The sequence below is a fragment of the Choloepus didactylus genome, chromosome 8, assembly GCF_015220235.1.
Source record: "Choloepus didactylus isolate mChoDid1 chromosome 8, mChoDid1.pri, whole genome shotgun sequence".
Taxonomy (NCBI): domain Eukaryota; kingdom Metazoa; phylum Chordata; class Mammalia; order Pilosa; family Megalonychidae; genus Choloepus; species Choloepus didactylus.
This window is the reverse complement of record NC_051314.1, coordinates 80008148-80080236: the sequence shown is the minus strand read 5'-3', so window position 1 is coordinate 80080236 and position 72089 is coordinate 80008148. Positions and strand designations below refer to the sequence as shown.

Below are 72089 nucleotides of genomic sequence, written 5' to 3'. Positions count from 1 at the left end.
TCCCTATTCCAGAGTACACACTAGGAATTGGCATTTTGCAAAATATTTTCTTGCAAACTACCATAGGGGAGTTTCACCTCCAGTGTCAAGTAGTCAAAGCTGTTCTCAGGAGCCATGATAAATGGTCACCAGTGAAGGTGCCTCCTCCCAGGTGCACAGTAGCAATGCTCCAGTATAAGCTGCTGGGAGGCCATCAGGAGATCACTGCCACTGTAAAGGAGCACCTGTAGTCTTTTCAATAGCCCTGTTTGGCTGGTTGAAAAACCTGATGAGAGCTGGAGGATGACTATTGATTATAGAGAATTGAATAAAGTAATGCCCCCTTTGTTTGCTGCAGTACGAAACTTAGCTACCCTGCTGCAAGACCTCAGTATACAATTAGACATGTATCATTTTGTGTTAGATCTTGCTAATACCTTTTTCAGCATTTCTTTAGATCTTTCTAGCCAGTCTGCATTTGCCTTCCCATGGGGAGGAAAACAGTGTACTTTCACTTTGTTGCCACAGGGGGTATCTGCATAGTTCCACCATCTGCCATGGACTGGTAGCACAGGATTTAAAGAAATGGACATCCCCTAAGAAAGTCACTATGTTTCACTGTATTGATGATATCATGCTAGCCAGTAATTCTCTTCCAGAACAAGAAATCATCAATAGCACAGTGGTGACCCACCTTGAAAGTTTGGGATGGGTGAAATTCAAAGCAAATTACAAGGGCCTTGACAGTCTGTCAAATTTTTGGGTGTTATTCTGGTTGGGTAAGACTATTATTGCCATTATTGTTAAAGTGCAAAATTATCCTACACCACACATCCCCCAGCAATTAATGGCTTTTCTTTGTATGTTAGGCTGTTGGAGACCCTTTATACCCCACTTGGCACAAATTCTAAGAGCTTTGTACTTGTTATTTCAAAAGGGTAAAACATGGGAATGGGATGCCCCCAACAGGCTGCCTTTGAAAGGTCTAAGTGCACAATGGTGCAAGCACAGGCTTTAAGGAGAGTGAACACTGATATATCCTGTGAATTGGATGTGGTCAGTGCTGATATTGGCTTTGGGTGTGTTTTGTACAAAGGCAACAGGCTAAATGTGCACCTATTGGATTTTGGTCCCAACTATGGAAGGGTGCAGCTTATAATGCTCTGTTAGAAGTTGAAGGGCTAACTGAAAGGTGCCCAGTGACCTTATGGATGGCCATTCCTATACAGGGGTGGATATGAGATATGGTAAACAAGCCCCATTCAGGGAGTGCTCAGCTAAGCAGGCAGACAAAATGGAAAGCCTACCTCTTGCAGTGAAGCATTTTTAATAACAGCCCTTTGAGTGCAGAAATGTATGAAATTTTAGGACTGGTCCCCTATGTGGAAGAACAGCATGCCTTGCTTCCTGTTGATCCTCCTGAGGTGGCTCCTCCCATGCCCACCATTGATGGATAAGGAAACATACCTGACTCTTCATGATATACTAACAGATCAGCACATGGGCAACCTGCTACCTGGATGGCCGTGGCTGTCCAGCCCAGTACTGATATAATCTGGTTGGAGACTGGATCTTTGCAAAGCAGCCAGTGGGCTGAGCTGTAGGCTGTATGGATGGTCATTGTCCATGAACTAGAGGATGCTTTGACTGTACAGACAACTGGGCCATGTACCAGGGCTTAACTGTATGGATGGCCACCTGGAAGCAAGAACAATGCACATTTGTTGGCCATCCCCCCTGGGGAAAAGAAATGTAGGAAGACATTTGGACTACCTGCCACAAATGCAAGGTAACCATTTTTCACGTCTCTGCCCATAACACCAATTCATTACCAGGTAACATAGAAGCTGATGCCCCAGCAAAAATTTGCTTGAAATGTGCCCCACCCAGCTGGGGGTGATGATTCTGGTGAGATATTCCCATGGAGGCATGGCCCCAGCCATTCAGGGTGGGACTTGATCAGTGGAGCCATATAAATGAGCTGACTCAAAGAGAAGGAACTCAGTGCAGCTGTGAGTGACATTTTGAAGAGGAGCAAGCTTGCTAGAGAGAAACATCCTGGGAGAAAGCCATTTTGAAACCAGAACTTTGGAACAGACACCAGCCACATGCCTTCCCAGATAACAGAGGTTTTCCAGATGCCATTGGCCATCCTCCAGTGAAGGTACCCGATTACTGATGTGTTACCTTGGACACTTTATGGCCTTAAGACTGTAACTGTGTAGCCAAATAAACCCCCTTTTTATAAAAGCCAATCCATCTTTGGTGTTTTGCATTCCACAGCATTAGCAAACTAGAACATAGAGGAACCCTGTTTACTGGGCAGCTAACCCAAGCCTGGGCCACTGAACATGATGTCCTCTGGACATTCCATCTGCCCTAGAACCCCACTGTGGCAGGGTTGATTGAGAAAATGAACAATGAACTCGATGACTGTACTCAACACTCATTAGTGTCAACTCCAGGCCTAGGGCAGCTGCCCCCACTCCAGTCAAGATGGTAGCTGCTGGGCCCATGCAAGCTTTGCAAATTCAGGTAAAGGGACCAGAGACCTTAAAACCACAGTGAGGTAACATAACAATTTACTCTTGCCTATGCCACAAGCACTAGAAATTGGGGGAAAATAGGGTTGATTGGCCCTGGTCCTGGCCAATTCAGCCTTGATGGCTGGGTGTCCTAAGCCCATGGGGGGTTGGGATAGCCCCAAACCTAAGTATTAGGCCACAATTTATTCAAAACATGCCAAAGGTTATACACATTGTTAATCCAGGGCCCCCTATACCTCAAGGTACTATATGTTTGACATTATAGACTCTTATTATGCCTAGGTTAACCATGGATGCAACCCCTTGGAGTCCTTTGCAACCCCAAGAGGAAGAGATTTGGTATTTTAGACCCCCTCCTAATGCCCCCTCACCTGGGACACTGTTATCTACTGATGGAAATGTAGTTTGTATATTGTTAGACCACCAAGATATGCCTCTTATTGTACCCCATAAACATCTTTTTGCCCATAGCACATAGGAAACACATTTCTACAGTGGGCATCTGCAGTAAACACACGTAACAGGTCTCAATGCTGAATATGCACAGAATTGACATCATCTGGCACAACCGGCCTCTTGTGGACCATTGCTCCTGCCAACCAGATGACTTGGGGTGTCATGCTGATGTGGAAACACACTCACTTATGGCAAGTGTGGAAAGACTTCTTCCCTTTCTCTGCATCACTGAATATTTTTCCCTTCAAGACTGAATCTTATTCTTACCTATATTCCCTGGCTCAGGAGCAAATTAATTAGTTCTGGCCTCTATTTTGGTATTCAGTAGAAGATTGTTTAAGATGGCTCACTGCTGAGGCTGTAACCATAAGTAAAGTGCCTCTGGTTTGTATGGAGTGTATTGAAGGGTATAAAGAAATGGGGTGGCTGCCTTCTGTACTCTGTGGCATGACCATCCACCTACAAAAGGATGGCTATTTTCAGTGGCAAAATGTTAACATTAGCCACGGAGCTTACCCCTCCCCTAAGGGATGGCTCTGGACCTGAGGGCAGAATGGCTGGCCCTACATGCCCTATGACTGGATTGTACAATGCACCTGGGGGCAACCCTTTGTGCCTGTTACCCTCTATGACACTTTACCTCATACACCCAGCAATGGGGGAATGATAAAAACTAGATATAGAATAAAACAGACTGCTTGGTGGTTTTATCCTTTGGCTATTTTTGCCCTGGATGATGCTGCCATAGTAACTGAAGAACATATAGCTGCTTTAGCTAACCACACCACCCAAGTGCTCATTGAGTCAAAATTAGCTGTATCATTGCTTAATGATGAAACTACACAACTTAGGAAAGTAGTCTAAAGAAACAGAATGGTTCTGGATATTTTAACTGCTGGCCAAGGCAGTACCTGTTCTTTAATTAATATTCAGTGTCATGTATGTGTACCTGATAACTCACAAAATGTAACCCAAGTTCTTAATCACATGCAAGATCATATACAAAATATGGAACATTTATCTCATGATCCTTTGTCCAAATGGTTTAATTCTTTAACTTGGTTATGGCACCACTTGTTAATAGGATTATTGTCCATATGTACTGGTTTACTTGTACTCTGCTGTTCACTGTATTCTTGTTTTGTATTATGGATACAATGTCTGTCCTATGGCCAATGCAAATTGCTGTGCAGGGGTGAAATGTGGGAGACCTGGGCACAGGGCATTCACCAAGTGCCTTTAAAATTACATGTAGAAGATTTCATGACCTAGGTCAGTTAAGGTTTGCCCTATTCTTGTAATATCTGCTGCTAAATGTAATCTATACCCAAAACTACCTCCTCCCTGAGACTCCCTGAGATACTGTTATCTACAAGATAATCTATAACCCTCCTCTCCTCCCTGTTGATTACAATCAGTCCCTCCCTACATTGCATGACCCCCCTGCTCCCCACCGTATGCTCTCATACCCATTGGAATATTGAACCTTTATAACCAGTTTATTCATCCCCCGCAATGGGTGGACTATTTCCATGTTGAGCTCTGAACTCACTGCCATTCAGAGCAGCTTCTGAATCCATCCAGAGAAACTCCTGAATCCAGGGCAACATGACCAGCTTCCATTTTTAACTTGTAAGTAAGCCCTGAATAAAAAGTTCATGCCTCTGAACATGCCCAGAGTCTTCTTTGGCCTCTCAGTTGCAAAGGCCCACTTGGGCCATGACACTCATGATTACAGGACACTTTAAACACAATTTCCACTAGTGCTGAGATTGGTAACTCAAGTCCACCTTCAGCTTTCTGTAATTTTCAATGAATATTGGTGGAACTCTGACAAATAAAAGACTGATTCACATTGTGTTAATTTATTGGGTCCTCTGGGCTTATATCAGTAAACTTACAGTAATCTTCAAATAGTTGTTCTAAAAACATTGATGGATTTTCATCCTGCTGTTGGACAACCTCCTGAGTTTTATGGAAGTCATTTTATTTAGGAGCTCCAATTCTTAGTCCCACAATTATGTGTGCTTTATAGTGATCTAAATTTGTCCTGTCAGCTTGTTCGAGTCCCAATAGGGGTCTATTTGTGGAATAGCCAGATTCCCAGGGGTGTGTAGTGGATTTTCGGGTTTACCATTGCTTAAAGAATCAGCATAATCATGAGCCCTTTAACTACAATTCTCCTTTCTTCTGAGGTTAATAGCACATGTAACAATGTTTGTATATCAACCCAATTATGATTAGGCATTACAAAAGTTAAGTTAAACAAGTTTTCATTTGCCTGGGATCCTCTTGATAACTGTGAATCCAGCTTTTCCAATTGTATAGATCTGAGGTAGAGAAAGGAGTGTGCCCACACATATTATCTATTTCACCTGGCCCTTGTTGGAGTGGGCACTTTCCCTGCCTTTCCCCTCCAGAAGTAGAGACACCCTTCCTGAAGTTCATATCAACCTGGATATGAGGTGCAAAGGCCATTTTGGGGGAATTCATAGGCATGAGGGTCTCCTGTTCAACTTTTGACAAGATGCCAGAGGGAGAGGAAGAGGAGGGAGAGGTGAAGTTGTAGGATCCTGTGGGGAGGGAAAGGGGAGTGCAAAAATGGTGGACTCTAGCAGGAGGTTGCAGGAGAGCATGGGAGCAGCAAGCCCAGGCCTAGAAATCTTGGTGACTAACATCTCCACATGGGGTTCAAAGGCATCAACCTACTGGGAGCTGGGAATCTTAATCATTTTCTTACACTGGGGCCTAGAACTCTGCTTTATTTCCTCCAGAGCCAAAAACTCTGGAGCTTTTAAGGACAGGCTAGGGGCTTGGCTGGTGGGGAAAATGACATTTTCTCTGCAGCTTTTCATTCTGAGTTAGAGCCATAAAACATTGCACATATGGGATTTCATCCCATTTGTTCATTCTCTTACAAAATAAACCTAGTTGCAAAATAACATTGTATTCTATTGATCCATGGCTTGGCCACTTGTGGCCATCTTTTAATTTGTCCTGAGGCCAAATTATGTCACATAAATATTTCATGCTTCTCTTTGTTATGGGCACATACCTGAATTGCTTCCAATGCTTAATGCAATTTAAAAGTTCTTTCTACTTAATTTCCGTTGATTTTTCATTCATGTTGTTTCCATTTTTTTAAATACTTTTGAGAAAACTTTTGAGACAAAATGGGACAAGAAAAAACACAAAACTAAAACTCATCCAAACCACACACGAAAACAAGACCAAGAACTAAAGCCAAATCCTAAGCAACCAAGTCTCAATGGCTTTTATGTGCCACTGAGCACCCAAATAACAAAATCCAAAACGTAGGTGCTAAATTCCATGACCTCCCTTAATGCCAGGGGTTGCTCCCTTCCAAATGAAGTCTCAGTGGCTATTCCTCTATGCCTGGGGCTGCACACTCCAAAAGTGGCTTTGGCATACATTTGTGTGCCACCGAGCACCCAAACTAAGGGCAGTCTCTGGATTACAGCTTCAGCAGAAGTTTGTCACTGAAGATGAAAGCAAACTGGGCCCATACAAGCACACAAGACATCCACACCTACTCACCAAACCTGTTTTCCTCTGCATCCGTCTGCGCTTGGGGTCCTAGACACCTGGGGCAAGAATCTCTGTCATCCAGCTCTTGGAGAAAAGTCTCTCTATTGGCATTAGAGCTAAGACTCATGGATGTCTTTCCTCGGGGATCCAGGCTTTGGGCCTTGTATTGGGCACCAGAACTGTAGAAGGGACATTTCCCAAATCTGGGTTCATCACTTGGTGTGACCAATAAAAGTCACACTGAACCCCAGATCTGGAGAACTTCAGTAGTTTATCCTACTTCCTCAAGGATTACATCCTGTGGCACCTGGGAAGGTGTCTCTCAGTTTAGGGAGATACATGAAAGGCTTATTCCTATCTGGGAGTTTAGGACATTAGATTAAAGCTTATTCAGGTCTGGTTCAGACTTTACATTTACATACTGCTGCAGACTTTATATGTACATATTGTTCCTTTGTGAGACTAAGAGCTCTCATTATAGTCTGCTTCCAGCTTTGAAGGATACATTTTAAGCCTACTTTACAATTTCTAGCCTGCTTATAGTTTTAAGATTATATTTAAAAAGTTACTGTTACAAACTTGAAGGTCAAAACTACCTAAGAATTGGTTAGAAGTTCAGTTAGCTTGTATATTATACAATTCTCTTACATGTATGAGGAGTGAGATAAGAAGATAAAGGGATCAGCTGTGTTGACATTTAAATGTAGTTTTAAAACCTCAAGTCAAATTGGTGAATGTAAGTCTTGTGATAATAGTCACTTGTATTTATATTTTTAAATGAAGTAAATAAAATGGTCCTGAAGATGTTTTAAATTTGGTTTGGAAACAAAACTTAAGCACAATTAATAGATAAAAGTAAAATTATATAATGAACACTAAGGTAAAATTCTCAGTTTCCAAAATGAATAGTGCAAAACTTCAAATGCATATAGACCTATAAACTCTTAAGATAAATCAATATGCTAATCAATGTGCGTAGTTAGTGCTATGGATTTCCATGGCCTGGAAAGAGTAAAAGTTACATAAAGTGATTTAGGATAGGATTTCACTGTGGAATTAAATACACAGACAGATAATCATGAATTTGAATTCATAATTCCACACTCTGTAATAATATGACAGTATTATTACATAATTATTATATACTTATATAATTATTATATACTTATATAATTATGTAATATTATACATTATTATATAAATAATATATGTTAATATATAATATACAAATTATTGTTATAATTTATTAATATAAATTATAATAGTAAATAATATCCTCCGTGAATCATCATATCTGCACATATCTGTGGTGAAATCACGAGTTCATTTTATGCTCATACAGTTTAATATATTCATACAGGAAAGGACATTGATAATGTGTGGGGGAGGTGCTCCTCACTTTATGGCTCCTCATTTTATGAATTCTAGTGGAAGGCAGAGGGTGTTTCCAAAGGAAAAGATAAGAAAGCTGGGGATTTATTTTATTAGACTCTCTTATAGCTAGTTTTTGGGCCTGTAATTGAAGATCAACCAATCAGATTTTAATTGTGATATAACAATGCAAAAGAATGGGGATAGTGGAGATTCCCATGCAGCCAGTGTTTCCTAGTGTCCAGGAGCAGTAGAGATGGCAGTGGCAGTTGTGCTGCCCAGTGTCCAGGGCTGGCAGTGTTTCACAAGCTGTGGCATCAGGGTTTAGCTGTGGATACAGCACTGTTTTTATTCACTTGACTCCGGATTATGCTCTCATGTTTTCACACTGGCAGTAACCACTGCCTATTCTCTCATATCCTACCGCATTATATAAGTGCCCTCTTCAACATCTTTTGTATTAGTTAGGGTTCTCTAGGAAAGCAGAACACACTGGATATATAATATATACACAATATATAATGTAATATAAATATATTTATACATCATGTAAACATTATGAGATTTTTATAGCTGTCTCACAAGACTGTGGGGATGGACAAGTCCAAATTCCATAGGGCAGGCTGCAAGCTGGAAACTCCAATGAAGGTTTTCAATGAATTCTCCATAAGATGCTGGCTGGATTAGGTAGAGATGGAAATACTCTCTTCTGACTGCTGAAGTTATCACTCCTCCTTTCAAAGCCTTCGATCAATTGGATGAGACTCCTCTCTTTGTTGAAGGCAAATTCTTCAGTTTATTATAGATGTAATCAGTCATAAATGCAATCAACTTAATGATGATTATGTTTTTGAAATGTCTTCAAAACAAAACAAAACAAAACAACACAAAACATTCAGGTCAGTGCTTGCTTGACTAAGCTACTGGACACCACAACCTGGCCAAGTTGAAACATGAACTTAACTATCACATCTTTCAATATTTTTTCTTGTGTAAATCAGCAAGAGTCAGTTTTAAATTTTGTGCAATGAAGAATCCTGACAGATACAAAAGTGAAAAAAGGAAACAAATGCAATCTGAGATAATTCATTTGTAAGTTCAATCAAAATGATTCATGACATAGCCATATGGAAGGCACATCCAGAATCTAGAAGCAAAAAATATGTGTATCTATATATACATATTTATATATTATATTAATCTAAAGAGACTGTACCTCCACTTAATCATAAATTAGATATGAATAAACTTCTGTGTGTGTGTTTTTGAGAGGTCTGGAGAGGTTGCAGAAACAGTTTTAAAAAGGGCCTTTGGATGTGGCCTTAAAGTTTGTAATGATATTTTCATTTTCAGATTACTTAAAGCTGTTTTTCTTGTATACAAACATGGGCCAATTTGTGGAGAAATGGCTGTATAGAGAAAAACTATGATGATTTTCTCAACTAATTCAAAATCTTGCTATGATCCAAAACCATATATGAAAAAGGCAGAATCAAACATGTGGTAAAAGAAACTAAGATGCGTATCTAAAAACCTACTTCTCAATCTTTCACTAAATCTCTTGGTGACCTTAGTCGAGATACAAACTATTTCAGACTCACTCTAAACATCTTTAAATGAGAAGGTTTTCAAATTTAAAGATAATCAAATTTAACAATAATGAATAATAAGCTATGGATTATAAATGTCAAAGGGGTTGGGAGATGGGATAGAAGTGTTCATGGATGAATTTGCAAGAAAGGGTTTAAGTTTAAACTGTAAAAAGAACATGACTTGTGTATGACAAGGTAACACAGAGAGTGGAGGGCAAGAAGAATGTGAAGAAAACTCAGTTTACATGCTAATTGGCATTTATTTTTCCCTTAAATATTTCTTTATGGATTGGGCTTTTAAATTTGTCATAAATTTATGGGCTTATGTTTCTAGCCTATTGATATACAGAGCATCCTATTTCTTTTAAGCATTTTCCCATAAAAGATACATGATCTCTGTGATCACAGATGCCAGTTTGGCTGGGTTATGGGGTCCAGTTTGGTCAAACATTGTTCTGCTTGCTACTATGAGAGTATTTTGTAGATGAAATTTCCATCTATAAAATCAGTTGGTTGCACCTACAAGCAACAAAGGAGATTGCCCTAAGCAATGTGGGTGTCTTCTCATCCAATTAGTTGAAGGATATAAAAGTCAGAACTGAGGGTTTCAGATGTCAGAATAAGAATTTCTGCTCAACTCCAGCATTGACCTATTGCAAGAATTTCCAGACAGCCAGGGAATTTCAACATCACCTTTTTTGGAGTTTTCAGTCACAGATTAAAGAATATTGTGGAGGGATTAGGGAATAGAGATGAGAAACCGTTGAAAGGATGGTATGTATGGTAAGGGTTACAATCATGTAATTTTTTACATACAGAATAATTCACATGAAACTAACAATTATTTGTTATCTGGAGATTTATGATTATGACCTTTTCTTTAATTATACAACAATGTTAATCTAGGTAATGTGAAGATCAAATAAATTCTGGGCTTTATGAGATTTGTTTTTCTTTTTCTGCTCTGTTTACAATCTATTACCAGTACCCAGAAGATTGTGTAACACACAGTGGGTGCTCAACAAAGTCTTGTTAAAAACAGGATTGAATGAAACTTCATTGAATTAATCTGTGAAATTTTATACTGAGTTGATTTATTATTGCATAGCTATGTTTTACATGTTTCAGATTAACTGGTTTAAAGGGAAGTGGAAATAAATTAGAATTTAGATGCTCTCTAATGATAGTATGTCATACTATTTATGAATTGTTTTAGTATAATGAATTATAGAATGATGAAGTACAATATACCATAAATGGATTGGCTTTTATGATGGAGACTTATCTATTTACAAGTTCACAATTCTGAAGTCATGAAAATGTCCAAATTAAGGCATCAGTAGGATGATACCTGGACTCTGAAGGCAGGCTGCCTGCATCCTCAGTTCCCCTGTCACATGGGAAGTCACATGGCACGTCTTCTAGACTCTCCCTTCTCTCCTGGGTTTCATTGCTTCCAGCTTCTGGCTACAGTGGCTTCCTCTCTGTGCATCTGTGTTTCTCTCTTTTAGCTTCTGTCTCTCTTAGCTTCTATGCATACTCTCTAAGCTTCTCTGGAACATTTTTCTGTATCTTTTCTCTGTATTTTATCTTCTTATCAAGGACTCCAGTAAGAGGATTTAGACATACCTTGAATGAGGTGGGTCACATCTCAATTGAAATAACCTAATCAAAATGTCCCACCTGCAATAGTTCTATACCCACAAGAATGCATTAACTTAAGAACATATTATTCTGGGGTCCATAAAGCCTTCAAACCATCACATGAATTGAGGCTTTAGTTGCAGATAGTCTAATTTTCTATATCAACTATCTTTTTCTTTTTCAAATTTACCATATTACATCTTTTATGTTCACAATGATTTATTCCCTCATATAGCTCTAATGAAGTTTTATTCATACCCTGCAAAATATTTCAGTGGGAGATATTTAAATAATTACCTCATTGAGGTGTTTTTTAAAAACTCTGAAAACTTTTCAAGAACAGTTTTGAAATATATTTTAATACATGTTATTGAATTCCAATAATTTGTGTTATAACATTTCCAAATTTAAATTATATATTTAATTAATTTGGAAGATTAAATCCAGTCAAAAGTTTACCAAAAATATTATGAATAATTTCCAATAAACTTCATCCAGATTTCCTAACTAACATTTTATCCTGTGTTCACATCTCTCTTTTACTTCTTGTAATGTTTTACAATACATTATAGATATAGAAGTCCATTCTCATAAGGATTGTCTTATCTGTACCATGATAAGTTTTAAAAGCCAAGGAGCTAACAATGATGCACTACCATTGTCAAATCCACAGGTCTCCATCAAATGTCACCACCTACCCCACAGATACCCTTTTTCTGGCCAGGATCCAATCCAGGATCACATGTTACCTAGAGTTATCAGTTGCTGTAGTCTTCTTTAATCTGCAACAGATCCTCAGTCTTTCTGTGTCTTTCATGAGCTTGTCAATTTTGAAGAGTGCAAGCCAGTTATTTTGTAGAATGGGAGAACATACCTCAGTTGGGTTTGTCTGATGATATTTCATCATGATTAGATTCTGTGTGTGCATTTTGCATAAATACCACAGGACTGATATTGTGCCTTTCTCTTTGCATCATGTCTGTTTGTCCCATTATTGATGATAAGTTAAATGACTTGGTTGAAGTGGTGTCTTCCAAGTTTCAACCCTGTGAAGTTACTGTTTTTCTGTTGTAATGAATACAATTAATAAATATCCCATTTTACATCATAATGTCCTCAACTTATTCTATAATCTACTAGGGATTCATGTCTGAAATAATGGTTACAAATAGTGTTTGCCAAATGCTAATTTTCTAATTCTACAATTCTTTTTAATATTTGTTAAAATTATTATATCATGATGAGTTTCTCTTTCTCTTCCATCTCTATCTATCTATTTAAATATCTATCTGTCTGTCTATCTATCTATCTATATCTATCTATCTATCTATCTATCTAATCTATCTGCTTGGCTATTATCTATCTATTTGTATGGCCATGTACATTCTTCATGTATTCTCTGGGCTACTATCAATAATTATCATTTTTTTTCAATTTTTCCAAATTTCATCAGCAGAAACCACTTCAATTTGATCTTTTGTAACCTTTGACAAGTCCACATAAATTTTAATCACTTCCTTAATTTCTGGCTGCACAAGATGTTCAAGACTTATCTTGAGCATATCCTTCTTCAGATCTAGAATCAGTCATTTCCCTAAATAGTTCTGGTTCCTTTTGTCAGGTACTAGTATTTTTCATCAAAGATCTGGTCTTTGGTGTACTCATAGATTCTAGGTTGTCAATGTTTCTCAACTATTTCAGTGAACAGAGCCAGGAAATATATGTATCTAAACACATGCACATGCACACATACCTATTTCTATATTTAGCCAAAAGCAATGAGTGTATACAGAGCCTCCAAATTCAATGACCCAAGTGTGCATTCTAGCGATTTCCCTTTCCTTACTTGTAACCCTTGATTCTGACAGTGAGATACCTAATTTTCATTGTCCACAGTATGTTTACTAATTTGCATAATCCTAGGCTACATATGAAGTAGTTTCAGCACTGATAGCCCAACCTACTGTGGGAAATAAGTCTACTGACAGGAATACAGTATTTTAAATGGATTTATATTTTTAGCCTTAGAGTACATAATACAAAATACTATATATCAAAGTTACTTAAGATGGTTCTTTCAACCTCTAATCACACTTCAGTGTGATTTTCTTACTCATTTAAAATTAATTCATTTGAGGTAAAATTATCACTTTAAAGGCATATATAATAATGAAAGAAAGTTTTACAAACAATAGTCTATGTTTGCTTCCTGAGAAGCTAATAAAAGTAAAGCTAATTAAACCCAAAGTTACAGGAAGGAAAGTTATAAAGGATAAGAACAGAAATCAATAAAATATAAATTATTCAAAAAGAGACTAATTGACAAATTCAAACATTCTTTTACTTTGAGGAGTAACAAAATTGATAAACCTCTAGCAAGACAGAATTAGTAAAAAAAAGAAAAATCTATTAATTACAGAAATGAAACAGCAGATACAACTAGAAATTTTAAAAATGAAATATTATATACTATCATAAAACTTTTATGAAGCATGTTTTATAAAATAAATTTCACAACTTAGATGAAATAAACAAGTTTTGTAAGACATCATAACAAAGCTGACATAAGAAAGACAAATTGGGAACATTGGGAATAATAGATGGGGCATCAGTGCAGATTACATAATTTTAGACATATAAGGAATAATAAGGGAATGTTTTGAACAACTTCATCCCAATAAACTCAACAACTTAATTGCAAGGGACCGATTTGATTTCTTGAAAATGATAAATTAGCAGAAATTATGCAAGAAGAAATAGACAACCTGAATTGCCATATATATGTGAAGTTAAATTAGTACCTAAAAACAATTCCAACTCCAATCCTAAATGATTTCATTAGTAAATGCTATCATTGATTTACAGAACCAATAATAGCAAATCTACACTTGCCAACTCATTCTACAAAGACTGTTACCCTTATATTAAAACCAGAAGAAAACATTATTAGAAAATAAAACTATAGATAAATATTTTTCATGAGCATAGATGCAAAAATTCTTTAAAAATGCTTAGCATATCTAATCCAGCAATATATAAAATGGTTAACGTGTATCACCAAATGGGGTTCATCCCAGGAATGCATGTTGAGTTTACTATTGGAAATTTTATAATATAGTGCACCATACTAACACACTAACAAAGTAAACTTTCTGACCAAATCAGTGGGTGCATTTAAAGATTTTGAAAAAATGAAACAAATATTCCTGATTAAAATTGTCAGCAAAAAAGAGGTATAGTAGAAAACATCAACCTGACAGAGCAGCACAAGCAAACAAGCAAGCAAACAAACAAACAAAAAAATTTACAGCTAATATCATCCTTAATGAAAAAAAAAAAATGTTCTTCCCCTAAGATTCAGGACTAGGGAAGAATGTCCATTATCACCATTTCTGTGTGAACTTTTACTGAAGGTTTTATTCACTACAATAAAGCAATGAAAAAGTATTCAGTTTTGAGAGGAAGTAAAACTGTATTTCTTCATGAACACCCTGATCAGCTATATAGAAAATCTCAAGGAATTTACTAAATAGCTTCTAAAACTGAGTTTAGCAAGGTTGCAGGACACAAGGTCAACATCAAAGTATCAATTGCATTTCTTTATAACATGTATTTCTATATATGAGCAATATTGAAACAGATGAACTCGGACTTTCATATTTTCTTCTCATTCTTCTTTCCTGAACACTATAAGGGTATTTAAAAGATTATTTTGAACTAATTTAAGATTTAGTGAAAAGTTGCTAAAATCATACAGTTTCTGTATATTCCTCACCCTACTTCCCTTATTTCCCTAACATTAACATGTTACATAACTGTAGTACAATTATCAAAACCAGGAAACTAACAATGACACAGTGCCATCAACCATTATTTGATATCATTTGAATTTCATCAGTTTTCTCACAAATGACCTTTTTCTCTTCCAGAATCCTATCATAATATATTTAGCTATTATCTCTCCTGTCTCCACTCTTGTCTTTCATGAGCCTGACTTTTGAAGAATACTTAGTTTTTTGTAGACTGTCCTTCAGTTTCATTTGGTCCTTTGTGTTTTCCTGATTGGAATGAAGATATGACTTTTTCAAAAGAATACCACCAGATGCTGTGTCCTTCTCAGTGCCTCATACCAAGGGGTTCGTGATGACAAAGGTCATATTACTGGTGATTTTAAATTTTGATTATTTTCTTTAGGCGAGGACTGCTTTATTTCTCTGCTGTAAAGTGCCCCTTTGTAGTTACTGAGTATTAGGGTGAGATGTCTACTCCAGAATTTTAGCATCCATTCATAGGCCTTATCTGCAAGAATGACTAATGTACTGTTTTCCAAATGGTATTTTCTATTTTCCTTTTTCCTTCTAGTTGAGTAACTGGAATTCCTCTATAAGGATCTGTCTTTTACCCACCATTTATTTATTCAATGATTTATTTAAATTAGTATGACCTGAGGGATATTTATATTATCCTTTGGGTTAAAAGTCAATATTATCATTATTTATTTTCTCATTCAAATTGTTCCTGCTCTGGCCATTAGGCACTCCTTCAGGTTGGATTCTGTTATTTGTTTTGACAAGTTTCCATCTTTTTAAAGCATTTTCCTTCTTTCTTGCACCACAGGATGTTCCAGAGTCATTTTGTATTTTCCCTGCTTTGCCCTGGAACCAGTAATTTCTCCAAGAAGCCCCATGAAGGCTTCGATGGAAATAAAGTTTGATAATTTGAAACATTGATTCTTTTCTAGTTTTTCTCAGGTCCTTTTGAAATTTCTCACCCAAGTGGCAATTTCTTATATTACTACCACTATGCATCAATGTAAGGAAAACTTACAGTTTTTCAGGGCATATGTTTGCTTTTTTTTTTTTGATATGGAATTTATTAGGCATTCAGAGTTCAGCATAAACAGGGAGAGTGTATAATTTTGTATGTGAAGTAATTATTACAGATAGAGTTAGTGGAGTGAACGAATTTTTGTAATATTCCTATTTATCTCCACAAAGAGCTTGAATAGGTTTTTACCTTCCTGATGGCCCAGGGATCATTTCCCAAAGGGTCATAAACTTTCATATACTCCAAGTCAATGACAATGTATTTGATTGGGAACTAGGACAGAACTGACTCTTTTGCTTGAGGTAGGAGGGAGATGCTGATGGTTACAGTTAACTAGAGTTTCATAGTTCCCTTAATGTTTTGTTTATTTACTTTTTATCTTTGTTGACATAACTGTGCATACACTTTTTAAAGAAATTTTGCTGGATTTAAACAAATATAGGTAAGAACTTTTCAAACCTAATACTTCAGCAAAAATATATTTTTCAGGCAGAAAAATGTTATACCATATTCAAACGCTTAGAGCTTAAAGTGGGTAAAATTTGCTAAACTTTATTTTTTATATTTTGCACTATGCCCATCCCTACTTCCCATGTCCTCTGGCTCTTTTCTTTAACTTTCTTCCTAATTGTAATCCCACACAATGTTTCATAAACTAACAAATATTTCTTAAATCTTTGAAATACACCACAGAAAGAGACGAAGGATATACACGGGAGCCATTTAGTTCAATTGGGGGAGGATATTTACCTTGTGAGAAGTGATCGGTAACGAAAGTCATTTAGAAGAGATTGGGAATATTCTTCCATGTTCTTTTAACTGCAAATAAAACATCTATTTTTCCCCCAGTAACCAAGTAGTAGAGCTTTAGATGGCAACATATTTTGCCAAAAAAGTTTTGATTGGAACAAGTTTATATTTGGTTCAATATATGCATAAGTTTATGTTTTTAAAGCATAAAGATTCCTTTCATACTTTCAGCTTTTTCTCTTCAGGGAAAAAGACTAATCATTACAATAAAGGATTACCGTCTTGTATCATGCTGAAAAAAATAGGTTTAGCTTATGTTTTGTTTCTTAGATAAATTTATAATTTCTGTGGATCTTACTTGTAATAGATGATGAGATCCCTTACAAATATAAAAATGCTGTTTTTGCTATTCATTTATGAACCCACGTTTATTTACTCATTAATTGAAATGTTTCTTCTTTGTGGGAAACATTTACAAAATTTTTATTTTGTCAGAAATATTGACATAAAAATGGAAATTTCAGAATGCTAATGTTCTTTAGTGACTGCAATTGATTAATCATTTTCTAAGTTGGAATGTTGTATTAATTAAAATCTAGGATCTCAAACTAGAAATTTAAAATTGATATCTTCAAATTGTCTGCCCATGCTCTAAATTGTTATTTTCATGCAGAGAAAGAGCATCATTATTAACGGATCAAGTTTCCATGACTTAATTCAACTAATTTTGGTACTATTATAGTTTTAAAGAACTATTTCACCACAGTAGAAGTAATGTCCTAATATTTGTCTCAATATAAAATATTTTTGCAAATTCATTACTGTGTGACTATTTTTTAAGTTTCCACACTCACTGTAGTCATTAGTAAGCTTGCAATTAATATACTCAGGCAAAGATAGAAATAATTTCTATCAACACACGTTTATATTATTGGTGCAAAAAAACTGGAGTATTCATTAACATGAATGGATTGTTAATGAAAATAATACTGCAAAACTGCATAGCCTATTGCAGCTTTTAAATACAATTAATGCATTTGATGCTTGTAATTAGTTCATGAATTATTTAACAAAAGAAACAATTCTGGTGCAAAAGTGAAAATTGGCTCAACTTAAAATATTAAAACTCTTGATGTCTTTCCATATGTCATTCTACTAGACAATCACTCTTCCTAACCTGTCAAAAGCTGCCATTCTGTCAGTGTTGAACCTTTAGGGAACTTTTACTTTAATAACGGATATGTTAAGATGTGTGACGATTGCTAACTTATTACATTTTGCAATGTGAGAAATGCCAATATATGTAGTGAAACATTTAAATGTTAACATAAAAAGAGTCTTCACAATTTTTGAGTAGGAGAAAGCATTCTCAGTAATATTTCCTCATATCTGATGAAAAAGAATATTGAAAGAACATCCTGAACTACTGTATGCATAAATTGGAACTTCCAATTTGAATAAAAACTCTTTAACATTCCATAAAATAAGGCTAAGAATTTGAAGAGAAGCCAATAATATATTTTGTCTTCAAATTTTGATAAAATCCGTACAATTTGCTGACCTCTAAAAAGGTGTAAAGTAACAGAGCTATATTCTTATGGGCAGTTTATTCATTTTAAGGTAGGACAAATAAACATAATCAATTGAAATAAGTAGGAAATTACTTACTGGAATTTATGGTACAGTGTTATGTTATAGTAAATATTATAAAGCCATGGGAGAAACCATTTTTGTTAATTGGGATTGTTAGAGAAAATTGTATGGAGAGCTGAACTTGAACTGACTTTTCAAAGAAGTATCTGTTGAGGAGCAGATCCAGTTTGCAATAGAAAGCAGAATCAGTGAGATCATTTTGGTATAATATTTCATTGATAACTAATTAATCTATATATTTAATATTAAAATGATAAGAGGTATTTATTAAGCCCTTGCTATGACCCAGGAACAGTAATAATACAAATTCCAAATACTTTTTGAAGAATTAAGAGAAAAATTTATCTGGTAATTGCCTGAAGTTATTCAAAATGAGGTTTAAAATAAACAGAAAATACAAATAGAAAAGCAGAAACCAACTGAGTTCCATTTTTTGTATTCTCTGTATTTAGGTTATATTTACTTGGCTGGCTAATAAACTAGAGTTAAAATTTAATTTTTAAAAATTCTCAAATAAAGCCAACTCTTGAAATTTTCTTTAGATTGATCTATATAAATGCTACAGCAGCCAATACTTAGAGGATAGTGGAATAGAAAGAATAAGAAGGAAAATACTAAAAAGTGAGAAACGGTGAGAAATAAATGGTGACATAAGTTAGAAACAATCATTGAAAATGTCCTTAAGAAGGATCTTTGTTATGTATGAAGGAAAATAAAACAATACATTAACTGATTTATTGTTTTATTATTCATATGTAAGACATTTTCAAAACAAGGTGTGCAGAAAGATTTACAGCTGACTGTTTTACTTCTGGTTGGTTTTAAAATCTGATTTATATTTCAAAAAACATCTGAGACCTTTATTATTATTATAATTCTCTATTTTTCTGAAGTTTAATCATGAGAAATAGAACATCAGTGATAGAGTTCATTCTTCTTGGCTTGACAAATGACCGGGAGATTCAAGCTGTGCTCGTCTTTTTTCTGCTACTAACTTATATCTTAAGTATCATGGGAAACTTGACCATCATCATGTTGACTCTGCTGGATTATCGCCTCCAGACTCCTATGTACTTTTTCCTCCGTAATTTTTCCTTTTTGGAAATTTCCTTTACCTCTGTCTTTGATCCCAAAATTCTAGTCAGTATTGGAACAGGACACAAGACGATTTCCTTTGGTGGTTGCTTCACTCAGTATTTTTTCGCTATCCTTCTGGGAGCAACTGAATTCTACCTTTTAGCCGCCATGTCCTACGATCGCTACGTTGCTATCTGCAGACCCCTGCATTACACTACCGTGATGAGCAGGAGGCTCTGCCTTCAACTTGTCTTATGCTCCTGGTTCTCTGGTTTTTTAGTCGTCTTCGTGCCGCATATGATGACTCTCCAGCTGCCTTTCTGTGCCTCCAACATCATCAATCATTATTCCTGTGACTACACCATGTTATTGCGTTTAGCCTGTTCAGACACACATTTCATAGAAGTGATTGAATTTGTTCTTGCTGCAGTGACGCTCATCTTCACCTTAGCACTGGTGATTCTTTCCTACACATACATTATCAGGACAATCCTGAGAATGCCCTCTGCTCAACAAAGGACAAAAGCTTTTTCGACTTGTTCCTCTCACATGTTTGTGGTCTCACTTTCTTACGGAAGCTGTATCTTTATGTTTATAAATCCTTCTGTTAAGGACACAGCAACTTTTAACAAGGGAGTGGCTCTGCTCAATACGTCAGTGGCCCCTCTGTTGAACCCCTTCATCTACACCCTCAGGAACAAGCAAGTGAAAACAGCTTTCAAAGACATGGTGGGTAAGATCAAGTTTTTTTCAATAAAATGAAACTATTTAAGGTCATTCATTAGACAGATAATACAGAAATGTACAAAAGATCATAAATGTACTTTATGGTAATTTTAGAAATTTATTTTTACCTTATCTCATTAATGTTCCTGTTTGATCACTGAAACAATAAAACTGCTTATTTTAATTAAGTCAATTTTATCATCACTTTTGCTCTTCTTAAAAGTGTACAATTGTGTGTGTGTGCTCTAACACTTCATACCTCAGTATTAAAGAAAAGAAAAGTTTCTGGGAGAAGTTGGAATTGGGAATTTGACTTCTAATTGTTTTTTACAATTCAGTCTTTAAATTGTGTCTATTGCCGTATGATCTTTAATCTCTACATGTGAAATTGAAAAATTAAATTCATAACCTGAGCTTGTTAACAGTAGCTTATGCAATATATTATTGCATGGACAAGTTTATTCTTTTCAGATTGTAAAATTACTGCTTAAATGTAATCTTTTCACAGTAACTGCTTAATGAGGATTGCAGCCTTTAAAGTAACAAAGTCCTAAAGAAGAGAAATCATGTGTTTGTTTTAATATTGCTGGGAAATGTGAAATGATGACTTAAACACAGATTAAATTCTTTGAGCAAACCCATGAGAGAGGTAAAAGGATGAGTCAAGTCTAAACTAATTCAAAACTTGTCTTTCTAGCAAATTTTAAATAATTTACTGTTTTGCCTAGTCATTCTTCTAGTTCTCGTTTAATAGGGAATTCAGAGTATATCCGTTTAAACTTATTCCTGATGTTAATGATTTTACAGGCTTAAATCACATTCCTTCTTAGTCTTCTTATCTTCACACTGAACTGTAAATGTTTATAATCTGATTTCCTTAGGCAGAGACTCCATCATAAATAAAACTTTCATTTTCTTAGCTTTGTTGTGTTCATATTTATTCCTTAGAATGCCTAGAGCATATTCATTGCATGAGTAATGTTAAAATTTAAAGAGACTGTAGATATTTTTTACTTCAACCATCTCATTTTACAAAATGAAGAAGTCCTAAAGATCTTAAGAAGCTTTACTGAAGCACATAGCTAATTGGTGACAAATTTTTACTCTTGATTTCTTTGTTTATCCATCAACCAATAATGAAAAATCCAGTAGGTAGCAGAGATACTAAAAGAGTATCCTGGGAAAGTCATGGAGAATAGATGATTGACTGAATAGATTTGTCAATTCCTATATATTTAGCCATAACTGCATCAAAAAGTGGCCTAAATGTTTGACACATAATGATGTTAATGCATTAGTTAACTTGTTACTTTGTTATTTAGACAGTCAGGTGATGATTCATTAGTTCATTCATTTGTTTGTTGTTTTAAAGAACATCATCAGTTCATTAATCATAGGCACACAATAGAAAAGGAAGCACAGATAAGGGTAGGCAAGGGCTGGACGATGGCCCTTTGTGTGTCTTGGTGACCTCTCTAGCTTGCTTGACTTGACAATCCAGAAATTCCTCAGTGTAATTGCTGATGTAAACGATCTTTGCTAATTTAATCTAAAGTTACAAGGTTTATCTCTAGTTTCCCTTCAGATTGTGTGGATAGGTGCTACATGGTTCTAAGGAGTATTCTCCACCTAATTTAACAAAAAGAACATATTATGCATGTGTTACTTTCTCAACACATTACCTACATTCTACTTCAATGTAATCCTTAATTATAAATGTAAATATAAAGAACTCATTAATTTACTCAGACTTCCTGAAGAAGTTGACAAATGGATGTGCCTTGGATAGGAGACACATTTCTTACATGATAGTTTCTTTGAGAAGTTTACAAAACTTCAGTTTGGGGGATTGCGCTGGGGGATTCATGTTGTATGATCAGCATGAATCAAATATTCAAGTGAAGGAGCTGAAGAAAAAAAAGCTGTATCTCAGTCTGTTCCTCTTAGAAAGAGGAACTTAATAGCTTGGAGGAAACATTACCATCAGCAGTGTCCTTAACTGGAAGAGATATTAAAAAATCACTTTGCTCCCAATTAACATCAGTTAAAAGTGAATACTTATGTAGTATCACAAATACTCAGTATAGTGACTTTAGAAAGCTGACAGATCTGAGAAAATTATTGTCTTGCTTATGTTGTCAAAAATATTAAATTTTTAATCTTATACAATGAATAATACTTTTTGATAGACTTTAAAACTTATCCTTATATCTTAGAGTTCTTTCTGAGACAATGTTATGGGTTGAAGTGTTTCTCCAAAAAATATGTTGATTCAGAAAATCCTTTTGTCAGTTGGGAAGAGGAGATAAAAGTAAAACATTCTTTGAAGAAATCAGTAGAGGAGAATTGTAGCCTCCCTCAGCCAACAAGTTTCTATCAGTTGACAAATGTTCAGAATCTCTGCATATCAAACAATAGCATAACAAAGGCTTTAGAAACTGAACTGAACTGAACTGAGTTTTTAAACATCACCATAGAAGGTGGGATATATTTTACAGTTTTGATTCCATGGTTTAATTTCCAGGTTAAAAAATATCTCTTTAGAGTACTGTAACAGTAATCATAATCTACACAACATAATATTCTTAATGTCCAGGATTCAACCTGAATTTACTCAACATACAAGGAAAAGGAAAATGTGACACCTTCTCAAGGGAAGAGAAAAACAGCAGACAGCAACCCTGAGATAATCTCAGTGCTAAATCTAACAGAAAAAACATAAAGAGATAATATACTCATTAGGAAAATAGCAATGACCTGTGAATAGTTAGAAAGGTAAAAAAAAATTAAGTGGAAAAATGTAAGAATAACAAAATTGAAAATTTATAACTGAAAGAAAGCCACTTGATGAGCATAAAATCAAATGGAGATGATAGAGGGGTCAGTGAACTTGAAAAAACACATATAACATAAACGTGTTAAGCAATGGCCCTCAAAGGTAGCCAGGTCTTAATCCCTGGAACCTGTGAATGTCACTTTATATGACAAAAGGGACTTGTCATCAAAGTTGAACAGTATTATTTATAAAAATATCATAAGTTGTAAGTTGTGAGGAATAAGCCTAATGTATGCCTTATAAGATATCACTGGGAGAAAAATTATTAATGTATATCCAAGAGAACTGAATAAATTTGGGATTATATAATGTATATGGCTTAGATGATGTGTAGGGGAATGTATCTTAAGACTATAGGATCAAGGTAGAATAAGGGTGCATCAGGCTGATGCGGGGCCCCCTAAGAAAAGACTGTGGATTTGTTGTTTTGTCTCAGTTAACTAGGAATGGCTCTCATGGTTTGTCTGAAATGTCAACTGAAATATGGATCCAAAGATCAGATATACTAAATGAAGTTAAAGTCCAAAGCTTTTTTGATGCACTGTAGGAGGTATTAAAAGACTTAGGAAGTTTGGAATTTTAGTCTGAATAAATCACATAAATCCTGCTCATTTGACCCAAGAGAGCCCAGAGACCAGTTCATCACAGCAGATAACCAGATTCCTGTAGGGAGCACCAGCATTCTTGAAAATCCATTTGGCCTCTGTTTCTTTCTAGGTCAGAAATTTGGAATCCCTAAAACTGGAATGGATCAGAGCCTGTGGTGTGGGGTCATGTAGCAGTACTTAACTGACAAAGACAGGGTGGTTGTGGCTATTTTAATGGGCAGTGGTGCAAAAGCTGTAATCGGAATAGTGTGATTCACAGAGACCTATGACAGTGGCTACTTGATCATAACATTCTTATTACTAACACAGAGAGAAGGTGTTTTAAAGTTTTTTGATCTGTATAAGCAGAAACACAGGAGGTATAGTGAAAAGAAATATTTGGATTAACAAAACAGAAAGTGGTCAGCCCTTCATTCCCAGTCTTGAGTTCATAGACTCAGTACTCTTGAAAGAAGGAGAAACTACGAAAAGTTGAGTAAGGATGCTGCTACACTGCCAAATATTTATACTGTTAATCTTTTTCCCAGCTCTTCCCAAAGGGACCTGAAGCCATTTAATGGGTAATTTTTCAGGGAAAACTAGGTAAACTGGCTCTGAACTGATAGCAATACTTGGGGACACAAAGCATCACTGTGGTATACCAGAGTCAGGGTGTATGGGGGTTAGGTGATAAATTGAGTTTTAGATCAGATCCATCTCACAGTGGACCCAGAAAGCCCTCAAATGTAGTCTGTGTTTATTTTCCCATTTCTTGAATGCATAATTGGAATAGTTTTACTCAACAACTGACAAAATCCCCACATTGGTTCTTTGGCCCATGGAGTGAGGGCTACTTTGGTAGGAAAGGCCACAACTAGAATACTAGAACACTAGACACTAGAACTACCACTCTCTACAAAAAGAGGAAACCCAAAATAATGCTTTCCTGGAAGAACAGCAGAAATTAGTGTCGCCATTAAGGTCTTGAAAGATTAAAGTGTGATGATTCCTACCGAATCACCATCTAACTCATAATGTACAGAAGACAGATGGAGCTTGGAGAGTGACAATGGATTGTTATGAATTTAATCAGATGTTTGCTCCAATTGAAGCTACTGTTGCAGTTGCAAATCAACACATTCCCTGGCTCTTGTCATTTAAGCCCATCAGAAGCAGCTTCCATTCAGCAACACATTTTCACTGTCCTGCCTCAGTATCTACCAAATCTGGTCTAACATAATTGAATTCCCAGGGAATCTAGATACCTTTATCTTCTTTTGGACATCACACTGCTCCTTTACATGGGTGATATTATGCTGATTGGACCAGGTGAGTGGGAAGTGGCAATGAATTTAGGCACATTTGTAAGCTCACATTTTTGAGATAGAGGGTGGGAAATACATCCAAACAAAAACTCAGGGGCCTGCCACATTAGAGAGATTTGTAGAGGTCCACTGGTGTGGGACATGTTAAGCTCTCCCTTCCAAAGTGAAGGGCAAGTTTCTGCATTTGGTCACTCCTACCACTAAGAAAGAGGTATACTATCTAGAGAGCTCTGTGGATTTTGGAGGGAATAAAAACCACATACTAATTTGATCCATATGCTGTGAGACCTGAAAAGCTTCTATTTTTGAAGGGAGCAATAAGATTCCGCTCTGGAACAGGCCAAAGCCACCATACAAGCTGCCCTATCACTTGGACCACATGACTCAGAAGATATGATGCTGCTTGAACTGCCAGTGAGGATAGGAATGTTGTTTGGAGTCTTTGGGCAGGTCCGTATAAGTGTGTCACAATACAGAATTCTTGGATTTGGGCAAAGCTATGCCTTCCTCAGTGGATAACCACTCTCCTTGTAAGAAATAGTATTTGGCTTGTACTGGGTCTTAGTAGAGAACGAATGTTTTACAATGGGTCACAAAGCTACCATATGACCTTAGCTGCCTCACATTGAAATGGATGGTGCCTTACCCACCAAGTCATGAAGTTGTGTGTGCATAGCAGCACTCCATCATCAAATGGAAGTGATAGTTTTATCCAGTAGTGATCTATTACATGATGAATATTGTGCATGGGGCAGAAAATGATCTTGACTGAGAAAGAAAAATATACTAAGGACGTATTTTTCTCTCATACCTATAGGACCTTGTAATGGCATAAAAGAAATTATGTTTAGTGTCTCATCATCTTGCCTGGCTTAGTCAAAACTTCTCCTTTTCAGCAACCACATCAGACCAATAAGCAGGGAAAGGAGTTTGAATCATTACACGAAGCAACAAGCATACTTTTATCTTATTTCATCTCAAATCTTTCAGTTTCCATTTTCATGTGGCAAAATTTAAAAATAGAGTAAAATGGAGACAATTTCTTGGTATGTTAAAATGAATAACATTAATAATCATTAAACCTCTTGAAATTAAAAGTCTAATATCATTTCCAAATATATGTACATTTTATCAAATTAAGATTCTTCCCATAAAGTGATGCATTTTTATTGGTTCATGAGAACATATATTAACAATGCAATATTACATATTATATTAATGATATAATAATTTTCCATTACTAGTTGTTTAATTTAAAAATACCATAACTATTTAGCCCTTCTTTAGAAGTAGAAAGATAACCCGGTGACTATCTCTACCATTTCATTGCAACAGATGATTTTCTATGAAAGATGAATAAATTCATAGGATCTTACAAGTAGTTGAGGAATGTGAGGTATAAATCTTATATTTTTACCTAATGTATAAATCTAAAGGAAAGTTCCTCTTCAAATTCTGAAGAGAATTTATGTCTCCAGTGAGAATAATTGGATCACCCCAGTATTTAAAGACTTACATTTACCCCTGTATAGCTTTTTTCTGAATATTTCAGTGTTGAGGCTTCACATATCTTCTGTGATAGATTCCACTGGGAGAGAACTAATCATAAAGTCAATTATGGAGATAAAAGTACAAGCTCCTGGGCTGTTGTCCATAAGGACTAGAGAAAATTCAGATATAAACAAAGTGTCTAATAATAGTCAAAGCACAAGGAATTTTCTCTTTCCTTGTATGTAACCTTTGGGAAGTCTCCATGGACTTTATTTTTTTATTGACTAAAAAAAAACCTTTCTATTAACTATAATAACTGACATTGATACACATGGAGAAATAGTTTAAAAAGCAAGCACTGTATGAGAAAAATTTCAGAGAAATGAATATTTAAAATTATGTAGTAAATTACATTGTCTATGAATTACAAACACCAAACATTCTCTCCAAATTATTATTTATTTCTTTTCCTTGATGACAAACATTTCATGATACAACAATGCCTCGATCCACACTTCAAAGCCAGATAATGTTTTGCTAATTTCCTATATTTAAACACTAAGAATATAGAATGGAAGAAATGATAATATTTAACATAATTGTAGAAAAATCCCTAGTAAAAATATTTAGAAGAAATCAGCATCAATATTTCAAAAGTCCTTAATATTTACTAAGCCTGAAAAACTAGTTTTAAACTAATGACTGAATACTGTTTTGAATAAGCTCTATATTGTAAGGGAGCCATTTTTCCTTAAATATTTCTATAAATCAATGGTAATCCAGTTTTTAAAATCCATTTTTTAATTAAAAATTATTTTTAGAACTTATCTGGAATTTTCTCAGTGTGTTAGATGACAGAATAATGTTTGGTCAGAGCTTCTCTTTATTATAACTCAGTAAATGTTTGGACACTGTAGGAAGAGAAAGCACTTTTGGTGTTTTAAACTGGAAGATTTTCATTAAGAAGAATTGAGGCCTATTGGACTTGAAAAGACTGGAGGAGCCTCTAGCTAGTACTCTTGTAATGACCTCTAGATGTATATAAGATTAATTAAAACAGTGATGTTATGAATGGAAGGTATAATTTAAAAACAGTATCATAACTGTGATATAGGTATCAGATATGTGGAAACAAAAATATGTCACTACCTCTTCATCCACCAGAATAGCTCTCCATGAAGTTGGAAACTCAACAAGGCTGCAGAAAAACAAACAAACAAACAAACAAACAAACAAAAAAACTGTACATTTCCATGACCTTCCTAGTGAGCAGAAAAAGCTAAAAGGAATAGAAAGTTGATCTTCACTTCACTTTGGTCTTCCAAAATCTGAGTTTGTATGGATCTAATTTGGAGAACCAAACATGTTTTCTGAACCAAAGCAGCAGGAGACATTTAAGTTTCCAACATTTTCAACTTGAAAGAATGTGAGGTGGAGCTTTGAATATCTAATCTATAAATTGTACCACAATTTAACATACTTTAATGCATACTTAAACTTCTAACAAAAGCTTTGGTCATGACAACATGCTACTGCCTATTGACTACATAGGAAATAGCAAAATTGGCAATTGATTGGGTCAAACAAAACCCTGAATGACTTCAAGGTTTGGAGTTGTTCAGTCTATGTTCTCTAACTATGGTCAACTTAAAATAGAAACCAATGACAGATAGATATAGGAAATTCTATGGACATAGATATTAAAAATAAATACTTTCTAAAAGTCTATGGATTAAAAAGAAATCAAACTAAATTTCAAATTTGGTTTGAACTAAATAACAATAAAGTTCATATAAATCTAAAATTTTGGGATATAGCAAAAGAAGTACTTAGAGGGATATATAAAGTCTTATATGCAAATATTATAAAGGAGAAATGCAGAAAAATCAGTGGATTAAGCTCATATTTTAAATGAAACAAAAATCTGTAAGTCAAATCAAAGAAATAAAAGGAAAAATACAAATAGAAATAGTAAAGTAGATAGAATACATATAACAGAGGATATCCACAGGTTTAACATTGATTTTTTTCAAAAATTAAAATACATAAACTCCAGAAAGTGTAATAAAGGGCAAACTTTAAAACTATAAGTTCCGAGTACCAGGAAAGAAAAACGTATATTACTACAGATCCTCTACATAAAAAACGGGATAGTAAACAAAATTTGTTTACCAAAATTCTGGCAATTTTGTTGTGAAATAAAAAATATATATTGAAATGCACAAAATAATATGAAAAAGAAAATCTGAATTAAAAAATATCTATTACAGAAATTGAATTTTTATTAATAACTCTCCCACAAAGAATGCCCCATGCCCAGTTGGCTTCACCAGTTGTTTACCTCCAAACTTTTAGGGATGAAACAAGACCACTCTTACACAAACTCTTTCTGGAAGAGTTATAAGGAAAATAATTTCCAACTATATTTATGAATCCATCACAAGTCTGATAGAAATATCTGATAGAGATAAAAGAGTATAGATAATTTCTCTCATAAGCCCAATCACGAAAGGCCTAAACAGAATATTAACAAATAGAATACATTAATATCTAAAGGATAATAAAAATTTCACTGAGGTGTGTGCTAATATTACAAATATAAGAATCATTTAACATTTAAAAAGTAATAAATTTAAGATGCTTCCACATCCACTCACAAAAGGATAACTGCTACAATACTTGCCCTCCATCAAAAAACCCCTAAAAGCTGGAGAATCTTATTGGATAATAATCAGTGAATGAATGCCATCCCTAACAATAAGGAAACTAATCAAGTGAGTTCTATGACACACAGCAGGAAGACAGGGATGAAGGAGAGCTTGATATACACACTAAGTTACTGAGTAGGAACTGGATTTTAGAGAGGTTAAGGAAGCTGTAATTTGTGAGGTAGCCTACTGGAGACAAAGGAGCCATACCAAGAATGAACTCCAGAAATCAGTCAATGGGTCTCCTTGGATGCGTGGCTGAAAACTAATCTGTATATTAATAGGGCAAAACCATGATGCTGGGCAAAGGACAAAACTGGGAGAAAGATAAACCTACCTAGGAGCTGTAAACCGAATAATTCTCAGAACTCAAATGGGGCTTGGATACAATATTTTTTTTTTTTTTTTAACTATTCAAGGTGGAGAGACCACTATGAATTCATGATGCTTTCAGTCAGTAATCCAGAAGGGTCACATCTCAGTAATCGAGTTAACTAGCCCTGGAGTAAATGCTACTCTAGGACGGCCCTAACACACCTTACAATCAATCTTCAATAGGATAAAGTTGTTCTGAAAGTAGCTTAACTGTCTAGCAGTGCAAATTCCCATATGTTAGTGAAAATGGTATTTTAAATATCTTTTTCCAATTGTTCACTGATATTATACTCATATATTTTTATATCTTGTAATCTTGCTAAACTTAAGTAGCAATTCTAGGAGTTTCTGGTAAATTTCTTAAGATTTTCTTCATAGGTCATTATGTTATCTGTGGATGAAGATAGTTTTAAGTCATTATTTCCAATCTATACCTTTTTTACATTGCTTCCTTTGCCTTAATTACCTGTCTAGGCCCTCAGATATAATGTTGATTAGAAATCATCAAAGGGTACTTCTTTGCATTTCTCCTGTTGTTCCTGACCTTCAGAGTAAAGCATTGAGCCTTTCACCTGCAAATATGACATTATCTCTATGTTTTTCACAGTCTTTTATCCATTTAAGAAAGTTCCCTTATATCCCTAGTGTTCTTGGAGGAAGTGACTGGTATATGTGAATATTTCAATATTCAGCTTGTTTTTGATGGGAGACACAATCATGGGATATCTAAATAGTGAGAATCTTTGTGTTTTTTTTCTGAAATAATCAGGATCTGATTCTAGGACATTCCGGGTCATTTGAGAATGGGGATATGGATTTCTTTAAGGGAACAGCCAAAGAAGTGTAAACCCCATTTCTGTGTATAAACTCTTCCAAAATCTCTGTCAGACCCATGAAATATACATATGTGAGGTGGCCTGAAAGAAGTCTGATCAGATATCTGAGCTGCTATTCATTACAGCAGAGACTGAGTTTGCAATTTGCATCTCACTACATCAATTGCCTGCTAAAACAAAATATCAACACTTTTGAGAGCAGTATGTAGAATACAACATCTTTACAACATTAAATAAAAAATCTTTGGGATTCAATTAAAGGCTACTCAACATAGGGAGCCTAGGAATTTGTGATCTGTCATCAAGGAAACACAAACATTAGAGCTAAACACAGCATGACTCAGTTGTTGGAATTATCAGACAGGAAATTTGCAGCAGCTATTATAACTATGCTCAAGGAGATAAAAAAAAATAGCTCCATAAAAATGAGCAGAGAGAGGAGGTGCGGCAAGATGGTGGCATAGGGAGGTGTGGGATTTAGACCCATAGAGAAACTAGCAAACAGCCAAGAACAAGTAGAAAATAGTCAGCAACTGATGGAGGGACCTCTGTGACTGGACAACATCGTACACCAGCCTGGAATGGGTGGTACAGCTGATATTACAGCATAGAACTGTAAGTAAATCTCCCCCAACTGTGGAGCTGGTGTCCCTCCCCCACTGGCATGGCAGGCTAAGTTGCAAAACTTTGCTATGGGAAAAAGAAAAAGTCACAGCCAGGAGCAAGGGAATGTAACTCAACCAAGCTCAAACTGTGGTTTTAATTAACAAACTTGGACTACTGAATACATGCTACAAACAGGTAAACCTGGAGCGGGTAGGGAAGGAACCAGGAGGTTTATCCTGACAGAGAGGAGACAGGGCTGATGGAAAAAAAAAAACACATAAATAAAAAAAGATTTCTGGAGTCCACTGAGCTCAGAATACTGGAAAAGGCAGTGTCCCATTAAAAGGGGCACACAGGGGCACACAGAACCAGGTACCAAGTCTTGATCTTGCCTTGTGAATTGGAGGCCTGGGGACTGGCTCTGAAAAGGGACTTCTTGCTTTTTTTTCTTTTTTTTTTTTTCCTCTCTCATTCGAAGTAGCTCATTAGAGTAAGCCTCAGGCAGTTTCAATTATCAGCACTAACCCAGGCAAGGGTGGAGATAAGATAGAGAGTCAAAGGAAAAACTCAAGTGTAAGAGACAATTTCCTAAAGGGCTTATCTTGCCTATGAAAAGGAGAGGGGGAGCAGAACACAGCTCAAGAGGCAGCCATCACTCAGAGAACTCAGCCCCCAGGGCCTGGGTGGGGGGAGGTGGTGGAACAGAAACTGAGAGTGATATGGGATTCTTGGTGGTGGTGATGGTGTCTGACCTTTTCATTTTATTTTTATTTTTGTGCTATCTTTTGTAATTTTATCTTTTATTTCCCCCCTCCTTTTCCTCTTTCTTTGGAGAAGAGATGGAAATGTCCTCATATATATTGTGATGGTGAGTGCATAGTTACGTGATTACACTGGGAATCATTGATTGCTTACTTAGGGTGGATTATATGGTGTATGAATAAAATTGTTAAAAAACAAACAGAGGGATACAAGTGTTGGAGAAAATGTGGAGAGAAGGATGTACCTATTCCCTGTTGGTAGGGAAGTAGAATGGCATGGCTCAGCCGGAGGGCAGTGTGGTGGTTCCACAGAAAGTTAACTATGGGGTTGTCATATGGTCCTGAAACCCTCATTATTGGGTATATACTTAGAAGAACTGAGAGCAGGGACATGAGTGGACATCGCACATTGGTGTTTATGGCAGCCATATTCACAATTCTCATTGGATGGAGGTGGCCTAAGGGTACATCAACTGATAAATGGAATTGTGCATATACATACAATGCAAGAAGAAATGAAGTTGTGAATTATGCAACTAGGTGAATGGACCTTGAGGATAGTATGTCAAGTGAAATAAGCCAGAATTGAAAAGACAAACATTCTAACACCTCTCTAAGGCAGAATGACTATAATGTGCAAACTCTTGAGAACTGAATCTGGCAGCATAAGTTATCAAGGGAAGGCTTATATAAAGGTTCCTAGATTGTACTCTCTTATAGCAGTCACATCTATCCATGAGTTGAATGGTCATCTCTATATTCTGAGATGCTGAGCTGGTCAGTCCCTGTAACTTCAGGTATCTGTGTGACACCTGAGACTCAGAGTCAGAGTTCAACAGCTGTGAATCTCAGCATCACCCCACACAGCAAATGTTAAAAATGACAAAAAAGAGATCAGACTTCAGTTAGAGATATGAATGAAATGGACTTGATTAGAACTAAGGTAAACCAGACTAAAGGGAAAAAGATGTTGCTGACTGCATTTTAAAACCTCAACTTTTGTGTGAGACCATGGAAGAGATGTTTATTTTGTGCACAAGCTATGCTTTCTGTAGCACACTGTATAATTTAACTTGAATGGTCAGTTTATTCAAACACCATAATTATGTGGAAACTTGAATCGGGGGTGAGATCTGGTTGGTTTATACAGGTTAGCATGAAACCCTGATACACCCCACAGTAATTTGGGCAGAGAAAAGAAAGTATTTGCCAAGCCCCCTTGAAGATCTGGGGAAAAATTGGAAATATTATACTTCCCCACGTGGGGAATTCCTGATATTCTTTCAAGCATTGAGGACTACCATTGTAGTAGGCCAAGTCCTTGATCTTGGGACTGGTCTTTATGATACTTGTTACTACAAAGGAGAAGCTTAGCCTACTTATAATGATGCCTAAGTGTCATCCCCAGAGGACCTCTTTTGTTGCTCAGATGTGGCATTTCTCTTTAAGCCAACATTGGAGGTAAACTCAAGTGCCCCCCCCCCCCCACATGGGGCATGTCTCCCAGGGGTATAAATCTCCTTGACAACATGGGAAATAACTCCTGGGAATGAACCTGTATCTGGCATCATGGGATTGAGAAAGACTTCTTGACCAAAAAGGGGAAGAGAAATTAAACATAATAAAGTTTCAGTGGCTGAGATACCTCAAATGGAGCCAAGAGGTCATTCTGGAGGTTATTCTTATGCATTATATTGATATCCCTTTTTAGTTTTTAGTGTACTAGAATAGCTAGAAGGGAATGCCTGAAACTATTGAACTACAATTCAGTATCCTTGATTCTTGAAGATGACTGTATAATTACATAGCTTATATGGTGTGACTGTGTGATTGTGAAAACCTTGCGGCTCACATGCCCTTTATCCAGTGTATGGACTAATGAGTAGAGAAAAGGGGGACAAAAGTAAATGAATAATGGGTGGGGCAAAAGGAGTATGAGATGTGTTGGATGTTCTTTTTTACTTTTATTTTTATTTTTATTCTTTTTCTTATTTTTTTAAATAATGAAAATGTCCAAAAAATTGTGGCGAAGAATGTACAACTACATGATGATACTGTAAACAACTGATTGTACACTTTGGATGATTGCATGGTATGTGAATATGTCTTAATAAAAGTGCATTAAAAAATTTAAAATGAACAGATAGGAAATTTTAACAGAGAAATATAAAAGGGCACATTGGAAGGTTTAAAAAATATTTGAATTAAAATATCTCTGGATAGGTTTAACAACTGCATGAAGAAGAAAGAGGAAATCACTGTTCTTGAAGATAAATCTGCTAAAGTTATTTAACTGGAAGAAGAGAGAGAAAACAAAAGTTGTAAAAATGTTTTGAACCTCAAAGACCTGTTAGAAATATTAAAGTAAATAGCTGTAACATGGGCATGTAGAGTCCAAGGTGGAGAGGAGAGTTAGAAAGTTACAGAAAAAAAGTATTTGAAGAAATAATGCCTAAAAGCATCCACAGTAAGTTTATCTCCAAATATACAAAAAAAAAAAAAATAATCTCAATTAACCTAAAAGAGAATTAATTTGAAGAAAATATTCAGGCCCATTACAGGCAAACTTTGGAAAAATTTTAAAAATGTCTTGAAAGGTACCATATCAACATATCAATGAGTACCCAATGCTATATGAAAAACTTGAAAGATCCCTGGGATCTTTAACTATTTAAGAATTCTTTAATCATAAAAATGTGAGTTATTTATGTTTAATTCAATGATTCAGAGATTTCCTCCCCTCCTGCCCTGTAGGTATGCCATTAAAACTTAGTATCTGTTTGTATATAAACTGTTAGGTAACCTGCTATCTTCTCAATGGACATCATTATAGAACAATTTTCTGTTATTAATAAAGTAATTTGCAATGTTTTAAAACGTCATGTATCCATGACAAATTAAACTTATTCTATTGATAGGGAAGTTGATACAACAAAAATATCAAACCTATATGAAGCCAAAAACATTACTGTCAGATAATTTATTTCCCAAAATTTTAGTTGCAGAATCTTTGTGTATTCAGCAAACTACAGCCTGCAGGCCAAATCCAGCTGTGCTCATTTGTTACTGACTGTCTATGACTGCTTTTGTACTGCAAAGGCAGTCGAGTTGGAATGAAGAGAGGGTATTTCTTTTTCATTCAGTCTGCTTTTTGGAGTGTTTTGTCTCTTTGGTTCTAGCTCCGGCTGGACAGCACACACTGTGCATCTCACTCTTAAAGAAATGCCCAGGCTTCTGGGTCTTTTAACACCACCTCTTTCTGTGCCTTGAAATCGTAGATGATGGGGTGGTTTCTCATGTCTACTTTTGCTCATCTCCGTGTCACTTCAACATCCACTATTTTCATTATTCTTTCAGTTTTCCCATTGATTGTTTAGCTTATTACTTGTATTAATTTTCTTCTGACACTAGCATTATGTAGTTACAGTAGAGACAAGAAACAAGTTGCTAAAAGTAAGGGTTGTAATTTATTCAAATGAAAAGTGGGGAATGTCCTATGTAAATCATGAAAATGAAAAGAAGAATCAAGTATTTTTCTTAAAACTCTGTTTTAATACTCTGCTTTGCAAAGAGATTAGTTCTCACATCTTCCAGAATGCCATTCCAACTTTCCAAAGTTCACTAATTAATAATTTCTTCTCCTTTTTGTCTCTGCTTTATAACACAAAATGCATGGCTGGCAAGAGGGATCCTTATTCACTGGTGACTGTCTGGTGGTGGAAACGCCCACCAAGAGAGAATTTCTCTCAAGTCCCGTGCCAGGTCTATTTGTTGGTCTAATCAATGTAAAAGTACAGTAAACTAAAAAGAGAGAGAGAGAGAGCGACAAATTTTGCTTATACTTGTTTATCTTAAAAAATATGAGCCATGATCTGCATAGTAAGGAGATGAAATCCCTGCTGCAGAAAATCTTCCTATTAAGAAAGGTTTGCTTTTTTCCTATCATGTTTTTGTTCCTTCATGAATGTGTTTGATTTCACATATTGAATAGCATTTACAACTTGATAAGAGGCATTCATTTTTAAGGATAGCTCTTATATTTATTTTCTTTTTACTTTTCCCACATTCTTTTCTTTTAGATTACTTTAGTAATATTTTTTTCAACTGTTCTGTTGAAATCAGAAACTGGTTTGTATAACATATGAATTTGAAGAAAACATGCAGTTTTGTAGTTGATAGCTCCTTCCAGAGGTCATTTTGACCTTTCCTCTGCTTTCTAAAATCAATCAACATTTCTGTTAATCATTAAGTTGTTCAAAATTTGTAACTGAACCAAATTGAATCTAACATACTTCCATAGGTCCAATCCATATTTAAATAAGGTCAAAACTGATGAAACCATAGCAACAAAATTTACAACAGACATTTTCATAGTGTATGAATTGTTACACATGTTGTTTGTCGGTTTTCTTTTATATTTTGTAGCAGAGCATTGCATAGTGAACAAGTATGCTGCCCAATCTCATGACTCTAAATAAGCCTCTTAAATCTTGTCTCATCTTCCCCATTCATAAAATTAGAATAAAATTACTTCCCTTGTCCATAGTATTTTATTGAAGACCATTTTCTAGTCACAATAATACAAGCCAAAATAAATATAATTCATGCCTCTGTAAATACATATGTATTCCACTTTTTAAATTTGTAGCTATCTTTGAGTTGTCCAGTGTGCCTTCTATTCTTCATATGCATAGAACTTTTGCATTTGTAATTAGGTTTGTCTTTTTCTGAAATGACAGGAAAATCTCTGCCCATGATCTTAGAAATTTCTACTTGCATCCCAATCTGCAAAATCCCAAAGGAAAAAAAGAGGGGAAAATTAAAGCAGGCAGGGAAGGGAAGGGAAAGGAAAGGAAGAAGGGAGGAAGGAAGGAAGGGAAATGAACAGCAAAGGCTTGATTTCATCATGTTTGGGGAGTATGAGCAAGAATCATTTTTGCATGAACTTTGCAACTAAAACTGCTTGTTACAATAGGGACAAAAATAATGGAAGAAATATGAGGTTAGTGTATAAAAAGATGAAGCTTTTATTTGACAGGATGACTTATCATGATGACTGGAGGCTTCTTTCTACTATGAGAAATACAGATATAGTCATAGTGTATTATTTTCCTATGGTAGATAAAGAAAACCAAAACAAATATTTTTAATGCAATGAGACTATAAATTGAACTGGATGTTTAAGCAAAATAAAAATCTGAAGTCACTCATAAAGTCTGTGAGAGCTATCTTCCACCAAGGAAGGCAACTTTCAATGGCAGAAAAATGCTGATAAGTTAAGAAATCAAAAAATTCTTATTTCCAGATATTTTCCTCAAAGCACACTTAGAAGGCTAATCTGCATCATTTTGAACCAAGTATATATGAAGGGGCTAAGCAATCAAATTGAACCCTTCCTTAGGGAGTTCTGTTTCAACAGTAATTCAATCTTTATACTCACTGGTGTTTTGTAAAATATTGGGAGCAATATGCAGCAATATGCTGAATATACTAGTTCACTGGTTGTGTGAATTTTGCTAAAATGAGTATTCTGATTGCTTGTTTCTTTCATTTTTACTATCCTTCCATTTGCACATATATCTTGGCTATGAAGAGTGAGTTTCATAAGAATTACTCAGAGGTGACCGAGTTTTTTCTGCTGCGATTTGGAACACCTCTGAAGGTAAAGATTGTCTTATTTCTGGTGTTCTTGCTGATCTACATGGTCATTGTGGTGGGAAATATCAGCATGATAATTGTCATTAAGTTGGACTCCAGACTTCACACGCCTATGTATTTCTTCTTCAGGAACTTGTCCTATTTAGACCTTTGCTACTCCATGGTCATTGCCCCTAAAACTTTAGTCAACTTCTTGTCCAGTGAAAAGAAAATTTCTTATAACAGCTGTGCTGCCCAATTTTTCTTCTTTGCCCTGTTTGTCACAACTGAAGGCTTTCTTCTGGCAGTAATGTCTTTCGATAGATTCTCCTTTACTCTGCACATGTCCCAGAAGGTCTGTGTTGGGTTGGTAACAGGATGCTACATTTGTGGAGGGATTAACTCCATAGTCCAAACAGGTTTCACCTTCAGTTTGCGTTTCTGTGGAGAAAACAGATTGGATCACTTTTTCTGTGATGTTCCAGCCCTGATCAAAATCCCATGTGTTGACACCTTTGTTAATGAAATTGTGCTGTTTATTTTCTCTGCTTTCATCATCATCACCACCACAACCATCATTCTAGTTTCATAGGCTTGTATCCTCTCCACTGTCATGAAGATCCCCTCAACCCAGGGCAGGAGTAAGACCTTCTCCACCTGTGGCTCCCATGTGGCAGTGGTGAGTTTATTCTATGGGACTGTGTTCTTCATGTATGCCCAGCCTGGGGCCATCTCCTCACCAGAGAAAAACAAGATCGTAGCTGTGTTCTACACACTAGTAATACCAATGTTAAACTCCCTAATATACAGCCTGAGAAACAGAGATGTGAAAGATGCTGGAAAAAAATATTAGGCAGTAAATAAATGGTGCTCTCACTTGTAAAACCCACTTATACATGGACAAAGTTTGTTTTCTAAGTGTCCGAGTTACCCTTGTTCTTGTTAAATCACGTCAAAGGTATATATGTGTGTGTGTTCGTGTGTATATGTTTTTATATGTATGTCAACAAATATTTTTTTTTCTAAATTTTACAAAACAAAATTTCTAACAATATAAGTTCCCACATCACTATTTTATGTGCTTAGAACATATGGAATCATAGATGTTTTCAATAAATGATGTTACTATTTTTGTTTTCATTTTACTTTAATTAAGAAGTAAATATTAGGTGCTGATACTATATAATCACTAAAAGAATTTATTTGTATCTGTATGAATTATTCTTTCCCTTTATATTCTGCAAAGCAAGTAATGTGATAGTTGTTTAGAAGTGATAATAACACCATTGTGTAGGTGGCAAAACTGAATAGTAATGGATACGTACAACACTTTCGGGTAAAAATCCTCTTCTTTTTCAAAAGCCCAGGTTTACATTCTGGGATGTAATCATCCTTGGAGGTACCACTCCTATAGAAAGGGACCCCACAGTATATTATTCAAGAAGCATTTCTTCACATGGAACACATGCGGCAAAAGCATGCTACTAATTTTTATTTTCCCATTCTTTTCTTAATATAAAACATTATAACAAGAAAAACTGATACATAAAGAGCATATTACTGTATGCCATACATTGTTTTCATCATCATTTTTCAAATGAGGAAAATGATGCATCAAGGGACTAAATAACTTGATAGAGCCAAGATGGATCACAGATATGGCTCCAGAATTTTTATTATCCAGTTATGTACTCAGTATACAACATGTGGCTATTCTAAAAATGTAATCTCACAACCCAGAAATAATTATTATTAGCATTTTATTCTACGTTCTAATAATATTTCTCTATTCATTAAATTTAACATATATGTACACACACATATATTTATATACACACACACATACTTAGGAACGTATTTCAAAATTAGGGTTAAATTTTAGGAATTTTTTTCATTCTGTTCTTTAATTTTGTTTAGAGAAAAATGCTTCCTAATGTCAGTAAATACATGTATGAAATTGTAATATTTTATGGTAGCAATGCACTGTTATTTGTTTAAACAGCAGTGTGCGGGATATGTATTTAGTAAATAGTGTATAAGATGAAGGTAGAGATGTAAAAAAGAAGTAGTGAGGATAAATCCATGGGACATTTCCAAGTATAGTTCACTGTGAAGTAAATTTTACTCCTTTGAGCTTGACTTGAAACTCAATAAATCTCACTTCTTATTTGTTTTTTTTTTAATCTCCTTTGATTGTTCCTGTTTAGTTTATAAGCTATCAATTCTGAATTGGAGATATGGGGCCAGTACTGGACCCATAACCAAAGTGACCTTTCTTCTGTCATTATTTGGGCAAATATAATTCTGTTTCTATTTTCACCTAAAACTTTAATTTACTTTTGGTATAGAGAAGTATAACATTTGTTTGTCATTTTATTTCTTGGTCTTTTCTCTTTTGATTTATTATATACCACCTACTTAAATCAGGTAATATTTTTCCAAGTGTAATTCTTATATATTGTATTAAAATTTGACTGTATAGGAAGTGTTTTTTAATACATGGTGTAGACTGAAGCCCTAATTCAAGTTCTTTCTCATTAATTAACCAATTTTTCTAACACCATTAAAAAATAATGTAAAGAGGATATGCAAGCCCCCCCACCCCACCCCCACTTCTTTTCTTTTCTTTTCTTTTTTCCTAAGCTATATGAGTAGTAAATAGGAATCCAGGAAACTAATTGACTCAAATGTATTAGTGCGAGTGAATTAATTGTTTTTAAAAGGCACACCTGTGGTTTGTCACTGTTCTGACACTTACCTATAACTGGGCCAGGCCAGAAAGTTAGTTCTTTGATTTCTTCTTCTTACATGCAGGTTGAATACAACCCCATTGTGGCAGAGTTTTTTCTTAACCTGTATTCATACTGTTAAGAAATTATTTTAGAATTATTTTAGACAGCAGAGGTACTGGACTCCTAAGACCCCATGCATTCCTCAAATGCTCCTGTTCACTTTGACAGGCAATTCCAGCTAATTAAAATAAAGTGATACCTTATGTTTTAGTTTCCTAGGCTGCTTAAAGCAAATACCATGGAATGGTTCAACTTGAACAATGGGAATTCATTAGCTTACAGTATTGAGACCAAGACAATGTGCAAATCAAGGCATCATCAAGGCAACGTTTCTTCCTGAAGACTGAAGTGATCCTTGGCATCTCTGCCACATGGCGATGCACATGGCAGTGTCTGCTGGTCTCTCCTTTCTCTTCTGCGTTGCTTTCAGCTTTTTGCTTCCAAGAAGCTTTTATCTCTGTGTGTATTCATTCTATTTATTAGTGACTCTAGTAATCAGATTAATTCCCACCCTGAATAAGGTAGGTCATACTTTACCTGAAGTAGTCTCATCAAAAGATCCTACTTAAAATTGGTTTACACCCACAGGAATAGATTAAAGAATGTGTTTTTATGGGGTACATACAGCCTCAAACCACCACCACTTGTTTCCAATTTGCTATTTTTACTTTAAGCAAATATCCCATACAGATAATTTGTTATAGGACTGACAACTGGGCTATATGACAGGATGAAGAAATTACTGGTATGCTGGTCAAATATTAATTGATAGGCCCTAAATGATATAATAATGTTGGTTTATGAAGTTTCTTTTGGTAATTGTATAGTATATTTGTATATATATTAGAACACATTTCAAGTTATTCGTTTTGTTTGTTGCATAAAACAATCTGATGCCAGATAAAGCTACATCTTTTTCTAAAATTTTTTAGCTAATATTAATTATTTCAGTGAACTTCAGAATTACTTTGCATTTTCAAAATAATTCCTATTTGCATTTTATCAGAATTGCCTCTGGTGTGCAACTGATTTACTTACAATGCACATTTGAGGGAATAAGGATGAGAGTATTGCCTCTGATGTCAGACAGCCTAGTTTTAAGTCTGTGTACTACCACTTGTGATTTTGAGAAATCCCTGAATGGTTTTAAGGTTCAGTGGAGATGTGTTTAGCCCAAGGAAGTATGCAACTAATGGTGGGGTCAGCTATCATGCTTACCTTATCATCTTCATCTTGTTTACATGTTTTAGTGATGTTGTAAAGTTTCTCTATTTGATATCACACTTTTTTTAGTAAACATATTTCTATGTATTTTATATATTTGCTGCTATTGTGATAAAATATGAATTAGTTTACATTTTTGAATGGATAATTGTAGGTCTCAGAGAACTGTTTTTTGTTGTTGGATGATAAGTACTTTCATTATTAACTTAGATGTTTAAGCTCTCACACCAGGTTTTTACAAGCTGGTGAACACTAACAAATTATTTCTCCCACAGAACTGTAATCACTCATTCCCAAGAAGTATAAATATATGGTTGAACTAATATTAATACACATCACCATTTTATCAATACAACAAATTATCAAGTATCCAAATATTAAGTTACACAGTTCAAAAGGCATATAAAATATTAGATGTGTGCTGAATCATTTACAGAAACCTACTCCTTCTTTTGCAGGAGGGGTTGGGTAGAGAAGGAAAAAAGTATCACATTTCAAAGAAAAATAATAGTTGGTAAACAATATCCAATAGATATGGAAAAAAATTATAAGAATTTCAGAAATTTTATTATTAAGAATTAAGGTAGCTGCCATAACAAAGTATCACTACCTTTAAAAAATATTTACTAAATTAGAAAGCATATTCTACATGTTCTACACAATATTTACTAAAAATATTTAATAACCCCTCCCATTCATCTGTCAGGCCCTCCTGGTTAAGTAGCACCCCAAAGTGCAAACATTAAATAACTGTGAGGCTTTTATGTCTGAAGATGTTAAAGATGTGCTTCTGTACAATGTAGATTTCAAAATGGAGGTTTGTTCCAGTATCACAAAATGAGATTTACAGATAGATATTTAATAATCAACATATGACTCGCTAAAAATCCAACAAAAATTCAATGGTTGTGCAAACCTGATGTATACTGGTACAAATGTGGGAGATGTAAACATAAAGTGAACAGGCAAATAACTCTAGAGGCCCTAATTCTGATGTTTTCTTTTAATGCAATTTTATTGAGATATATTCACAAACCAGATAATCATCCAAACTGTACAATTAATGGTTCACGGTATCATCATATACTTGTGCATTCATCACTGCAGTCAATTTTTGAACATCTTCATTAAGTTCTGTGCTGCAAATTCGGCCCTTCCCCCCCATTCCAGATTGGTGTTTGATGTGTCTGATTACAGACATCCCCCAAAGTTACTCCAGGCAGTTCCTGGCTATTTACTGGCTGCTCTAGAGGACTAATTAAATTCCACACCTCCCTATGCTGCCATCTTACTCTGCCCACCCTCTCAGAGAACTTTAAAAATTATTATGTATTTATTCTATGTGTGTTAACTTAACTCGTGCTCGATTCTTAGACTTTTCCAATTAAATATCAACTCTGGAGCTTGCCTAATAAAGAGTACATTTCTGTGTAGTTTCCATCAGCACTTTCACAATGAGTTGATATTAATAAAAACAATTTCTATATGTCAGATACTGTATTAACTACACATGTGTTTCTTTATTCCTCAAATCATATTTATGATGAAGTCAAAATTATAAGTTTTCCATATTTAATTTAAGACATCTTACCAGCATGGAAATTGTATCTTAGAAGAATTAAGCAATGTGTTCAATTTTACTTTGCCATTAATGACCAACGCCAGGTATGGAACACAGAACTCTTTGACCCAAAGAGAAGAAATAATAAGGAAATATGTACAAGAACTTACCATAGGGAAAATGCTGAAAACCAAAGACCAAGAGAAAGAACCAGAAAGAAAGACAAAATGAGGATCCCCTAGTGAAAGAAACTTATACTGAGAGCTGAGGTCTCAGAGTCAGAAAACAGTGGGATGATAGCGCTAATGTCGTTAGAGAATAAAGCTTTCAGTATATAGAGAAAAATAAAGATAATTTCAAATAAATACGTCTGGGAGCACTTTATGACCAAGCATCCTTCACGAATGGAGCTTCAAGCACATGTACACCAGGAAGGAGAATTACCCTAAAAGGAAAGTGTGAGTTGCAAAAAATAAACTTTTTGTTAAAAAATGGTAAACATTTGATGAAACTGTTTACACATATGATTACATTTGCTGGATTAGAGGGTGTTTCTCAACTTTAGGAGATAACAAAAAAATCATTTTCAAAGAGGTCATAAAAATTACACTTTCAAATCAGCATGAGATGCCACTTTAGTCCACATCCTTGCCAACACCTGGTAGCAATCAAACTTTTAAAAATATTGTATAATCATGGGTCATAATGTCTTATTATGGATCTACTGTTCATTTCCGTGAATTTATCAAGTGCTTTTTTCTGCATCTATTGGCATGACACAATGAGTTTTCTCCTTGGCTTTGTTAATGTGATGAATTACATTAACTTAATTTCTGATAACAAATCAGCTTTACATTCTGTGATATAACTGACTTTGTCCTAATGTACTGTGTTTTCTATACACTACTGAATTGCTCTAAAATCCTGCTTTAACACGACAAATAGGATTTCAAACTATTCTTTTTTTAAAAGTAAGGATCCCATTATTGTGAAATAAATGGTATGATGCAGGCAAACGTGCAGAACTGGCCCCATTTTCTGGAGGTTCTGGCTTCAGAAGTGAACCGTGGACTCAGCTGCAGTTTGCTGCCATCTAGAGGCTGTTTTACATTTGATCGTAACCTAAGAGATCTGTGGCCCAATGGAAGGAAATTCGTAGTTAAGGAATCAATATTTCCTAGTTAGTAGGTTTCCTTTATATTGTCCTGTGCTGTGGAGATTTGGTTGGAAATAACTGGAAATGTGCAAAGCCTGTTTCCCTCACCTCCCTCTCTCCCTCTCCTCGTTTTCCTATTTTCCTTTGCCAGAAAATACCTGTGAAAGAGCTCACCTCCCACCCTGTTTCAGAGTAGGAATGAATAGAAGATGGAAAATATTTTCCAATGATGCTTTAATACCTGGGTTTTCCTTATTCTGAAATGCATTTTCGTGGGGTTTTACTGAATTTCATTTAGAATTGCTATGCTTATGTTCATCACCAAGATAGAACATTTGTTTTCCTCATACTAATCACGGCACATTTTGGAATTAACATAATTAAACTTGCTTTAACTAAGCATGTGTTGACATAATTTTAAAATGGAGATTGCCTGTCCTTTTCTATTCTGAAGACGAGACTTACAGTGTTGATATTATTCACTCCTTGAAATTTTGGAAGAGCTGAAAGCGCTGGAAAGTGATAGCAACTGGACATGGAGCTTTTATTATGGGAAGTGTCTTACCTAATGATTTATTTTCCTTTTTGATTACCAGATAGGGTGATAATCAAAATAGTTAACAGATTGCTTAGTAATTTATATATATGAACATATATAAATCAATAATATAAAAATCTTTTAACCTCTTAACATACTGCTTAACAAGTGATAAAATTTTTAACACAATCATTTGATCCAATCATTTTAAAGGTTTCCAAATCATTTGCTGAGCTTTACAAAACACTGGAAAATCTTTCATTTGATTTACTATCACTGAGGGCTCTGTCTGAGCCACAGTTTGACAGAAGGAGCTCGATTTTCACTTTGTTAAGATGACATCTGCTATGATTTACCCCTTGTAGTTAATTAATAAATATGTACTATGCACTTAATTAAGAGCAATTACCAAGTAAATAGATTAGACCAAACAGTTCTAAATTGAAGGTTGTTGGATCATTTTTTTGAAAACGTGAATTTTTCAAAGAAATTGTTCATAATTTGAATCTTCCCCTGGCTTCTGCTCAACTAATATCAGTTATATTTAAATTTTTTCCAAATCCTGTGTTGTTGTCTGGTATGTTTATGTATTTAGTAAGTTTACCCTTGAATAAGTTACAAAGTCATTTTTGGAATTCCATATTTAAGGAGGTGGTTTACATTTATTAATTTTGTTTTCCTTCAATTAATAGAAGTATGCAAGTATTTTTTGGCCAGGTTTCTCTATTCAATAGGTTGAAATAACTTAAAAGTTCACTATATATGCTTCACTTTTGTCTAAATCTACATTTAATTTGGTTTTTGTTTTAGGTAAAGAAATGAAGATTCTCTGATAATAAGTAGAATTATACTTCCATGATTTATATGTATTTTTGAAATATTTTCTTTTTAGAACATATACATTTTCACCAGTTGGTAACATATATGTAGATTGCACTAGTATTTCGCTATGTTATTATTTTCATTATATTATTACTTCTATTTTAGTATTTCATGTCTGAATATAAATATAATTAAAATGGTAGGCATAATTACATTTTTGTTTGCTGACTGGAAACACCCTGATAAAAATATTTTTGGAGACTTTTTTTAGTTTTTCCTTCATGAAAATATATTTACATGTAATATATGTTCATGTGTGTAATTAAAAATTTTGATAGTATGTTGCAAATGTAATACTGAAATTTATTGCATATATGATTCTAATTCTTCAGTGTATATTTCCTAAAAATAAAGACATTATCCTACATAACCTAAGTGCACCCTCTGAAATCAGGAAATTAGCATTGATACATTACTATCCAATTCATAGACCACATTGAAATTTTGCAAATTAACCTGATAATTTTCTTCATAGAAATAAATTGCTTTCTTCCCTTCCACCTTTTCCTTTCTAGTCCAGAATTCAATCCAATATCACACGTTGCATTTAATTATCAGGTTTCCTCAATCTCTGTCAATTTGGAGCTGTTTCTTAGTCATTCCTTATCTTTCATGTCTTTGGCAATTTGATATGTCCGTCAATTTGAATTGTCTGATATTTCCTCTTGAATAAGATTCAGGTTTTGGGTTTGGGACAGGAATACCATAAAACTGCTGGTGCTTTTTCATTAGTACATAATGCCAAGAGATATACCAGATGATTTGTCCTATTATTGGTGATGTTTTTTTTTTTCACCTTGTTAAGATGACATCTGCTAAGCTTTACCCCTTGTAGTTAATTAATAAATATATTGTATGCCCTTAATGAAGAGTAATTTCCAAGTATTTTCCTGGGAAATATTATTAAACTAGGTAATATTCTCTTTCTTATCACAATTTTACCCACACTTTTAGCAACCATTGATAAGTGTCAAATGATTCAATTATTACTATGATGGTTGCCAAAGACTGATTTTCTAATTCCATCATTTCTTCTATGTCTCTTATTTGACTTTTTACTTTTAGGTGGAGTTCCCTCCTTTCATTAATTTGTTCATTCTTTAACTTATTTATTCTTTCGTTTATATCAGTTTGGCTTCATTAGATTTCTATTTCATCCAAAGCGTTACAATCCAGAACTATTATTAACCTTAATGTTCATATTGAGTTTTCTCCTTTGTTCTATTAATGTGGTGAACTACGATGTGCCAGATTTCACAAGTGAGATTCCCTTTACGCTGATTCCCGTGACCATCTGACATTTCCTGTTTAAACACTTCTTTACTTACTGAATCAAGATGGTCCATCATTACATTGTATTTTTTTTTTTTTTTCTGTTGAAGCCCAGAATCATTTCTTCCAGGTGCTATATTTCCTTTCGATTGGAGAATGGTATTTGGAACCAAAATCTGAGCACCAGTTGTGCTTATTGCTCCTAGGCTGCTGTGCCTTATGGGCCTGTTCAGCTGTCAGAACTAGGAAATACATGTATGTATATTCATGTGTATCTGTTTCTATTTCTATCTAACCATCTATTGATCTATCTAATCTTCTTATAATTAAAATCATGCATTCATCTTCCAATTTCCAATCCAACAGAACAGGGTTTATTTTACCACCCCCCTCCCACTTTGGAATGTGTTGTTACAACAGTGTGTCTTGGGAACATAGGTTCAGGGCACAAAAGAAACTTTCAGCAAATGATTGCTTTATTGCAAAGAATAGTTTCCAGAAAGGACAAATCTCCTTGTCACTTACATAGTACAAAGGGTAAAAAAGAGCAGAAAGAGTCCTATCACAACTGGTTTCCTGGAGGAGCCAAAACCTGTTCCAGGTTGGGGTTTGATAGACGGCAGCTCCGTATGTCCCACTTTGAATCAGAGAACAGAGACTAATCTATAGTGTTTGAGTGTGGCTTTTATCCACCTGGGGGGGGTGGAAGGGAACCTGCCACTAATATTTCCTGTTCTGATAAGCATCTGGGGTTGCTTGTTCCCAGTTTCTAGGTTTAAAGTCTGGCTGGGCCTTTTCATTAGACATAATATCTCCCCCAGGTTGTGGAATGATACACAGTAGAACAGGAGGTGGGGGAGCAGAAGGCAGGAGGATGGCCGCTTAGCATGTGTTTGTGATTTCCCCAGGGAAAGAGGTGGGGATAGGTGAGGTCTGGGAGATGGCCCCTTAACCAGTGTCTGTGATTTCCTAACCGCCCACCCCCCTTTCTGTATTTGTACCTGCCTTCATTTATAGTGCAAAAACATGGCTCATGTTACCCTCAATATATTTAATTACTTGTTCATTCCTCCCGTCTGTAACCAATCTCCCTACCTGTGGACTGCCCCTAGTCCTGACCCTGCCAGACCACTGCATGCTGCTCACACTGGCTGAAACCCCAGCCCCCCACAACGCCTGCTGCACCAGCCTACAGTGAGACTCACAGCACATCCTTGGCTGCTGACCGTGCTCGCCAAGTCTTGCAACTTTTGGGAACACAAACACTGAAAATCATTTGTATCTAACTTTAATGTCACTTGTGATACAAATATCATATATTTTATTGAAAGAAAGTTTTTTTAATTCTATAAATATGATTTTTAACAACTGTTGCCTAGTATCAAAAGTCAATCCAAACAGCTTCATTGCTTTTTTTTTTAAATTTTTTTTGTTTATTTATGTTTTTTAAATTTTTATTGGGATGGTTCAGATACCATACAATTATTCAAATATCCAAAGTGTACAATCAGTTGCCCCTGGTAGCCTCATACAGTTGTGCATCCATCACCACACTTAATTTTTGTTCAATTTTTAGAAACTTTTCATTACTCCAGACAAGAAATAAAGTGAAAGATGGAAAACAAAAAAAAAAAAAAAAAAAGAAAAAAAAAGAAAGAAAAAGAAAAGGAAACTTGAATCCTCCCGTATCCCTAACCAACCCCCCTCAATTGTTAACTCGTAGTGTTGGTACAGTACATTTGTTACTGTTTATGAAAGAATATTGAAATACTACAAACTGTAGTATATAATTTGCAATAGGTATATATTTCTTCCCTATATGCCCCTCTATTATTAACTTCTAGTTGTATTGTCATACATTTGTTCTGGATCATGGAAGAGTTATCTAATATTTGTACAGTTAATCATGGACATATATATGACTCTGAGCTTCCTGTTTCCACCTCATTCACGTGTCATTTGGCACTGTTAGTTATTCTTACATCTTGCTACCGACACCTCTGTTCATTTCCAAACATTTAAGTTCATCCTAGTTGAACATTCTGCTCATACTAAGCAACTGCTCCCCATTCTTTAGCCTCATCCTATATCTTGGTACCTTATGTTTCATGTCTATGAGTTTACATATTATAATTAGTTCTTATCAGTGAGACCCTGCAATATTTGTCCTTATGTGTCTGGCTTATTTCACTCAGTATATTGCCCTTGAGGTTTTGACATCAACCCATTTTTTTTTTAAGATGGTTTTGTTCACACCGCATACATTCCTTTGTGTGTGATGGATTGCTTTTCTCTTGCTGCTTTCAGGATTCTCTCTTTGTCTTTGACATTTGATAATCTGATTATTAAGTGTCTTGGCATAGGCCTATTCAGATCTATTCTGTTTGGAGTATGCTGTGCTTCTTGGATCTGTAATTTTATGTCTTTCAGAAGGCATGGGAAATTTTCATTGATTATTTCCTCTATTATTGCCTCTGCCCCTTTTCCCTTCTCTTCTCCTTCTGGGACACCGATGATGCATAGATTCCGGTACTTTGTTTCATCTTTAAGTTCCCGGAGACGTTGCTCATATTTTTTCATTCTTTTCTCCATCTGCTCCTTTGCGTGTAGGTGTTCAGGTTTTGTTCTCCAGTTCTTGAGTGTTTTCTTCTGCCTCTTGAGATCTGCTGTTGTATGTTTCCATTGTGTCTTTCATCTCTTGTGTTGTGCCTTTCATTTCCATATATTCTACTCGTTGTTTTTTTGAACTTTCAATTTCTGCCTTATATATGCCTAGTGTTTTCTTTACAGCCTCTATCACTTTTGTGAAATATTCTCTAAACTTTTTGAATTGATTTAGCATTAGTTGTTTAAATTCCTGTATCTCAGTTGAAGTGTGCCTTTGTTCCTTTGACTGGGTCATAGCTTCATTTTTCTTAGTGTAGGTTGTAGTTTTCTGTTGTCTAGTCATCTGACCTCCTAGGGCACCCCAATCAGGTTTTCCCAGATGAGAACAGGTTCAGGTCACATAAGGAGGAAATATTCATTATCTGGTTTCCCTGATGGTTTTTCTTAGAGGAATAATACACCTGTGCTTTTCTGCTTGGCAGGTGCAGCTTGTCACCACCTGTGTAAGAGGGTGTGGCCTGTGGCTCTCCTCCCCCAGGCTTTGGGGTCTGGTTCTGAAAAGGCGGGCAGTAGAGCTGGGCCCCTCCCTTTCCTCTTGGGAAGCTATGCCCCCTCCAGAGAGGTCACTCCATATCAATAAGTTCTTTGTTTCTCTGACTCTGCTGATCCAAGTGTTTTGATTTTAAAATGGCTGAGGCTGTCATTACTGCAAAGTGCTGCAGGCTGGAAGTGGCTGTGGTTTTCTCCACAGAGAAAGAAAGGGACAGAAAGGCTCCCAGGTTCACCCGTCAGCCTCTGGGCTCCCCATCCTGAGACAGATATGTCCCCCAACTCTCCCAAAGTCAGTTGTTACCAAAAGCCTCTGTCTGCTTGTTGAGGATTCACTGTCTGTATTGAGCAGTTAACATTAAAACCCCAGTTGGAGCTGGGCTGAGAGAGTGCTGCTCTCTAGCCCCGTGAGGCTTCCGTGAAGGAGGGGCTCTCGGCTCTCAGCTCTCAGCACGGGTCCACAGTTTTACTTACAGATTTTATGGGGCTATCTCAGGCATTCCTCCCAATTCGGGTTGTTGGACGATGACTGGACAGTCGCGGTTGTCTCTCTGCAGTTATTCCAGGTTATATACTAGTTTTTTGGTCATTTATGAATTGTTCTGGGGGGGACTAACAGTCTTCCACTCCTCTCTATGCCACCATCTTAGCTCCTTCCCTTTATTGCTGTTTTTCATTATCAATATCAGTATTTGCTTTTCTGCAGATATTTAATGTTTAGGTATATACTATTTTTTTTTTATCCAAAGATGTCTGGTCATTTTGAAAAAAAAACTACTCAATTGGTATTAGATAAGTAACAGTAAAATTAAATAACATAAAATTAATAGCATCCAATAATTAAAAGATGATATTGTAGTGACTCTCTATCGAAAGCATGCATAATTCAGCAATGCTGCCTGTTGTGATACAAGCTCAAATGGAATACAGTATACTGCAGTATGTGTTTCTCAGAATAAATAGTCTACCTAAGAGAGGAATTGCTAGGCCATCCAGCATGTGTACGTTCAGATTTAATATTCTTCTCCAAAATGTTTTTAAAAACATTTCTACTATTTTGCATGTCCACCAGCAGAATATGAGAACTTTGTTTTAATATCCATTCTTTTAGGTATGTAAAATTATTACATGGTCGTTTTAATTAGCATTTCTCTTTTGATTAATAAATGTAAACAGCTTTTTCATATAAACACTATCTGGATATTTTCTTTTATGATGTGCCTGTTGAAGGCTTTTGCCTAATTTTTAATGGGCTATCTTTTGTCCCCCACCTCCCCACCAAGAGGATTACAGCCCATGAATCAAATATAGTCGGTTGTCTGTTATTGCAAATAAAGTTTCATTGGACTATAACCAGGCATTTGTTTACATATTGTCTATCACCGCTTTCTATGCAATTTCAAATAGAAGTGGTGAGAATAGACATCCTTGCTTTGTACCTTATATTATGAGGAAATGATTCAGTCTTTCACCATTAAGAGTGATATTAGCTATAGATTTTCCATAGATGCTGTTCTAGTTTGCTAATGCTGTCAGAATGCAAAACACCAGAAATGGATTGGCTTTTATAAAAGGGGGGTTATTTGGTTACACAGTTACAGTCTTAAGGCCATAAAGTGTCCAAGAATGCATCAACAATTGGGTATCTTCACTGGAGGATGGCCAATGGTGTCTGGAAAGCTTCTGTTAGCTGGGAAGGCACGTGGCTGACATCTGCCCCAATGTTCTGGTTTCAAAATGGCTTTCTCCCAGGATGTTCCTCTCTAGGCTTCAGCTTCTCCCCAAAATGTCACTCTCCGTTGTTCTTGGGGGCATTTGTCCTCTCTTAGCTTCTCTGGAGCAAAAGTCTGCTTTCAAAGGCTATCTCCAAAATGTCTCTGTAAACTGCAGTTCCTCTCTCAGTTCCTGTGCATTCTTCAAAGTGTCCCTCTTGGCTGTAGCAAGCTCTGGGCCTGTGTACCTCTTTTTAAAGTACTCCAGTAAATCAATCAAGACCCACCCTGAATGGGCAGGGCCACACCTCCATGGAAACTATCCATACAGAGTTACCACCTCTAGCTGGCTGGGTCACATCTCCATGGAAACACTCAAAGAATTACAATCTAATCAATACTGATACATCTAATCCACACAGGATTACATCAAAGATCATGGCATTTTGGGGGACATAATACATCGAACTGGCACAGACACCCTTTATCAGGTTGAGGAAAATTGCTGAGACTTGTTATCAGGAAGGAATATTTGATTTGTGAAATGCTTTTTTCTGCATCTATTGAGATGATTATATGATTTTTTTTTTCTTTTTTAGCTTGTTAATGTGGTAAGTTGCATTGTTTTATCTTTTAATGTTAAATCAGCTTTATGTTCCTAGAATAAACCACATTTGGTCAAAGAGCATTATCTTTTTGATAGTTTGTTGGATTGAATTCACTAAAATTTTTTTTAGAAATTTTGCATCTATGTTCATGACAGGTATTGGCCCGTAGTCTTCTTTTCTTGTATTGTTTTTGCTGGTTTAGTATCAATATTACACTGGCTGCATAGAATAAGTAAGGAAGTATTCCCTCTTTTAAAAATTTTTGGCAGAGTTTGTGTAGATTTGTTAAAACTTCTTACCCAAATGTTTGGTAGATTTCACTAGTGAACCCAGCTGGGCCTAGAGTTTTCTTTACGGGAAAGTTAACTACAATTTCAATTCCTTGAAATGATCTGAATGAAGTAAACCAGGGCAATCATTGGGTTCACCACATTTTTTCCCCATGTCTCAGGAATCACTGTCCTTCATCACCTAATGTCCCATATCTTGAAAGTGTGTATATGTGGAGTGTGTGTGTGTGTGGTGTGTGTGTGTACACACACATATCAGAGACAGAGGGTAGGGAGGAAGGGGAGGGGTGGGAGAGGAAAGAGTAACTTTGTATTTTGTTGTAATCTAGGCAGGAGGTTAATCTGATTCCTGTTACTTAATCTTGGCCAGAATTTGAAATCTGGTTGTACTGTTTTTATTTTTCAAGTCAAACTAAACTTTTCTTCCCCAACCTGCCTGAGTAGCAGGAAGGCTAGTATTTTCCTTTGGAGAACTTCTAGTTTTTTATGAAATTATCAATTTAACCCGGGGCTGCCACAGATATGAACATTATCATAAACTCATTGCTTCTGATGGCAATTAAATCTAAATTTCATATTGATAAAACTGGTCTACACTTGATGTAAGTGTTTGCAATGGCTTTAAAATGTTCAAGGAAGAAATTTATAAACTTCTATAGCTTTTTGTTTTTTTAGTATAGTTTCATTGTTTGAAAGGATAATTCTGTCAAGGATGGCACTTTGATTCTCAGAATAGCTCCTCTTATTCTCAGCATTTTCTGTTCCATACTGAAGAATCTTATTTGATTTATGACCTACACGATTTGGGTGTCCACCATTCATAGACCAGGAACTATTTCCATGATTCCTTTCCAGGAATCTACAGCACCAAGAGCAAGATATAGATCTTTTTTTATTCTTGAAAACATCAAAAGTATGATTATCTCCTTGTTTGAGACCAAGGATCTCAGAGTTTTCTTTTTTAATCACAATAGGTATTAATCTTCTTTATTGGACAGTAAAGCTACATTAATTGTAACCAATCAACTCCGCATGGCCACTCGCTCATTTTTGGGAAGGGAGTTTCCTTCATGATCCAATAACAATTTACTTTTTTCAAAGCAACTGAGGCAACTTTTGGCTGCCTTCATTACTACAGGGAAGAAATAGAATATAAAACTTACATCTTCCATAAAGTCATGTTATATGACTCTTGACTTTATACATGATTGGGTTCTGTTCTGGTCTGTTTTTTAAAAACATTTTTGTTCCAAAGGATTACAGCTTTCTTTCATATTTCATGTGCAGGATCTTTAAGTTTTTCTTCTGATTCTTTCTGAGTGTTTTTAGTGCTAAAATCACTACTACTGTTGCGATTTGGATTGTAACTTAGGTTTTTATAGTACATGTGAGATATAATAATAATAATAGCTGACATATATGGTGCTATGTTTATATATATGTGTTATCTTAGTTAATCCACACTGAAATTCTATGAGATAGGTAGTATTGTTATCTCCATTTTATAGGTGGGACCATATGTAATTGGAAAATGAAAAAAAAATAATAGAGATGGTGAAAAACATAAGCACAAGGTATATGTTTGATGCCTTATGTTGGGGAGATTCTAAGTGCTGGTAGAGTTGAATATAAAGACAGTTGAATATTAATAGATTTAAGTAAAAATTCAAAATGAGAACACTTTGATACAGTGTTGATACATGATTCAAGAATATTCAAGCAACTGTAAATCAGTATAGTAGAAGCATTATGGAATTGTATACTATTCAATAGCTACTATAAGATAGTTTGTAAAATATGTGTTTTCAATATGCCAACAAATTTAAAAAATAATAACTATGCATAATAAAATAGATTACCCACTATGTAGCAATTCTTAGGAAATTAGTTGGCTGAGTGATGCATTTTTAAAAGCACTTTGCCAATTTGAAAGGTTAAAGAAAATCACATATTTTAATTTCCTTCATCCCATTATCCTTGACTTAATAGTTGTATCACTTGTCATTTTTATTCTTAAATCATTTTAGGTTAGGTCAGGGTCTATTTTTAGAACTCAATATAAATCATGAAACTTATTCATCCTATTTTTGTACAAAATTTTATTTATAATTATTGGCGTTTCATAAAATTTCAGAAACTCATTTAAAGATATACTATCTGTTCTGATGTCATTATTAATATCTCTTTCAGAATCCAAGGAAAACAAGACAGATTAAGTGGAAATGTAAAGAAACTATGGGAATGCCCAAGTAGTGGGAGTGAGGCTGATTTATACCAGCAGCATTTAGGGATCACTATTAAATAAGTGTAATCAACCAGTCTCAGTATCTGACAGTACTTCAATCAGAGGAACAAGAAACGGGTTAGATGTATTACATATTTGTGCAGAAAAAAGAATCTATGTTGAATAAAGGCATAAATTTCTCAAAATGATATTTGCAAAACAAAACAATAAAGTGTGAGGCATACCTTTCCAGAAGAACTTTACAATTAATAATGACTTTGATTTTGAATAGGAAAATTGCTATTCTGCTTGGAAGCAATAAGAAGACCTAATTCACAGGCCTTCAAACTTTTACTTAGGTCTGACTTCATTAGAGTCAGTTTGGAATCTTGAAAACAAATGAATCCTTCCCCACACTCTTCTTACTCATTGACATTTTTCATATTAATTAAGAAGGAAGAATCAGTGACCCAGGAATCAGTATTAAAAGCAAAGCAAAATGAAACCTTCCCAGTTCTAGGTATGAGGAAATTTGGCAAGCACTGACCTAATTAATCTCCAGGGTCCTCTTCATTTTTCAAAAAGAACGCATATATATATATATATACCTGTATATATATATATATATTTTCTATTTTATTTTTCTGCTTTTAAGACTAACTTTATGGCTAGATCAAAGGACTTACAATTAATGGAAATAATGTGCAGGAGGAATTCTCAGTTCTGCCTTTGAATAATATAAAGATGAAGACTATTTCTCAAGGTTCACACTGAGGACCTAGTGTAGGATTATTAAGAATGAGGTACATGAGACTTAGAAATAAATCGGTCTACTTGTTGAGTGTACTTGAATACTTGAATAAATACAACAAACACTGAGAAGTATTTTAGTAAATTCTATACTTTCCTCAAAGTTTCCTTTGAAAGAAAACTCTGCTTCCTTAATTCTTCAGTGAGTCTTCCTTTGGAATCTACTGGACCTCAAGTAAGGTTTTGTAAAAATTGTAAATTTTTCTGAAAATTGTTTTCTTAGGTTAGCAAAATTTCTCTTTTTTTCTGTTAATTCTCTCATATAGCCATTATTTATTGAGCACTCTATTTCTGGTGCTATATACTTCATTTGTTTTGCAAACATAATTTAATTTAGTCTTTATAACAACAATCCTATGGGGTGGATGCCCTAAACCATGTTTGGTTAATGAGAAAACAGAGATCATAGGAATTTGTACTATTAAAACAAGATTACTAAGCCAGTGAATTGTAGAGCTTGGATCAAAATCCAGGTTTATGTGAATTCAAAGACCATGCTTTTAAACAATAAGACATTTTGACCTCATAAAAGAAATAGTAATGGAGGCTAAATCAGTTTCATTTCTTGTGACTATTTCAGTTTTAATTTTATGAAATTTTCAAATAAAAATATACAACTTCAAATGTGACATTAAGTACATAGCGGAGAAGGAATTTTTATTTATTTTTGAAATTATAGTAATGGAACCACGGAATTGCAACATAAAAAATTTCTTATTTCCCAGTTGGATTTATTTTTTCAGATTGCTGCACCGTTATTAATATTTTATGTGCACCTCTTTATATATTTGAAATTAAGCATTTGTAGTTGTAAAAATGAAAGTAAAAATGCAGAACTATGCAATACAGATATGTTTTTGCCCTATTTATTTTGCATTAATGTCTTCTGTTTGATTAGCAACATACACAAAAAAAATGCTTCTGGTTGGAGAAGTTGATCTTGTACTTCAATAATAGTGCCCTTATATTAACAAAAGTAAATGATATATGTAAAATATTAGCCTCTTCATAGTAAAACAAAAGACCTGCTAGGGTTTGACTGCCAAATCAGAAACACTAGCAGTCAGAGATTAGCAGTGGATGAAGCAGGAGGTAGACATTGAACAGTATATAATTAGAAGGCAAGCATTTGATTTATCTTTTCTGAAGTCTAACTTCATTTTAACTTAAGAAAGAGCAATCCCATATTTCCTTATGTCTTTTATATAAAAGAATATGTTTGAGACAATCAAATGAATTGTATCTTGCAGTGGGAAAAGGAATTGATCTCTTTTTACCCAACTCTCCTTTTCTAAAACAAAAAGAATTTTTAACAATTTGTTTGCTTTATTATTTACTAATATTTACTAAGTTTTAAGATGTTTAGTCCATGTGAATATTGATTTTCACACTCCATTTCATGTAATATTCCCAATAATTCTATAAAGTAGGCGTTGTTAGTAACTTCCATTTGACAGAAGAGGACTTTGGGATAGTGAAAGAATATACAGTTATCATAGGCTCTTTTAGACTGAAAGAGGTAAACTTTGGACTTCAGTCCATCTGATTCCAAAGCTGTTAACAGAGGCATAAAATGACTTATAACTTATCACTACCTCAGACAGCCTTTGCTATCCACATTTCCCATATCATACTGAAACTAAATACATTTAAAAATATCTAAACCATCACACTGAGTATATTGAGTAGCCCCAAATATAAAGATATTCTGTCAGGCTCATTGCTAAGAACAACCAATTTATATTAGCAGTTTTTTGTTTTTTTTTTCTCTTTGGGAACTTCAGGGCCAAAAGGTAACCCAAGGCTTTTCACAGGCTTTGTGATCAGTTTGTCTACTAGGTCTCGGCTATGAAGAGTGAGCTGCACAGGAATTACTCAGAGTTGACAGAGTTTATTCTGCTGGGATTCAGAAGCTCTCCAGAAATACAGATTCGATTATTCATACTATTCTTCTTTATCTACATGGTCATTGTAGTGGGAAATATCAGCATGATAGTTGTCATTAAAATAGATTTCAGACTTCACACACCTATGTATTTCTTTCTCAGAAATTTGTCCTATTTAGACCTTTGTTACTCCACAGTCATTGCCCCCAAAACTCTGGCTAATTTCTTGTCCAAGGAGAAGAAAATTTCTTACAATGGCTGTGCAACACAGTTCTTTTTCTTTGCTCTCTTTGTCGGAACTGAAGGCTTTCTTCTAGCAGTGATGGCATATGATCGCTTCTCAGCCATTTGCTTGCCTTTCCTCTATACTGCACGTATGTCTCAGCAGTCTTGTGTTCATTTGGTGACTGGTTCCTATATCTGTGGATGCATCAACTCCATGATCCAAACAGGTTTCACCTTCAGTTTGCATTTCTGTGGAGAAAACAGACTGGACCACTTTTTCTGTGATGTCCCAGCCCTGATCAAAATCTCATGCATTGACACCTTTGTGAATGAGATTGTGCTGTTTGTTCTCTCTGCTCTCATCATCATCACCACCACAACCATCATTCTGGTTTCATATGCTTATATCCTCTCCACTGTCATGAAGATCCCCTCAATCCAGAGCAGGAGTAAGACCTTCTCTACCTGTAGCTCTCACATAACTGTGGTGAGTTTATTCTATGGGACTGTGTTCTTCATGTATGCCCAACCTGGGGCCATCTCCTCACCAGAGAAAAACAAGATTATAGCTGTGTTCTACACTCTTATCATCCCTATGTTAAATCCTCTGATTTATAGTCTAAGGAATAGGGAAGTAAAAAATGCTCTGAAAAGAATAATGTTGAGAGGAATATCTTTTCAATAACCTCCAGCAATCTATAAAACTGTGGAATAAAATAATTGACTAAAAGCAAAATTTCCCATAATTTGTTTGGTGTAGTTTCAACCAAAGGCACCTAAAAGTTTTGGAGATTAACGTTTAATTAACATTTTTTTTTATCATTAATGGATTCTTTTAAAAATGGAATAGTATAAACTCAGAATAGCTTTTCATATTTCTACTTAATTATTTTATGGTGTTATTTCTAGGTAATGTCTAGGTTTGTTGTTTTCGCTATGTTTTGCTTAAGGGTATTCAAAATTGTAACTCATAAATACAGTACCACTAAATTAAAACATGCACCTTAAATTTATTAACATAATACCTGCTTTTATATATGTATACCTATATAGCCATCTATATATCTGGGGGTTGAGGGAGAAAGGGAGAGAGAGAAAGTACTGAATGTTCTGCACTCTGAATTTTATCCAAATCATAATAAAGTTTGTCACTATTCAATCTTTGCAAATGAGCATTGTAAGTGCTATGGTGATGTAAATTATTTGCAATAATATGCCCTTAAATAATTCAAACATGAATGATTCCATCAAGCAGCAACAAAAAATGAATGTTCTATAGTTGGTGCAAAACTATCTTCACCAACTCTTAGAATTTTAATAATAAATATTTTTTCTTTCTACTATTACTTATGCATATTGGTCTCATTAATTTCTCTGTATTTTCACAATACAGAGATGAAAATCCTTATTTCCCTCTAGATGAAACTCTATCACCATGGAGTTGCATATAAGATTGCATTAATAATTTAATCCTTTCAATGATGTGGTTATATATCCATTCTCATTTTTACTGCTGGGAATTTTATGCTCTTATTTTTGTTCTTTAAACTTGCTAAAGGTTTTACTTCATAATATTAGACTTTTGATTCTTATATCATTTTAAAATCATAATTATTTTATTTCCTATAATCTTCTCATTTAGTTAGCCTTCTTTTGCCAACTTCATATGCTGAATACCTGGTTATTTTATACTCAGTTTTCATTTTATGGCATATTTAAATATACTACATAGTTTTCAATATAATATGTTTATGTTTTTTAATGTTTGTCATTATTTTAAAAATAATTTTCTCCTTAGTTTTAATTTTCTCTTAGATCAAGGAGTAACCAGATAAGGTAGCTTAATTCAATGTAGTTAATTTATTTAGACAATTTATATACTGTTTATTTCTAGTTTAATTACCTTAAATTCAGAAAATTTAAACTCAAAGCATTTTGGGGGTAATTTACTTAGTTGTAATGATTGGATTAGGAGATCATATATATTTGTAAACAGCCCATGAATTTAAGAGAAGAATGTCTATTCTCTTGCATATTAGCAGACTGAATCCTACAATATATTAAAAATAATGAAAGTAACCATTAAGACTGATATAACCAGAATTAAGTCAAAGTGGTTGGTTTTATTTTATCATTTAGATATAGATAGTATGATATTAGAAAATGCAGAATCACATTCATCACATTAACTGATTAGAAGATTAAAATATTATCTTTAAAGATGTAGAAAACCTTTTGATAAACCTTATCACCATTTTATGATTAAAAATATAGTAAACTTACAAAAGAAGTAAACTTCATTAACCTGATAAAAGTTCATCTATACAAATTGAATGAATAAATGTTATTGTAATGGGAAAATATTAGAAGCATTTTCTTCTTTAAAATTAGGAAAAAGACAAAACGTCTTTTATCCTCAATGCAGTTCAGCATGAAATTAGGAGTCTAACAAGAGCATTAAGATAACAAATAGAAATAAAAAATGTGAGGATTGAAAATGGAGGGTTAAACTATCATTTATGTAGTCATTTACAAAGAAAATCTAAAAGAAGAGATTAGGGACAATTCTGGATTAATGTACAAAACTCAATTGCATGTCTATACCCCAGCTATAAACAACTACAATATTTAATTAAAAAGATAATACTAGTCGATTTGTTCAAACACCACAATTGCATGGAACTTTGAATAGGAAGTGAGATACAGTAGGTTAGTATAGGCTGGAGTGAAATAGTGACACATCCCAGAGTAATTTGTGCAGATAATAAAAAAATATATTTACAGTCTCCCCCTCCCAAGCCCTGAGGATCTGGGAGAAGGTGTGGATGTGTTGGACATCCTCACCTGGACTGGTGTTGATGTCACAAACATTGGGACTGGCGGTTTGATGTGCTGAGCCCTCGAGCATGGGACTTGCCCTTATGAAGCTCATTACTGCAAAGGAGAGGCTAAACTTGCATATAATTGTGCCTAACAGTCTCCCACTGTGTACCTCTTTGTTGCTCAGATGTGGCCCTCTCTCTCTCTAACTGAGCCGTCTTGACAGGTGAACTCGCTGCCCTCCCCACTACGTGGGACGCGACTCCCAGGGGTGTAAATCTCCCTGGCAATGCAGAATATGACTCCCGGGGATGAATGTGGACCCGGCATTGTGGGACTGAGAGTATCTTCTTGACCAAAAGGGGGATGCAAAATGAGATGAAATAGTTTCAGTGGCTGAGAGATTTCAAATGGAGTCGAGAGGTCACTCTGGTGGACATTCTTATGCACTATATAGATAACACCTCTTAGGCTTTAATGTATTGGAATAGCTAGAAGTAAATACCTGAAACTACCAAACTCCAACCCAGCAGTCTGGACTCCTGAAGACAATTATATAACAATGTAGATTACAAGAGGTGACAGTGTGATTGTGAAGACCTTGTGGATCATACCCCCTTTATCTAGTGTATGGATGAGTAGAAAAATGGGGATAAAAACCAAAGGACAAATGGGGTGGGATGGGGGGGATGATTTGGGTGTTCTTTTTACACTTTTATTTTTTATTCTTGTTCTGGTTCTTTCTGATGTAAGGAAAATGTTCAGAGATAGATTGTGGTGGTGAACGCATAACTATGTGATCATACTGTGGACAGTGGATTGTATACCATGGATGATTGTATGGTGTGTGAATGTATTTCAATAACACTGAATTTAATAATAATAAAAAAGATAATACTGTTTACATTTGTATCATAGATTATCTAAGATTTAGGACTAATTTTAACAAAAGATTATAAGAGAAATTATAAAATTCTTGAGTTTTTGCACTAGAGAAATATTGTTCAAAAAATACAAATAACATCAACCATGTAAGAAAAGATATGTGCATATCAATATAATAAATTAAGATTTTTGTGCCCATCAAATTTTCCTTTATAGCAAATAAAATGACTAGACACAAAATTGAGAGACTATGTTTTCAATACATGCAATGACAGAAATATATCGTGAACCCCTAATCTATGAGAAAGGCACAATCAAACCAATATGATATGCGCAAAATATATCACTAAACATTTCACAGAAGAGCAAGCAATATGCCCAGTAAGATATGCTGGCTACTTTTATGTCAATAGTGATCAGAGAAATGGAAATCAAGACTGAAATAAAATCCCATTTTATCCCTACTCAATTGGGAAAAAAATGAAAAATCCGGACCATGCCAATGCTGGAGAGGATATAATCTACAACATGTGTTCTCAACAGAGACAATTCCCCTAAAGGGGTGAAAATAGTTTCTTGGTGGTGGCAAAATAATTTTATCTTTTTAGGTACAATATTCCTTTTCTGTATCATTATTTTTATGCATATACACAAATAAAATATTTTTGTATGTATAGCTACAACAGATAAACAGATATACAGCATATTTATGGTATTAAACTTTCATTGTGGTGATTAGAAAAAAAAGTCTTAAAAAGGCTCTTAGGATGTGATAATGAAAAAATAAAGTCGACTCTACAGGAGGTCTATAGACTCTATTTTATATTGTAGTTGGTACTTTTAATAAGTGAAAATAATTTGGGAGTTTGGCATTATTTGATAACCCACAGATTCCACTCCTGAATAAATACCCAAGAAAAATATCTTGCACATGTTGTGGGAGAGATAGGTATAGCAATACTCTTAACAGCATAGTTGGCAAAATAAAAATTCTGGAAAAAAAATCAAATGCTCATCAGTAGGACTTTAGGTAGATTAAAAAAAATGAGGTATTCACACAATAGACTATTAGGCCACGAATAAATTACAGATACACCAACAGTAAGAGTGAATCAAAACAATAGTATATTAAGGGGGGAAGTCCCGAAAGATTACATATAGGACACTTTTATTTTTAAAACTTAAGTCCGTACTTTTTTTTGGATTTCATTACTTTTTTCCTAATATTCTTTTTCTGTTCCAAGATCCCATCCAGAATACCACCTTGTATTTTACTGTCCTGCTTCTTAGCCTCTGGGCTGTGACAGTTTCTCCAACTTCCCTGTTTTTGATGACCTTGACAATTTTGAGGTGTACTAGTCAGACATTTTGTAGAACGCCCTTAAATGGAGGATTCTCTGAGGTTTTTCTCAGGACTAGACTGATGTTATGGGTTTGGGGTAAGAAGACCACAAGGATGCAGTGCCCTTGTCATCTCATCATGGCACACCTCCATGCTATCAAATGTCATCCCTGATGATGTTAATCTAGATCACCTGGATGAAGCAGTGTTTGCCAGATTTCTCCACTGTAAAGTTATCTTTACCCCCTTTACATACTCTACCTGTTGGGAGCAAGTCTCTAAGCATGGAGAAGGGAGTTAAGCTCACCTTCCTAGAGGGGGAAATATATACCTCGATAGTTTGGAACACTGTATGTGATACTAGTTTAATAAAATAAAAGTGACTAAAATAAAAATAATTAGGAAGCATATGTATGCAATCAAACTTTACTAAAGATTAGCAACTGAATGATGAAGAAGGGAACCAGAATATGTTACCTTGGGCTGGGAGGGAATTACTAGTGGACAGGGTGATAAGGGAGCATAGGGCAAGATATCAGTCACAATGTCCATATGCCATACAAAGATGATAGTCTGGCATGAAACAGGATTATTATTAATTCATGTACATTTGAAATCCAAATGTTTTAAAAACATAATATTGATTTAATTCTTTGCATTCTTAATGATTTTCCTCCTCAAATCCTGTCTAATGTATTATTAATATTTTTGCTTTCTGCTTTTTTGTTTGCCTTTTGTTTTCTCTTTAACCTTTGCAGCCTTTTTTTATTTTCAATGTTTGCTCAGTTCCCTAATATAATTTTTCCCAATTATTTTTTTTCAATTGTGTCTGTTCACATACCATACAATTATCCAAAGACCCAAAGTGTACAATCAATTGCCCCCGGTATCATCATACAGCTGTGCATCCATCACCACGACTGATTTTTTTTCAATTTTTAGAACATTTTCATTGCTCTAGGAGAGAAATAAAGACAAAAAAAAGGAAACTCAAATCCTCCCATATCCCTAACCATTCCCCCTCCTTTGTTGAGTCATAGTATTGGCAAACTACGTTTGTTACTGTTTATGAAAGAATGTTAAAATACTACTAACTTAGTATCTAGTTTGCAATAGGTATATTTTTCCCTATATGCCCCTCTATTATTAACTTCTAGTTGTAGTGTCATACATTTGTTCTGGTTCATGAAAGAGATTTCTAATATTTGTACAGTTAATCATGGATATTGCCCACTACAAGGTTCACTATTTTATACATTCCCATCTTTTAACCTCCAACTTTCCTTCTGGTGACATACATGACTCTGAGCTTCCCCTTTCCACCACATTCATGTACAAATCTGCACTGTTAGTTACTCTCACAACATGCTATCATCACCTCTGTTCATTTCCAAGCATTTAATTTCAACCTAGTTGAACATTCTGCTCATAATAAGCAACCACTCCCCATTCTTTAGCCTCGTTCTGTATCCTGATAACTTATATTTCATGTCTATGAATTTGTATATTATAGTTAGTTCCTATCAGTGAGACCCTGCAATATTTGTCCTTGTGTGTCTGGCTCATTTCACTCAGTATATTGCCCTCAAAGTTTCTTCATCAACCCATTTTTTTTTTAAGATGGTTTTGTTCACACACCATATATTCCATCCTGAGTAAACAATCGATGCTTCCCTAGATAGTCACATATTTATGTATTCACCCCCCTCACCACTATCTGTATAAGGACATCTCCATTTCTTCCACAAAGCAGGAAGAAGAGTCAAAGAAGGTAGAGAGGCAAAAGAAAAAGAAAAAAGAAACAGAAAACAACAACAACAACAAATCATGACAGCTAGGAAGCAGCAAAAGGAAAGATAACCTTAAACTAAAGTAGAATAAAAAGTCCGACAACATTACCCATGCCAAGAATCCCATCCCCGTCCCTTATGCTCCTCCTCTTATATGCAATAATCTTTGGTATATTGCCTTTGTTACATTAAAAGAAACAATACAATGCTTCTGTTAATTATAGTATCTAGTTTACATTGATTGTATTTTCCCCCAATACCTCCCTATTTTTAACACCTTGCAAGTTTGACATTCATTTGTTCTCCCTCATGAAAAAGCATATTTGTACATTTTATCACCGTTGTTGAACACTGGGTTTCACTGAGTTATGCAGTCCCAGTCTTGATCTTTCCTCTTTCCATCTGGTGTCCCACATGCTCCTAACCTTCCTCTTCAACCATAATCATAGTTATTGTTGTTCAGTGTATTTACATTACTGTGCTACCATCACCCAGAATTGTGTTCCAAACATCTCACTCCTGTCTTTTCCTATCTGTCTGCAGTACTCCTTTTAGTATTTCCTGTAGAGCAGATATCTTGTTCACATTCTGTCATTGTCTGTTTGTTAAATAATATTTTGAACTCTCCCTCATATTTGAAGAACAGTTTTGCTGGATATTCTTGGTTGGCAGTTTTTGTCTTTCAGTATCTTAAATATATCACACCACTTCCTTCTTGCCTCCACGGTTTCAGCTGAGAAATCTGCACATAGTCTTATTAAGCTTCCTTTGTAGGTAATGGATCACTTTTCTCTTGCTGCTTTCTGGATTCTCTCTTTGTCTTTGATGTTTGCTAATCTCATTACTAAGTGTCTTGGCATAGGCCTATTCAGATCTATTCTTTTTGGGGTATGCTGCACTTCTTGGATCTGTAATTTTATGTCTTTCATAGGAGATGGGAAATTTTCATTGATTATTTCCTCTATTATTGCTTCTGTCCCTTTTCTCTTCTCTTCTCCTTCTGGGACACCAATGACACATTCAGTCTTGCATTTTCTTTTGTGCTTAAGTTCCCAGAGACATTTCTCATACTTTTCCATTCTTTTCTCTATTTGTTCTTTTGAGTGTAGACTTTCAGGTGCCTTGTTCTCCAGTTCCTGAGTGTTTTCTTCTGCCTTTTGCAATCTGCTATTGTATGTTTCCATTGTGTCTTTCATGTCTTGTGTTGTGCCTTTCATTTCCATAGATTCTGTCAGTTGTTTTTTTGAACTTTCAATTTCTGCCTTATGTACGCCCAGTGTTTTCATTACGTGGTTCATCTCTTTTGCCATATCTTCCCTAAACTTTTTGAATTGATTTAGCATTAGTTGTTTAAATTCCTGTATCTCAGTTGAAGTATAAGTTTGTTCCTTTGACTGGAATATAACTTCATTTTTCTTAGTGTAGGTTGTAGTCTTCTGTCATCTAGGCATCTGGTTTCCTTGATTACCCCAATCAAGTTTTTCCAGACCAGAACAGGCTTAGGTCCCAGAAGGGAGAAATGTTCAGTATCCAGTTTCCCTGATGGTGTGTCTTAGAGGATGGACACACTCTATGCTTTTCTGCCCAGCAGGTGGTGCCTGTCAGCCTGTCACTCCAGACTGGTGTAAGGAGGTGTGTTCTGTGGCTGTTTTCCCCCAGGCTCTGGGGTCTGGTTCTGAATGGAAGGTTGGTAGTAGAGCTTGGCACCACCTTCTTCCTCTTAGGGAAGATATGCCCCCTAGGGAGAGGTAACTTGCATATAAATAGATTATTTGTTTCTCTGTCTCTGCTATCTCCACCCTTGTCTGGGTCAGAGTGCTGCTGGTTTAAAATTGCTGAGGCTTTCTCTACTGCAGAGCCCAGCAAACTGAAAACAGCTGAGGCTTTCTCCACTGATCTGCCCAGGTTGAGAGAGAGAAAAAGGGACAGAAAGCCCCCTTTTAGGGTTTTTCTATGACCCCCAGATTCACCCATTGGCCATAGACAGTACCAGATCCTTTGGGCTCCCCATCTGGAGACAGATACGTTCCTTGGCTCTTCAAGGACAGTTATCACTTAAAACCTCTGCTTGTTGGGGATTTGCAGCTTACATTGTTCAGTCCATGTTTGCCAATTAAAACCCCAGTAGGAGCTGGGCTGACGTATATTTGCTTGTTCAGAGAGTGCTGCTATCACAGTGAGTCTTTGAAGTTCAGGCTGCCATTAGAGAGGGGCTTTTGGCTTGGGTCTGCAGTATTTACTTACAGATTTTATGCTGTGGTCTCAGGCATTTCTCCCAATCCACATTGTTGCATGATGTGTGGACAGTCACCGTCATTCCCCAGCATTTATTCCATATCTTTTACTAGTTGTTCCTGGTTGTTTATTAGTTGCTCTTGGGGAACTAACTTCCACTCCTATGTTGCCATCTTCTCCAGGCTGGTTTGTTTTTGATATTATTATATTTGTTATTATTAGTTTTTTTAAACCAGAGTCATTTTTTTCATTTTGCTAGAAGTCAAATCACACTTGTAAATGAAGCAATAAAATACTGATTGAACTTGCATTTCCCAAGTAACTAATGATGTAGAGCATATTATCATGTTTTTATTGGACATTCATATATTTTCTCTGATGGAGTTGTATGTTCAAATCTGTTTTTGTTCCGTGCTATTGTATTATTTGTTTTCTTTTTATTTATTTATGTTATTCTGGACAAAGTCCTTATTCAGATATTGATTTACATATATTTTCTCTAAATATGTTGTTTATATTTTGATTGTCTTAACAGAATCTTTCAAAGATCAGAAGTTCTTCATTTTAATAAGGTCAAATTTATCATTTTCTTTCAATTACTGCTTGTTCTTTGGTTCTAAGAAATCCTTGCCTGACCCAAGATCATAAACATTTTATTCTATGTTTCCAAAGAATTTTATACTTTTCTGTTTGCAATTAATTTTATGATAGCTTTTGAATTAATTTTTGTATGTGATGAGAGGTATAGGTTTTTAATTTTTTTTCTCATGTGTACCCAATTATTACAACATCATTTGTTGAAAAGATGATCCATTTTCCACTGAGTTGGTTTTGTGCCCTTGTTGAAAGTCAGTTGGATCCATTTCTGCATTCTCTCTTTCCTTTGTCTATTTGTGTATCTTGATGCCAATCCCACAATGTCTTGAATCCTTTCACTTGTTAATAAATCTTGGTGTTAGATGGTGTGGTAGATTGAATTATGTACCCCAAGAAGCACATATTCTTCACCTTAATCATCTTCCCTGTGGGTGTGAACCCATTGTAAATATCAACTTTTGAATATGTTATTTTTAGTTAAGGTAAGGCCCAACTGAAGCAGGGTGGGAATTAATTTGGGTTACTGGAGGCCTTTTAAAGAGAAGAAACTGGAAGCCAGAGTCAGAGAAAGCCACAGGGAGAAGCCAGAAGTTGCTAGCTAACTGTAAGAGAAAGGAGAAGACATGGGCATGTGATGTGAGGCACAGATACAAGCAAAGGAATCCTAAGCATTGAGGCAAGCCAGCACCAGCTGCTACTGACTCCAAGAGGAAGCAATCCCTCCAGCCTCTGAAGCAGTGAAGGAATAAATTCTCATTGTTCAAGTGAAACCCTTGTGTAGTATTTTTCATAGCAGCCTGGAACAAAGAATGTGAGGTATGAGGCTCCCAACTTTGTTCTTCCTTTTCAAAAGTTGTTTCAGCTAGTCTGAGACCTTTGCATTTCTAAGTAAAATTTTAGGAAAGCTTTTCAATTTCTAAAAAAAAAAAGCAAAGCTATGCAAAAAAACACTTTGCTGGGACTTTGATTAGAATTAACTCAAATATATAGAATAATAATTTGGGGAGAATTAACAATCTCTTAACAATGCTGAGTCTCCCAATTATTGTATATGGCTTATCTCTCTATTTATTGAGGTCTTCTATAATTTCTCTGAGCAATGTTTTTCACTTTATATATACAGGGCTTACACACTTGTCAGATTTTTCCGTAAGTATTTCATATTTTTGATATTATCAAAAAAGCTATTTTTAAGGAGAACCCAGTTCTATGCAAACTCAGAAAATTGAAGAGGAAGTAATATATCCCAGCTCATTCTGTGAGGTCAACAATACTTTGGTAGCATAAACATCTCTCATTAATATACCCAAAATAATTCTTAATGAAATTTTACCAAATCAAATCTGCAATATATAAAAAGGATGCTACATCATGACCAATGAGGTCTATTCCAGGAATACAAGGTTGGTTTAACATTTATTACTTTTTTATCTTTTTTGTAGAATCTGTGTAATTTTAATACACAGGTGATAATGTCATCTGCTAGTAAACAGTTTCACTTCTTCCTTTTCATTTGGGGTGCTTTTAATTTCTTTTTCTTATCTTATTGCACTTACTTTTACCCCTAATACAGTGGTGTATAATGGTGGTGAGAAGACATCCTTGTCTTGTTGTTGATATTAGTGGGAAATAGTCCCTCTTTCACTATTAAGTATGATGTTAGTTGCAGTTTTATCATAGTAACCCATGATCAGGTTGTGGCAGTCCCTTTATATTTATAGTTTTCTGAGCGTTTTTATCAGAAATGAAAGTTTATTTTTTCTCTTATCAATTGAGGTAATCATCTGGTTTTTCTTTTTTTTTTTGTCTGTTAATATGGTTAATAACTTTCATTAATTTCCTCATGAGGCTGAGATCCTACCAAGGAGTTTTAAGCGGAAGTGTCTTATAAAAATTTGTAAATGCCCTTAAAGGTTGTTGGAACCCCTTTCTTCTTCCTCCTTCATGAACAATGGATAGGACACGGCCATGTGATGTGAGGCACAGATACAAGCAAAGGGATCCTCAGCATTGAGGCAAGCCAGCACCAGCTGCTACTGACTCCAGAAGGAAGCAATCCCTCCGGCCTCTGAAGCAGTGAAACAATAAATTCCCAGTGTTCAAGTTAAACCCTTGTGTGGTATTTGTCATAGCAGCCTGTTCCCCTTCTTTGGCCAGAGGTCTAGTGGTCATTAAAGATGATAAGATTTGTATCAAAGCTTAGTGACTTAAACAACAAACATTTACAAGCTCATCATTCAATTGTTTTGTGGTAAATGTGGCACCAAGTCCTCCAAAATAGTACTTCTTATTGAAGAATACTTTTGTGTTCCTTTTGCAAAAAAAAAAAAAAAAAAAAAAAAAAATTGTAATCATAAGACATTGAGAATAGAGAGCTTCCTTGTTTTGATTCAAGAATACAAATAAACATCAGTTCAAAATTATGCATATTAGGAAAATGACTGTTTTTATAATGCTGGAGTCTATTTTGCACTGTAGGTTTTTTCACCAATTCTTTCAATACAATGCAGTTTTCCTTTTGCCTGGTCTTCTAACCAGATGAAGCAGAACACAAGGCTATTCCAGCATCCATTTCCATAGAAATGTACAGAGTATAGGGGTGAGACACCAGTTGATTTTGTATGCAGAGATTGACTTGTGGATGTCATCCATAGCAGTGGTAATTTAGGAGATTATCAGTGAAGCCATTCACAAAGTAGACAATATATCCCATCTATCAAACAGAATAAGGATTATATCAGGGAGACCAAGAAGGAAAAATAAGAAGGTACATAATTAAGGGAAGGTTTCTTAGGAAAGGTGGGAATCAAGTGATTTTGGATACACTGACCCACGAAGTTTTAGGCTGTAACATTTATTTACCATCACTACATACTGTGATAAGTAAGTAAATAGGTGCTGGAAAGGACAATCTCTTGAATACTAGGGCATTTTCCAAAGTATAAAAATTTTTAGGGTTAAAATTTTGGTAATTTTTTCATTTGAATAACAGATGTAAAGTTTCATGTGATTGTAAAACAACTTCATGAAATGCAGCCTTCACAATCGTATTCCAAGTCTAAAAAAATTAGGGTGAGTGAAAAGGGCTCATCTAGATTTATCAACTCCTTATAAGCAATTTTCAGAGAAATCAAGCATATTGTTTTGGCTTAAATCTCAGTGGCCAATACTTGGTTTTATGGCCACATCTAGCTGAAATATTTTAGCAAGCATTGCCATTCTGAGTGAAATCAAGTTTATGCTTACTAAGGAAGAATGAGAGAATGTATATTTGGTGAATTTCACAATTTCAGGTACAGTGCTATATGACCTTCTGAAGTGTTTTCAATTTTATTTTCTAAAAACATCCAGTTGAGTTCCCACCTTTTTTTAACCTTGAATGTGTTTGGTAAGATATAAGCAATCAACTTGTAGACATGAAGACTCATCAGTTCATCAAAATATTTTCACAAGGTATATTAGTTTGATTGCTTTTTAATTATGAATGTTGTCATATAAACAGAAGAGTGTACATAATTTTCATATAGAATGTAAGGAATAATCATAAAATTTATTCAACATCCATATTACTGAAAAAGCATCATCATTGTCAGAAGAGAGTTATGTGTCTATCCCTTATTTCACCCTCCTCTCCCACTATGCCAGTTTGGATATATTATGTCCCCTAGAAAAAGCCATCATCTTTTCATTCAATCTTGTGAGATATTTGAATCAGGTTGTTTCCATGGAGATGTGACACACCCAACTGTGGCTGATAATTTTGATTAGATTATTTCCATGGAGGTGTAACCACACCCATTCAATGTGGGTCTTGATTCATTACTGGGGCCATATAATTGCTGAGACAGTAGGAGCTCACTGCTGCAACTTAGAGAGACATTTTGGAGGTGGTTGTTGAAAGCAGACTTTTGCTAATGCTTCAGAGATTCTAGCCCAGAGTTTGCTCCAAAGAAGCTAAGAAAATGTCCCAAGAGCAACATTTTGAAGAATGCACAGGAGCTAAGAGAAGAGCTGAAATACAACCCAGGATCAGCAGATGCCAGCCACCCATACCTTCCCAGTTAACATTGGCCTTCCTTTGGTGAAGGTATAGTTGTGTTGATGCCTTAATTTGGACATTTTCATGGCCTTTAGACTGTAAATTTGTAACCAAATAAGCCCCTTTTATAAAAGTCAATCCATTTCTGGTATTTTGCATAACAGCAGCATTTAGGAAACCAGGACAGATTCTGGTACCAGAGAAGTGGGGTGCTGCTGAGTTTGCAAATACCAAACATGTTGGAATGGCTTTTTAAATGGATAAGAGGAAAATTGTGGAAGAACTATGAGGAGCTTGATAGAAAAGGCCTAGAATGCTTTGCAGAGACTGTTGGTAGAAATATGGACTCCAAAGATACTTCTGATGAAGCCTTGAAAATAAATGTTGAACATGTCATTACAAACTGGAAGAAAGGTGGTCCTTGTTTTAAAGTGGCAAAGAATTTGGCAAAACTGAGCCCTGTTGTTGGATGGAAAGCAGAATTTGAAAGCCAAAAGCTGGGATACTTACCTGAGGAGATCTCCAGACTACATGTGGAGGATACAGCCTGGCTTCTCCTTGCAGCTTGTAGTAAAATGCAGCAGGACAGAGATAAACTGAAAAATGAGCTCTTGGGTAAAAAGAAACCAGAAACTGATGGATTGGAAGATTCTGGGATTCCAGGAAGTGAAATCCCAGTGGCTACAGCCACATGTGTGGATTTAACCAAACAT

At 35.2% G+C, this 72089-nt stretch overlaps 2 protein-coding genes and 1 pseudogene across 2 annotated transcripts; all 3 read left to right on the top strand.

Moving 5' to 3' along the window:
• Window positions 1–19267: 19267 nt before the first annotated feature.
• Window positions 19268–20206, top strand: LOC119542763 (olfactory receptor 6C4-like). Its single transcript, XM_037847425.1, has one exon. The coding sequence runs from the start codon at window positions 19268–19270 to the stop codon at window positions 20204–20206; it is 939 nt and encodes a 312-aa protein (XP_037703353.1).
• Window positions 20207–37282: 17076 nt separating this feature from the next.
• On the top strand, window positions 37283–38185 carry LOC119542761 (annotated as a pseudogene).
• A 19220-nt stretch (window positions 38186–57405) lies between these two features.
• Window positions 57406–58353, top strand: LOC119543023 (olfactory receptor 12-like). The gene has a single exon (XM_037847597.1). The coding sequence runs from the start codon at window positions 57406–57408 to the stop codon at window positions 58351–58353; it is 948 nt and encodes a 315-aa protein (XP_037703525.1).
• The last annotated feature ends 13736 nt before the right edge of the window (window positions 58354–72089 follow it).

Bases quoted from the DNA above. Each gene is read 5' to 3' on its own strand.
- LOC119542763 (XM_037847425.1), top strand. From the start codon at position 19,268: ATGAGAAATAGAACATCAGTGATAGAGTTCATTCTTCTTGGCTTGACA.
- LOC119543023 (XM_037847597.1), top strand. From the start codon at position 57,406: ATGAAGAGTGAGCTGCACAGGAATTACTCAGAGTTGACAGAGTTTATT.